Source organism: Urtica dioica, chromosome 8 (assembly GCF_054948205.1).
Source record: "Urtica dioica subsp. dioica isolate 48M chromosome 8, U.dioica_male_clone48M_v1_H2, whole genome shotgun sequence".
In the NCBI taxonomy this organism is placed as follows: Eukaryota; Viridiplantae; Streptophyta; class Magnoliopsida; order Rosales; family Urticaceae; genus Urtica; species Urtica dioica.
Window position 1 is genome coordinate 37,270,903 of NC_142763.1, and position 72,089 is coordinate 37,342,991.

At 39.7% G+C, this 72,089-nt stretch overlaps 4 protein-coding genes and 1 long non-coding RNA gene across 6 annotated transcripts; 3 read left to right on the forward strand and 2 right to left on the reverse strand.

Annotated features, from left to right (window-relative positions):
* The first annotated feature begins 14,302 nt into the window (after positions 1-14,302).
* On the forward strand, positions 14,303-15,463 carry LOC149389633 (uncharacterized). The gene has a single exon (XM_089622686.1). It carries the CDS (start codon positions 14,303-14,305, stop codon positions 15,461-15,463), a length of 1,161 nt encoding a protein of 386 aa, XP_089478812.1.
* A 1,922-nt stretch (positions 15,464-17,385) lies between these two features.
* LOC149389634 (uncharacterized) lies at positions 17,386-17,913 on the forward strand. The gene has a single exon (XM_089622687.1). The coding sequence runs from the start codon at positions 17,386-17,388 to the stop codon at positions 17,911-17,913; it is 528 nt and encodes a 175-aa protein (XP_089478813.1).
* A 1,818-nt stretch (positions 17,914-19,731) lies between these two features.
* Positions 19,732-23,287, forward strand: LOC149389635 (amino acid permease 4-like). Of its 2 annotated transcripts, XM_089622891.1 has the most exons (8): positions 19,739-19,777; positions 19,958-20,007; positions 20,110-20,242; positions 20,838-21,071; positions 21,175-21,268; positions 21,350-21,564; positions 21,670-22,055; positions 22,634-23,287. In XM_089622891.1, the coding sequence occupies exons 2-8, from the start codon at positions 19,960-19,962 to the stop codon at positions 23,057-23,059; spliced, it is 1,536 nt and encodes a 511-aa protein (XP_089479017.1). In that variant the 5' UTR covers positions 19,739-19,777; positions 19,958-19,959; the 3' UTR covers positions 23,060-23,287. The 2 variants fall into 2 exon arrangements, with proteins under 2 accessions (XP_089479016.1, XP_089479017.1); XM_089622890.1 differs by having other exon boundaries at positions 19,732-20,007.
* Positions 23,288-38,040: 14,753 nt separating this feature from the next.
* On the reverse strand, positions 38,041-39,227 carry LOC149389636 (uncharacterized). Its single transcript, XR_016300713.1, has 2 exons — positions 38,822-39,227; positions 38,041-38,574 (listed from the first exon to the last, which is right to left on the reverse strand). It is a non-coding gene; the product is annotated as an uncharacterized LOC149389636 (long non-coding RNA).
* A 316-nt stretch (positions 39,228-39,543) lies between these two features.
* Positions 39,544-41,619, reverse strand: LOC149389637 (protein EARLY-RESPONSIVE TO DEHYDRATION 7, chloroplastic-like). Its single transcript, XM_089623415.1, has 4 exons — positions 40,599-41,619; positions 40,350-40,516; positions 40,015-40,099; positions 39,544-39,899 (listed from the first exon to the last, which is right to left on the reverse strand). Exons 1-4 carry the CDS (start codon positions 41,423-41,425, stop codon positions 39,728-39,730), a joined length of 1,251 nt encoding a protein of 416 aa, XP_089479541.1. The 5' UTR covers positions 41,426-41,619; the 3' UTR covers positions 39,544-39,727.
* Positions 41,620-72,089: the final 30,470 nt, after the last annotated feature.

Genomic DNA, 72,089 nt, shown 5'->3' on the forward strand with positions numbered 1-72,089 from the left:
TATGCTACCAATGAAAATTTCAAAGTAATATCTAAAAGAACATTTGTAAGTTAAACCCGTATTCTTTCTGGAAGTCATTCCCATAACATGAACACCATGCTTGTTCGTCTCTTTCTCCATAACTTCTTTTTCAACAAATTTTTTCTTCGAGATTTTCTTCGCAGGAAATGTTATTCTTGCACAACTTCCTGTTCCTACCATTATCATAGCACAATGCAAACAAGGAGAGATATTCGGAGCAACACGAACCCGCGATGTGAGTCACACAATTTTCACAATGAGCGAAAGCGAGAAATCAAAAAAACATTTAGCTGAAAAAATTCAAAAAATAAAGAAGCTGCATTAAAATGCCTGGAGAACCGAGCCGTCTCACCTTCTAGCTGACAAGTGTAGAGTTAAAAAACAACAGCCTAAGGCAATTTGGGCCAACCAGCTTCAAGGATCCAATAAACATATGTTAACATTAAGTAATTTCTCCTGAAGGCAAGGATTCGAATACAGTTATTGATGCCGTATCGAGACTCAAATTTTGCTGGGTTACCGGAAGATACCCTTGGTTTACCGGGGTATCCAATGAAATTGAGGGTAAGCCGTACTGGTGAACTTACCGTTACCGATGTGGTTTACTGGTGATACTGGTGCACTTACCGTTACCGATGTAGTTTTCATACATACCATAGGATAAAAATGAAAATAGTTTACATTATCTTCATTACATAATCAGTACGAAACAGTTCAACACAAACTTAATGAAAATAGTTTAATACAAACTTAATTAAGATATTTCAACAATCTACCAAATATCAAAGTGCATGTGTTCAACAAAAACAACCAAAAAAATGACTACTCCGGCAATATCCCTCCGCTAACGGTCATACAATAATCGTACCAACTTAAAACTTGAGTTTATGCAGCTTGGTACGTTTCGAAATGATAGTCATATTCCCATTGAGTCATACCTATAGAGAAAGAGTATGCAAGATAACCTTGTTGTGGTCGGACCGGGGTAATGATGGGAGGTGGTGGTGGACAATATTGGTTGCTGTGGTAAGAGAAAGACGCTTCATAGTATAGGTACGAGTACCCCGTGTCTCGAGGAGTAATTTCCACCGATTCGAAGTTGTTTGACAAGCCATCAACGTCATTACTAGATGTAAATGACATGACATCGTTCATACCTCCGTCGTGGCCATGCCCATAATCTATGTAAAAAAGTAGGATAAAAACGGTAATAGTCTTCATCACTTGGTACGTATCCATCATCACCACCACCACTATAGGAGCCTCCTCCACCATCACTACCACCATAGGAACCTCGATCTTCACCACACCCACCCCCTCGACCTCCACCTTCTTCGGAACCTCGACCTCCTCCACCACAATCATCGGAATCAGAACTGACGCTAGATTTGCATTGAAAAAGAACTTCCTCCTCCATCACGCACTCCGGATCAAGTCCAAGCTCTCGGGCTGTTTGAGCTACTGTCGGATCCGGGTTCTGGTTGTCGTCTTCTAGTGGAACCGAGTCAATCCAGCAAAGTAGTTCATTGTCTCCCTCATTATCATGACCCGAATGTTCAAAAGCTCTTTTGATGATATCCAAAGGATCTATCGGTTGCCGTGAATCCGGTTAGTTCTTTGATATGCAACTTCATGTTGTAGGAGCAAAAGACAAACTTCTGTAACCTCTTGTATGCTAGACGGTTCCTCTGATTGGTGTGGATCAAGGCAAACGTACTCCAATTTTTCTCGCAAGCAGATGATGATGAAGTATGCAGTAAGATTCGAATGGCTAACACCTGCAATGACGGCGTCCAATTCCTATAACATTCCCACTACTCACCTATAATCATGTCACAAAAAGTCATATAATTTCATTTCATTACATTCAATGGCATAATCTTCATATGATACTATACGTAACACTTACTTGCACTCAACGTCCCTCGTGGTGATAGCATTTTATTGTGAGAAGTCCCCTCTAGCTTCTAGAAATGCGATCAACTGTCTAATGAACAACAACCTCAATGTGGCTCTTTTATCCCGGAGACTTCTAAGTGTGTAGTTCATTGCAAACCTTGTTTCCATTTGACATATAATTTCACCTGGGGCCACTTCTCGTAACTCCGACAACACCGTACCATGGTTGTAGATAACTTTGTCGCGTCCCTCGCTACTTTGACTGTCCCCTTAACCGAGTCTCTCTTCCCAATGTCTTCAAACATCAGATCCAAGCAATGTGTGGCACAAGGTGTTCTGTACATATTGTAACTTCGCATCAATTTTGTACCAGCACTCATGTACTTTGATCCGTTGTCGGTGACTATTTGGATAATATTGTGTCTCCCGACTTCTTTCAGCATATCCCTTAGTATTGACTAGATGTAGTCCGAACTCTCCACATTCTTCGACACTTCTATGGACTTCAATAACACCGTCGCATCAGCGCAATACACCATTATGTTGACGATACTCAACTTGATCGGTCTCGTCCAACCATCACCCAGTATGATGCATCTGTACAACTTCCACCGCTTCTTCTGTTCTTCCATGAAGTACTCGGCATCTACGACATCTATCTCGAGGTACTTGTCATGAACTTCGTACGCTGATGGAAGATGAACATTAGGACTTGTAATACGTATGAATATCACATTCAAATAAATAAAAAATGAAAAAAAGTATTGCAATACAAGTATAATAAGTTATGAGAATTACCGAGATCTTGAGCAATCACAATCATGTTTTTGAATTCATGACTGCTGACCTTGCTCACGGCCACATGCTGGTGAATTTGGTGATCGCTCTTCCGAGCCACGTCTTCTTCTTTAGGTCCACCATCTTGTCCATTCTTGGTTGCCTTACACTGGGAGACTTATATAACAATGGCGCCGCGGGTGGAGATTTTGCACTCGAGCCTCCCCCGGGACCCAATTACAACCGCGTTTGCCATTTTGACCAAGCCTCATCTAGTTTTGACCTCTTCATCATCTTCACTGTGAAATGGTTTGTTGAAGGTCCTGCGAAACGTTTCGTCCAATGTATGTTTATGCTTCTTCTTTTCAACATTACCGAGGATTAAAGATCGCATCTCATCCATCACCTTAGGAGGGATTTTATCGCACATTTTAATGTTCTTCTGAGCGTCCAAATGTGCAAGATGATTTTTCACTCTCATGATCCCCCCTTCCACTATATGACCACACAAATTGCACGTTTTGCACTTGCTATTCCCGGAACGGGCGTGCAGTTGCTAGGTTGGGTGGCGTCATTCTGCAAGTCTACTCTACAAAACAATGCATATCCATAAGAATTTCAAAAATCTATAAGAAATTTCAACAAAATCATATACACATATCAATAACTTAATTTCACCAATCAATAAAAAAATTTCAACAATCCATATGAAATTTAAACAATCCATAACAAATTTCAACAAAATCATATACACATTTTCATAACTTAATTTCAACAATCCATATAACATATTCAAGATTCATATGAAATTTTAACAATCCATAACAAATTTCAACAAAATCATATACACATATCAATAAATTAATTTCAACAATCTCCATAAGAAATTTCAACAATCCATATGAAATTTCAACAATCCATAACAAATTTCAACAAAATCATATACACATATTCATAACTTAATTTCAACAATCCATATCACGTATTTAAAATTCATATGAAATCTCAACAATCCATAACAAATTCGAACAAAATCATATACACATATCAATAACTTATTTTCAACAGCCCATATCACATATTCTAAATTCATAACATTAGCTCATAACATTACCTCATAATCATGTACACATACAAATATTCAAAATTCGGATTTGAATAACATTAGCTCATAATCATGTACACATACAAATATTCAAAATTCGGATTTGAATAACGTTAGCTCATAATCATGTTCAAAACAAATAAACTATGTGTAACCATGATAAATGTATAAGAAATTTCAACAAAATCAACAAAACAAATTAAAAACCCTAATTTCGGATTAATAATCTACGAATTTCGGATTCATAAATATCATAATAACTAAGAAAACTATCTTCACCTATAAAATCCATAAAAAATGAATAAAACAAATATCAAAACCAACAGATTTCATAAACATTCTAAAATTGCCGGAATTTGAGAGCTTACCCAAACTTCTCGTCGGAATGAAGGTAGGATTCAAACTTATGCTTCCGGAAAATAGATGAACTAGGCGGGAATCGGGAAAATCGCGTGAAGATTGGGAGAGCTCGCGACGAAAATGAAAAACCTAAATCTCGGCCTAAATGCGTAATCTAGGATCAATTCCCGTTTATATACCATGGTTTTTTTAAATAAAAACCAATTGAACCAAGCCGATTTCTTTGAACTGGGAAGTGGACCGAGTCTCATCCGGTTCCCACCGGTTCTTAGAATATGGCGGTTTTATCCTGAACCGTGTCGAGGACCACTAATTTCTAGGTTCTCGGAAGGAACCAGCCGGTTCCCCCGAGATTTTAAACCTTGCCTAAAGGCAGAGTGGCCTAGTCACAACACAGGCCCAATAGAAAATCATGCCCAAAATCAAAATGTTGTAGAATTAAAGAGTGGGCCAACCAGATCATAGGCCCAACAAATAATAGAGAGAATCATGATCACATTGGCAACTAAGTCGAACAGACCAACCAGATAAATAAGCCCATGAACAGCAAAACTGGCCTAGACCCAGTAATTGCTATGAATTAATCACACACAAGTCTAGAGCAGCTCGAAGAGTCTCAAACCGATTAGCATCCAAGGCCTTGGTGATGATATCAGCCAGTTGTTTGTCCGTGCGAACATGCTCTATACTTATCTTGTTTTCTTCCACAAGCTCTCGAATGATATGATGCCGAATTTTAATGTGCTTTGTCTTATTGTGCTGAACAAGATTCTTGAAGATATTAATGGCACTCATGTTATCAAAGAACAATATCATATGACATCATGTGTGACATCATACTCAGCAAGCATCTGTTTCATCCACAAGAGTTGGGTGCAACTGTTTCCTGCTGCGATATATTCAGCCTCAGCTGTAGACAATGAGACACAGTTTTGTTCTTATCGAACCAAGAGCTTAAGTTATTTTCTAGGGAGAAACAACTCCCAAATGTACTATTCCTGTCTTCGACACTTCCAGCCGAGTTAGCATCACAATTTCCCCCAAAGTAGAGGTGGTATCAAAAGAATACAGTAAGCCATAATTAATAGTACTAGCAATGTATTTAATGATGTGTCTGACTTGTGTAAGATGGCTAACATTTGGATTTACCCGGTACCGCGCATAAACTCCAATAGAGTAGGTTATGTCAGGATAACTTGCAGTGAGGTCGAGCAAACTTCCAATCATACTTCTGTATAGGCTTTGACCAACACTAACTCCCTGATCGTATCTGACGAATTTGACATGAAATGCGCCAGAAGTACGCTTATGGGCAAAATTTTAAAGCCGAAACTTATTTACTATGTTTTTGACGTACTTCCCTCGGGAAATGAAAATTCCATCCTCCATTTATTTGACCTGGAAACCAAGGAAAAAGTTTAGCTCACCTACCATGCTCATTACAAACTCATCTTGCATTTGTTGGACAAAATGTTTCACCATCTTGACAAACATCCCTCCAAACACAATATCGTCAAAATATATTTGAGCTATCATAAGATTCCCTCATTCCTTCTTGAAAAACAGAGTCTTGTTAACTCCTCCACGAACATATCCATTTTGAATAGGAAATTCTCTAAGTCTCTCATACCAAGCACGATGCACTTGCTTGAGACCATAAATCTGGATCTACAAATCCCTTTGGTTGCTCAAAAGATACCTCTTCATTCAAATACCCATTGAGGAAGACAATTATGATGTGACAAGAAATTTCAAGCAACAGCCTCACGGCTTCCAAGCGAGTAACCGGAGCAAAAGTTTCAACAAAATCAACTCCTTCAACCTGAGTGTACGCTTGAGCAACAAGTATAGATTTACTAGTGTAACGTGACCAAACTCATCATACTTTTTTTTAAACATTCACTCGATGCCGTTGATATTCACAGATTTATGCCTTGGCACAATTTCCCAAACGTCATTTCTTTCAAACTGAATAAGTTCCTCTTGCATAGCACTGATCCAAAAGTCATCATCTACGACTTATTTAAAATTCTTGGGCTCAATCTTGGATGTGAAGCAGACATTAAAAATCATTTTATGGTCGTTAACACGACCTTTTTTTAGTTAGAATACCTTCTTCAAGGTTGCCAATAAAATCATCAACAAGATGATTATTCTAGACTCTGATAGAAGGACCTTTGTATCAGTTTCTTGGTCAGGATCATGATGATTATCAAATTATCATCAGAAACATTGTCGCTAATATTGTCTACAACATCATGTCTGACATCTAAACTAATAGGATGATTGCCATCCTCATCAACAAAGCTTTTAGCAACATCAGAATTATCATTCATGATCACATTGATAGACTCCATCATAGATTTGGTATGCTTATTAAAGACATGATAAGCATGGTTATTTCTGGAGTAACTCAGAAAAATACCTTCATCGTTTTTGGGGTCCAGCTTCCTTGTGTTGCTATCTATCAGCAAGATTATAATATGTAGAGCGAAACCCGTGAAAGTATCGAACATTGGGCTTTCTCATCCTCTAGGTATCATAATGAGTGGTAGTAGTTCTTGGACGAAGGGTCACTCAATTCTAAATATGGCAAGTTGTGCTAAGAGCTTTAGCCAAAAAATGCAAAGGAATATTTTTGGCAAGAATCATCACTCTGGCCATCTCTTACTGTGTACAATTCTTTCTCTCAGTTATGCCATTCTGCCGAGGAGTAACGAGAGTGGAGAATCATAAGATATGCTTTCGGAGTCACAGAAAGAAGAAAACCTAGAGTTTTCAAATTCCCTTCCATCTTCACTTCGAATTTTGATAATCTTCCCAATAATTTCACTTTTCTCACGTTGAATCCGATTACATAGAGCTTCAAACACAGCAAACGTGTCAGACTTTTCACGAATAAAATCAACCTAAGTGTTCCTGGAATAGTTATCCACATGGACAAAAACATATCTCTTCCCTCCAAGACTTTCCACCTGCATTGGACCCATAAGATCCATGTGGAGAAGTTCCAAAACATACGAGGTGGTAAGATGTTGCACCATCTTGTGAGACGTCTTTACCCGATTTTCAATCTGGCACTCACCACAAATTTTTCCTTCTTCAACCTTGAGTCCAGGAATACCAATGCTGGCCTTTTCAGATATGATCTTTTTCATACTTCTTAGGCTGATATGGCCAAGTTCTAGATGCAACAATTTAGCTTCATCAATCTTAGAAATGAGACATGATTGAACTTGGGAAACTTTACTAGGGGACCACATGTAAAAATTATTAGGAGATCGAATTCCGTTCATAGTATTGACATGTTGCTGGTTAGACACAACATGCTCCTAACGAGTATAGTTAACATGAAAGTCTTGATCACATAGCTGACTAATGCTGATGAAGTTAACAATAAGACCATCAACTAATATTGCATCTTTCAAGCAAGGAAGACCATGATAGTTAAGCCGACCTTTACCGATGATTTTAGCTTTGATACCATCACCAAAGGTAACATGGCAATTAGAGTAAGGCTTGATGTTGATCAGGTAGCTTTAGACACCGGTCATGTGGCGAGAGCAGCCATTATAAAAATAGGAGTCTTCATTTGTGGAAGCACGAAGAGATGTGTAAGCAAAATTGGCCTTATGATCAGCTTTAACTCTCCAGACTTTGTGAATGTTAGAGGATTGAACATTATGATCTTTATGAGAGAATTGAGGGCGATGTAGATTTCTCCCATAGAGACGATAGCAAAAAGGGCGTATATGACCATATCTATCACAATAATGACAGATCCAACGAGGCTGTTGACAGGAGACCTTGCCGAACTAATAGCAAGCTGATGCTGGTAATGTCTTTAATGCACATTAGAGCCAGATGTCTTTCGGAGTGGAAGGAACAAATGTAGTCTTGGAGCTGGAAGCATCATGAGTATAGCCTAGGCCCTTCTTGTTCTTGACATGCTTTCCCATGGTAAGGGTCTTGTCAAGATTGTTCGTACCGGAGTAAAGCATTCTAACAGATTTGGTCATTTTCTCTAGTTCTAAGGTAAGCCGTCAAACTTAACGCTTTAGCTCAAAAATAGTCTCCAGAAGTTAGGTTTTTTCTTCTATAAGAGCTTCAATCGTTTCCTTCAGATTCTCTAGAGCCTGTGATTCTTCAATCCACTTACAATAAAGATTTTTGTAAGTATCAGCTAAGACTTCATCAAGAATTTTATCATCATCATAAGAATAAATATGAGAATTAGTAGCGTCAGATGAATTAGAAACAACATTAGACTCATTAGAGACATTATTGGTAATAAAGGAAGTAAATGCAACGAAATTACTTAACTGATCTGATTCACTTCCTTCAGATTCATCATCTACGAGAGTGACATTGTAGTCTATTTTCTACTTCCTCATAAAGTCAGGGAACTCTTTCTGAATATGCCCATATCCTTCACATTCTCGGCATTGAATTCCTTTGGACTTGTCGAAATTCTAGGAATTAAATTTGTCACTATCACAGCCAGTTCGCTGTGAGTTTCCTCATTTGTTATATTGTTATTTGGGCCAGTCTTCTCATTACCCTGCCAACATTCTTGGCAAGCATAGCAATAGTGCCATTAAGTTCATCAGTTTCAGAAGATACCTGTTTTCCCTGTTTGAGAGCCAAGCCATTATTCTTTTCAGGTTTGAGAATGGATATTGCATAGGTCAAGAGTGACCCAATTAGGTCATCAAGTTTCACTTGAGAAAGGTTATGGATTTCTTGAATATGAGTGACTTTCATGTTGAATCTATCAGGAAGAGATCTCAGAATCTTGCGAACAAACTTATCATCAGTCATAGGAACACCAAGAGAGAAAGACTTATTTGTAACATCTCGGATATACATATTGTATTCATAAATAGTTTCTTCTTCAAGCATATTCATTCCTTCGAACTTGGTAGTGGGAAACTGAAGAGGTTGGCTACGAACTTTAGAAGTTCCTTCATGAGCAACTTCAAGAATATCGCATGCCTCATTGGCAATTACATATATGTTTATGAGTCTAAAAATATTATTATCAACACTATTGTATATAGCATTAAGAGCATGAGAGTTACCAAGGGCAGCTTCATCTTTAATAGACTTCCAATCCTTCTCAAGTTTGGTGATAACAACACCTTCAACATCTTTCATGGTGGGGGCAGTCCAACCATTAATTACGGCTTTCCACGTCCTGCTATCAACATATTTGAGGAAGGCACACATTCGAGCTTTCCAATAACCTAATTCGTCCCATCGAGCACTGGTAGACGATTAACAAATCTTCATTCCCTGGTATTATCCATCATAAACAAAAAAGGTCAACAAGACTAGGAAAATAATCAAGAGTTTGAGTGCTCGCTTGGAAACCAATTGAAATTCTGTTCAAACAGAGACAAAATGTCGCAAACAATGTAGAGTCAATGTAGGCAACAACTTGTTCTGATGCAACGGATGGATAAACAAATAAAACAGCTCATAAATAAAATGGAACAAGATATGATAACCTAATTTGGTGCAACGTCGGCTACTTTGGAGAGTAGTGTGTCCAGTGGAAAAGAAATTCACTATATGAAAAGTAGTAAAATTACAAAAATGGACTTATATTTACAATTCTTGCATCAATGCCCTTTTCCTAATACTACCCGTGAATTTCAAATCAGCCTCCCCCTGAATCTGAGCTTCCATCACTTCCACTCTCAAACACTCCCCCGTGTGTTTGGTAGATGTCAATATCAATGCACATGAAGAAGCAACCACCCAATTACAAAATCCACAACAATTCTCTCACACTCAATGGATCAGAAGATGTGTTTCGAGAATTACACTACAAACATCACACATTCAATTTTCCAGTCTACCGATCGTGCACGTCTAGAAACCCTAAAAGTCTGAATGAATGCCTGAAATCTACTAAGGGGGAAGTGCTTGGATTTTGTAGCAGTCAACACCTTTGAAAGTCGATCTAGGGTTTCCTTACCGATTCACGGAAAGAGAATCAAAGTAGAGAGTCTCGGGCAAAAAATTCTGGCAATTCAGAGAACTTGTCAAAAATATAGTTTTGCACACAGAGGCAAAGATGTCTCAACATATCCTGGAGCATGTTGCCAGACATCTTGCCAAATAAACATGCGGTAAAAAATAATCCAACAACAAACGTAACAACACTTATTGCCCATTTACTCAACCCATCAGCCACAAAATTACAGACTCTTGACTTCTAGCCAAAAACATCATATTCTGTTCACCTGGCTAAAACTATTTTGGATAATATGTCTTGAACTATGTAAACTTCATAAGGAACTGGGTAAAACTAAACACATTTTTTCACAGAAGGATTGTAATTTTAGTCATAATCTGTTAGGATACAAGATATATGGGGCAATTAAGTACAAATAAATAGCAAGCGGTTAGTATGGGTATTGTTACATTTTGTAATAGAGTAAGAATAGGAGAGACGAATTATTTGCATTGTGAATTCCTGAGAAGTATTTTGGAGAGCCACAAGTCCCTACAAATTACACAGAGATACGATCAAGCGATAGAAGAAGAGGTAAACAAAAGAAAATAAATAAAATGAGATAGTGTATAAGAGTCTTTGCACAAGTGACTTAATAATATATGTGTCAAATTTGTCAAATATGAAATTTTGGTTGGTTTTGATAAAGTGACATTGAGGTAATAATATTTGTATCATGGGCAAACTATCAACGTAACCTTTTTGAAACGTGGTATTTAAGATCTAGCCCACGTTTGGTAAATTTTGTAATATAGCCATTTACTGAAATTTACGACTATGAAATATCGAATATACCCTTGTGTGGTTTAAATGAGTGAAAATAAAACAGTAGCCAACGTTTGAGTCCTATTAATAAAAAAGTAAACAACATCATCAGGCTTAGTACACGCTTGGATTCAAAGGAAAATCATTAATGAATTAAATATAAGAAACAAATTAAATATTGATTAATATAAGTAACTTGTGAATCGTTAATACATGTTCGTTAATTTTTATTTATGCGTGTAATAAATAAGCGAAAATAAACCAAAATAAATGGGCGAGATATTCAGCCGACTTTTAAACAAAGGATAAACATGTAAATTGTTAAATGACTAATAAAAACCACGTCATCAATTGTGGCTATGTTTGAAACTTAGCTGAAACGATGACTAGATTGTAATTTCCACGTTTTAGGTGGCTTAGTCCATATAATTTTTCTTGCATCATTATCCCAAAAATATGATATAAGGGAGCGTGCAATAAGGCCTTTCATCATATGGTTTTTTATTTGGGCAAAAAAAAAAAAAGGGTTTATGAGATGTCTTCTACGATATTGACTTGAAAAGGACCCAATTTGAACACTAAGGTCTGCACTCTGCTAAGAGTAACAGTACATAAAAATATTTTGTACCTAACTAATTAAAGAGTGCTATCTTCATGTACCTACTTTTATTTCGGCTCCACTACATTCCAGACCACAAATAAACTAGTTGGCCACGTATGAAATATATCTTCTTCTTCTTTTTTTTTTTTTTTTTTTTTTTTTTTTTTTTTTTACCATTTTTTTATTCAATATGTGTCATATACTTGATTACATGGAACATTTAAGTTCATATTACAAGGTTGATGTAGTGGTTATCTGCTTAATATTTTGTTCAACAAGTTCAGCTAAAAGCTTGTAGCCAAAATATTGCATTGCTTTATTTCATTCCATACATAATTTCCAGAGCAAAGGTCCAACATATAACTCTTATAAGCTCCAACATTACTCAACTTTTTTCGTCTCTGAGTTTCTCTCGAGGCTTCTGAGTTTTTCCCTGGTGGAACTCCTTCGTGTAAGGACATGGACGACTTATGTAATAGCTGGAGTCACTTCAAGGTGACGGAGGAAGAAGAGGCGGTGGTTGCCATCGACGACGAAATCTTGGATGACGGAAGGGCTGAAGCTGATGATCTTCTGCTCGGAAAGCTCCTAACTGACAAGGGCTATAACAAAAAGGCCTTGAAGGCAGTTATTGGAAATCTCTGGAACGTGAAAAAAGGTCTGGAGATCAGTGAAACGCAGAACTCAATACTGAAATTTCAATTTGGGTCTACTGAAGAGAAGAAAAAAGTTCTGGATAATGAACCTTGGTTGTTTGACAAGGCATTGCCATGTCTCTAGGACCCGGCTGAAGTTTCTTCGGGTGGCCCGGGACAGTTCACGAGCACAAAGTTTTGGACACAAATACACGGTCTTCCCCTCTTGGCGACGACTGTGAAAATGGGGGAGATCTTGGGAAGCAAAGTGGGGACGGTTTTGAAGGTTGACACGGACCGGAGAGGTCGGGTTCGGGACAGTTTTATCCGAGTTCGGACCTTGCTGGACATCTCTAAACCTCTCCGACGGGGTTTACCGGTCCAACTTGGTAAGAATGCGGAGAAGACATGGTGCGAAATCAAATACGAGCGGCTGCCGATCTTCTGCTTCCACTGTGGTCTGATTGGTCACCAGTGGGAACGTTGTACTGCTCCTAATCCTCCGATTGAGAAACCTGCAGAAGGATTTGGTTATGGTACCTTCTTGGCCGGGACCTGTCCAAATCGCTTCAGCTCGTCGGTGTTTCGGATAGCGGCGGAGCGACATAATGGGAAAAGGAAGAGCGAAATGGCGAAGGGCGAAGCGGGTCCGGCGCGTGCCTTGACCTCGACCACGGCGGAGATGCGCCAAGATAGATCGAAGGGCAAAGGGGTTGGGACACCGGACGCCGAGAAGAGTGTGGAGACGGACCCGGTGAGCCACCTGGAGGCACAAAAACCGACTGCCGAAGCTCAGACTCAGGGTTGCTCGCTGGGAGCGCGTGGTTCGCAAACCCCGACCCAGGTCTCGTCACCCGCGCGTGAAGCTCTTCCCTCAAGGGGTCCAATTCCCACGGTCCTCTCACCTGTGGGTGCGAATTCCACTAAATCTACCCAATCAGGAGGCGCAATGATGGGATCTGCGGGGGAAAGGGGATTCCCAACACTCCAATAGCTGAAGATGCACTCAACGTAGAGGAAAGAGGTAACGAGGTTCACAGACAAGGCCATGTCACGCAGAAGATTAGGTAGGCTATTAAAGAATTAACTGGACATGCCCAACTCAAGAAGGGCCCAAATTCTTTCCCTCCTGGGGCCCGATCAAAGCCCAAGTCTGCTGGAATTGTTCCTGAACCGCAAGAAGACATCTTTGCCCGACAAGTTTCTCCTTTCGCTGAAGTGAAGAAAACCCAGGGCTCCTCGGATGCGGTCCCCTCCTCGCCTTGTACGGAGGTAGCGGCGGGAGAGAAGATCGGGAAGCAAGACCACATAGCCACCTCGGTGCCGGAGTTCAAGTTCGGGGCTGAGGTGCCACCCACGGCGTCGGCTGCTCAGGCTCGGGGAGGGGCGGCGGAGCTGGGGGCGCATAGACGGAGTGGGCCAAGTCTGGGAGAGGGAAAGCAGAAAAGGACGAGATCGGCCACGGTGGAGAAACATTCTTGGAAGAAGAAAGCTTGGCAATTCCAGGATCAGAGAAATCCTCCCGTCCCGAGGGACCTGGTGTTGGCTGGTCAGGCAGGGGATGAGTCCACTAATTTCGTCAGCTCTTCTCCTGTGGTCTCACCGAGGCAACTACAGGAGGTTCTCGTTAACGCCTCGACCCAACCTCAGACCCCCGTCATTTCTAACTCGTCGGTGTTGGATTTGGCGGTGGTATCACTTTTTACTGAAGCGGCGCCCCGCGTGGATGTGGGCGACCGGGAGCAATGATTTCCATAGCCTGGAACGTCCAGGGATTGGGAAATCTCGGGACGAAGAGGGCCCTCCAGTCGCACTCTTTTAAGTATAAGCCCGACTTAATCTTTTTGTCGAAAACTAAACTTAAAAGCAGGGCGGCTGAGAGGGTTCGTATATTGCTGCAATTTGATAACTGTTTCGCGGTGGATAGTGTGGGTATAAGTGGGGTGCTGATTCTTCTGTGGAGAAATTCGATCCGGTTCACCTTGGGGTCGTACTCGAGATTCCATATTGAAGGGTGGGTCATGTACGAAGAAGGGAATGGCTAGAAATTTTTGGGTCTATATGGTGACCCGGTGGCGGGATATGGAAAATTTTCTTGGGAGCTCGTTCGCCGCGTCATGTCGTCATTCCAAGGGCCTTGGTTAGTCGGTGGGGATCTTAATGAGGTCACTGAGAATGAGGAGCTTAGCCACGGAAGGGTTAGAGATCATTACCTCCTCGACTCTTTTCGTCACTTGTTGGAAGATTGTGATCTCGAGGATTTAGGGTTCGAGGGGGCGTGTTTCACTTGGAGGCGTAGCTCGGATCCGGATAGCGTGGAGGAACGTCTTGATAGATGTCTTTCTAACTCGGAGTGGAAAACGATTTATCCGAGACCGAGGGTGTTCCAGCTTGAGTATTGGAGCTCGGATCATCGTCCCCTTCTCTTGGCTACGCAGGGGAGGAGGTCGAGGCCTACTCCGGGCCGCAATAGAAGATTCTTCTTCGAGGAGGCTTGGTGCGAGGAAGAGGAATGTGGACGAAGAATTAGAAACGCTTGGGAGTCGGTCGATGGGGTCTGGCTGCCGGGTTTCCTTGAGTCCCTTGGGCGGTGCAAGGTGAGCCTTGGGAAGTGGGGCTTGGGGAAAAAGTCGGAGTTGAAGGCTATGATCGAGAAACAAAAAGAGGTGGTTCGGAAGGCGGGGGACTCGTCTTTCGGGGAGGATAGAGGTGATCTTGGTCGGGAACAACGGCAACTCGACGCTCTTCTAGAGAAAGAGGAGGTGTATTGGAGGCAATGGAGTAGGATTGCTTGGATGAAAAGTGGCGACAAAAATACTACTCTCTTCCACCGCAAGGCCTCGTCGAGAAAGAAGACCAATGGGATTCGGTGGCTTATTGATGAATCCGGCACTCAAAGGGAAGGTGACAAGGGGTTAGAGGAGGTGATTTCCTCCTACTTCAAGGGGATTTTCACTTCTTCTAAACCATCGGCGGAAACCATCGCTACGGCCGTTGATGGGGTTGCTCCGAGAGTCACTCCCGACATGAACCTCGACTTGCTTAGACCTTTCGAAGAAGACGACATGAAGAGGGAGGTTTTCGCGATGGGTTCCACTAATGCCCCGGGTAGTGATGGTTTCCCGGCCCTCTTTTATCAAAAGAATTGGGGGATCGTGGGCGCTCATGTGACGGAGGTGTGCTTGGGTATTCTTAATGATGACGGCTCGGTCTCGGAGATTAATGACACCATTATCACCTTGATTCCTAAAGTCGGCAACGCGACAAAGGTTAGTTAGTTTCGGCCCATTAGTCTTTGTAATGTTATTTATAAGGTGGTGTCTCGGTGTCTTTTGTCGAGGTTGAAATACATAATGGAATAGGTGATCTCGGAGAACCAAGGTGCTTTTGTGAGAGGGGGGGGGGGGGGGGGGGGGGGGGGGAGGGGGTGGAAAATCTTCGACAACATCATGATTTGCTTCGAGGGAATCCATACGATGAAAATAGGACGTTTCATGAATGGAGAGTTTGCGGCTCTCAAGATCGACATGGCCAAAGCCTACGACCGGGTGGAGTGGGCCTTCATTGAAGCAATGATAATTAAACTTGGTTTTTCCGGCGAGCGGGTAGAGAAAGTGATGCGGTGCGTGACCTCGGTTAGCTTTTCCTTCAACATCAACGGCTCGGTTAGCGGGAGAGTGGTGCCGGAACGGGACCTTCGCCAAGGAGACCCTCTTTCTCCCTTCCTTTTCCTTATTTGTGCGGAGGGCCTCTCATGCCTCCTCAAAGAGGGAGAACAGAGTGGAGACATCATCGGGGTCCGGTTCGGCCGAGGCGATTTTCGAGTCTCGCATTTGCTCTTCGCCGATGATAGCCTCATTTTCTTCCGCGCTAGAATCGAGGAGAGTAACTCAATCATGGGCTGCCTTGAGAAGTATTCAGCGGCCTCCAGACAACTTGTCAATTTTGCCAAGTCCGATATTAGCTTTGGGTGTGATGTCCCGGAGGGAGTTCGAAATGAGATAGGCTTGAACCTTGGTGTGTCTATTACGGAATGCCATCAACGTTATCTCGGCCTCCCCACTCTCACCGGCAAGAGAAAGGTTGAGGTTTTTGACTTCATCCGAGAAAGGGTTTGGGCAAAGATTAAGTCATGGAGGGGTATTTGGTTCTCTCAAGCGGGGAGAGAGATTCTTATCAAGTCGGTCCTCCAAGCCATTCCGAGCTTCGCGTCTAGTTGTTTCCGCCTTCCCAAAACGCTCATTTCCATGATTCACATAGCGGTTGCGAAGTTTTGGTGGGGCAATAGTGGAGAGGAGAGGAAAATTCATTGGTGCAAGTGGGAAGCACTTACTAGGCATAAAAGCGAGGGAGGGCTCGGGTTTCGGGACTTAGAATTCTTCAACCAAGCCCTTGTCGCGAAAAGTGTTTGGCGTCTCCTCCGTAGGTCGGGCAGCCTCTTTGAGCGGGTGATGCGTGAGAGTTACTACCCGGATGGGGATCTTCTTGGAGCTACTTGTTCCTTGACCGGGTCTAGTCTTTGGCGCGGTCTTGTTTGGGGAAAGGAGATCATCGCCGCGGGGTCGAGGTGGAAAGTTGGAGATGGAGAGTCGGTGTTCGTTCTAAAGGATAAATGGATCCCTCGGCCTAATAGCTTCTCCCTCACCGAACCTCCGTTTATACCCGACGACATGCGTGTGGCGGAACTAAAGAATAATGACGGTAGGTGGAATGAAGCCTTGGTCCGAAATATGTTTGCTCCGGAGGATGCAGAGGCAATTCTTGCCATTCCTACTAGTAGAGTCGGGACGACCGATGTTATTAGGTGGCACTTCTCTAAGGACAGTGAATACTCGGTGAGAAGTGGGTATTGGCGTGCATGCTCGACTTCGAAGATGGCTAGCTCGTCGACCCCCGAGGCCTCTTCGAAGTGGTGGAAAACTCTATGGAAGCTCTCGATTCCCTCTAAGGTCAAACTCTTCGCGTGGAGGGTGTGCAAAGGGTAGATTCCGGTGAATTCGCAGCTACGGCAACGTAGGATTATCAACGATGACAGCTGCCCCTTGTGTCGTGGTGGACCGGAAACGGTTTCCTATGCCAGTTGGGAGTGTCGATGGGCTCGCAAGGTTTGGAAACTCACTAGCTTCGGGAGTGTGCTTAAGGATTCTCGAGGAGCGGACGCCATTACCATTTTCTCGAGGCGTTCCGTGCGGCGAACAAGATGACGATCCCGAAGGGCAGCCAATTTAAGCTCACGTCGTGGCCGCCGCCGAGGCCCGAGATAGTAGCTATAAATGTGGATGCGGCCATCGACTCTCGGGGAAGCCGAGTTGGGACCGGGTGTGTGCTTCGGGATCATCGGGGAGTTGTTTTGGCGTCGGAGGTGTCGGCTACTGCTCATGGGCTCGCGCCGTCGCTTGCGGAGGCTTCGGCCATTCTCCGGGGTCTCAGGTTTGCGAGTGACTCGGGGTTTAGAAGAGTGGTTGTTCATTCCGATTGTCTCCATGTGATTAACGAGATCAAGTCCGGAGCCATTCCGACGACGGAACTAGGTACAATTTTGGAGGACATTAAGGAGAGTCTAGGTGCATTTCATGAGTATTCCTTTTTATTTATTCCTCGCTTGTGTAATGCTGCTGCCCATAATTTGGCTAAGTTTGCTCTTTTTGTCAACTCGGAGGTCCGATGGTCGGGGCTTGTCCCGCCATGTGCCATCCGGGAAGTTCTTAAGGATGTCTCTTTAATGTAACCACGGTTTTCCTCCGCCATATATGAGAGTTTTAATCTACTTATCGTGGTCCCGTCCACGTTTTATAAAAAAAAAGTTCATATTACAAAAAAATCTCGTAAAGATTAAATAATAGAGATAAATCGTTATCTCGAAAGATTGAATCCATGTTTTTATACACAAAAAAAAAAAAAAAATTCACATGCAAGAAATAATACCATATTAAATGCTTTAGAGCAGGCACGAAGAGTTATTGCTCAAGGGTTCTATAACCCTCCCTCAAAATATATGCAATAAATCTTGTTTCTACTATGAAACCATTCAAGAAAATGAAAAAAAGAAATTCCACTAGTAAAAGTTTGTTTGTTTTTGTTTTTGTTTTGTTTTGTTTTGTTTTTATTTTATTTTATTTTTGTTTTTTTGTTTTCTTTTTTACTTGGACACTAATAAAAGTTGAGCAAGCTCTAACAGACTATATACGCGTGTGTGGTTCTCTTTTTGTTTTGCATCTATTTCTTTGGAACTGCAATCATTCAAGCTATTGACCAACTCGGACCCATTTTATACCCATGTTTTGCGTTTTCCAATTAATAATACATTAACCATAACAAGTTCATGACATTTAGATTTTCATTTAATTTTAATCTTTACTAAAATACCGTCATCAAACTTTATAAACACTACTACAAAAAAAAAAGCCTTTAGAAGCGACAAAATGACTTTTAGAAGCGACTTTGTGCTTCTAAAGGTCAGTCGCTTCTAAAAATTAGAAGCGACACTTTTAGAAGCGACATGTCACTTTTAAAACAAAATTTGACGCCGGAAAAAGCTCTCGCGAAATGGCGGGAAGAGTTTAGAAGTGACATTTGAAGATATTTTTTTTCAGTCATTGACTGCTTTTGGTTGAGATTAAAATGGTCTGTTTTTGTTTTTAGAAAAAACTAAACTGCTTATCCGGTATTTGGCAAACTGTTTTTACAAAAAACTTCAAAAGCGATTTTAGATTTTGTACATAAAATGGAAAAGCTAGGATTCTTAGCTTTTGAAAAAAGTGTTTTTAAGTTTACTATACAAATTACCGTAATATCCTCGTATAAAGTGTTTCTATCTAAGAGTGAAATTTATTAAAAAAAAATTATTTGTGCATTTTATTGGAATGCCGTTGACCGTTGGAGTCCAATAACAGTTTGTCTTGTTACATTATCTTTTTTCTCTTTGATTTTTTTTGAGAAAAAAATATTTTTCATATATATGCATATGAATAAACATATTAATAATTATTATTTAATTTTTAAGAACATGTATATTTTAGTCTTTGTACTATAATATATTTATTCTACCAAACGCTAAATCAACTTTTGTTATCAACAACTATTTTTTCGTAGTTCTATTATATGCTTTTAATAGTTTTAGATATTTTCCGTATGCTTTTTATTATGAATACGTCAAAATTTGTCGGGATTTATTGAGAAATTGGTGATGCCAGCTGGATTATGATATCACCATTTCTTTTGATTTTTTATTTTGTCAAATTCGATGGTTTCCGGTGAAATTTCAACGAATTTCATCGTATATATATTTTTTTATATGTGTTAAAAAAGTTAAAGCATGACACGTGTAATAAAACTTTATATTAAGAAAGATAAAATGAGATATATAAAAGAGATTGAAAGTAAAGATAAAGTTGACGATAAAAAAAAGTGAGGAATTTAAAGTTAGGGACAAGTTAATCTAAAATTAAAATAAAATATTTTTGTAACTTTTTTTAATAATGAAATCTATTACTTTATGTAACTTGCTATAATAGTGAGATGTTTCTCCGTTACAAATAACTGCAGTTCAATTCCGGAGAGAGACCATAATGGATAGCTGGACCAATCACTAGGTAAAATATAGATATGGTTTCGCGATACACATAATGTTGATTATTCACGGAGCGTTCCACCAATATTCTCTCTCCCTATTCTCTTATGCAAGCCCTCTCATCACCCGATAAATTTTCACTATATATAGTCCTCTCTCAAGTCAGTAAAAATTCATCTCTTTCTCTCTCTCTCTCTCACAGCCATGTTGCCGAGAAGCCGAACTCTTCCAAGCAGGATTCACCATGGAGCTGTAAGACATACATAGAATTCTTATTAAAAATCACGCAGCATAATATGACTTCTAGTGTAGTACAACTTACATATATGTACATGTGTCCGTACCTTTCTTCAGGTGGAAGAGAGGGATGATATCAGGCACTACTTGCAAGTCGAAAAGCAGCCGAAAGCCAGCGAAGCAGAGGTGATAAACCCTCAGATCAACTACTCCAAGTGCTTCGACGACGATGGTCGTCTTAAGAGAACAGGTAAATATAAAGACTGTTTACGTTTTAAGCAGGTTTTATTTTACGGAAAATGAGAAAAATAGCTAATTTAAACGTTTGACATAGCCAAAGTTTGGTTAATCTTAGGTAAATAAACACTTTCAGACGTAAAACTTAAGTAAATAGCTTATGTTTGGTATAAAAAAGTGGTTATTTATTTAAGATTTACGTTTGAAAGTGGTTATATATCTAAGATTTATCAAACGTTGACTATTTAATAATATCAAACGTTTAAATTAGATATTTTCTTAATGGATCCTTTATTTTATCATTGTATGAGTGATTTTTATTTATTTATTTAGTAGTACCAGACGTTGATTATAAAAGAAAAAAAAAAAAGAGTTAGACATATAGCCTAGGTAAACTTCTTAGGTTAAAATTCTATAAATTTTTCAAGCACCGCGATGCATACGTCATGGTATATTGTGTCGCATGAGTCTTGTCTTAGTTTGTGTTATTTTTTAATTATTAGATAACTATAAGAAAATTATAATGGGGTCTAAAATGATCATATGTCTATCTCATTAAAAAGATTACAAATTCTATAAATTCAACTTGCATGTGAATTTTTTTGCAGGTACATTTTGGACCGCGGCATCTCATATAATCACGGCAGTCATAGGCTCGGGAGTGCTTTCCCTGGCATGGGCTGTGGCTCAGCTCGGCTGGGTTGCCGGGCCGACTGTTTTGCTTCTCTTTGCCATTGTCAATCTCTACACATCAGCTTTGCTAGCCCAGTGCTACAGGACCGGCGATTCAATCACCGGTACCAGAAACTACACCTACATGGAAGCTGTCAAGGCAAATTTGGGTAACAAACTCATTAAATTGGATAACATGGTCTAAAAAAGTAATGTAACAATTTGATATTTTATTTTCAGTTTATTACTATACGTTTGTGTTTGAATTTTCAGGTGGTAAAAGAGTCGTTCTATGTGGACTAATTCAGTACGTGAACATGTTTGGAATTGCGATCGGATACACAATTGCTGCGTCAGTTAGCATGATGTGAGTGCAACATAATTTGTTTTTGAAATATATATATATAATTTTATTTTTTGGTGTTACTAAATTTGTTGTGGTTTTCAGGGCTGTAAAGAGATCAAACTGTTTCCACAGCAGCGGAGGGAAAGACCCGTGCCACATGTCGAGCAACGGCTACATGATAACGTTCGGGGTCACAGAGATCTTGTTCTCCCAGATCCAAGATTTCAGCCAAGTTTGGTGGCTCTCCATTGTTGCCGCCATTATGTCCTTCACTTACTCCACCGTCGGCCTTGGCCTCGGCATAGGCAAAGTTGCCGGTAATAATAGCATAAGTCTAATAAATAGATGAAAAAAACCCAATTAGTCCATTATTTTTCGAAAGAATATTCTTTTACTAAAAAAAATGTGAAAAATACTACAAGGCAACGGGACGGTGAAAGGAAGCTTACTGGGCGTGAGCATAGGGAGCGTGATCCACGGGAAGGAAGTGACGGGGATGGAGAAGACTTGGAGGAGCTTGCAAGCCCTAGGGGCGATCGCGTTCGCCTACTCTTTCTCGATTGTCTTGATTGAGATTCAGGACACAATTAGATCTCCTCCCGCGGAGCACAAGACGATGAAGAAGGCGACTTTCTTGAGCGTCACGGTCACCACCGTCTTCTACTTGCTCTGCGGATGCCTCGGCTACGCTTCCTTCGGCGACGACTCGCCTGGAAATCTATTGACGGGGTTTGGATTCTATAACCCTTATTGGCTCCTAGACATTGCCAATGTCGCCATTGTTGTCCACCTTGTTGGTGCTTATCAGGTATAACATTTCATTTCATTCACTTGTTTATTTTTCTCTGTATGGTAACATTTTCGAGTGAATCTGCATTTTGTGTCGACAACAACGAAAAACCAAAAACGATAACGGACATAGATTCAACTTATTCCATGAGCTCTTTCAGCCCTTTCTTTCAATCATATTCTACAATTTGTTGGTGCTTATCAATTATTTCATTTCTGTTAAGTTATCATCCGGAAACCTATTGAAGATAAGATAAGTGAAGTTCCATAATCTTTTGTCAGGGAATTCTTGACAATGTCGTTTACGGAACATGTCCACTTTTTTTGTTATAAAAAATTTAAAAATAAAATGTTATCAAACAAGGGCATTTTTCTTATTACATGAACTCAGTTCGATTCATTCTTATAATCATTGACGAAGTCAGGTGAGGACCGTGGGCATATCCTTTTAAAATTTTTATTTTTATTTTTATTTTTTTTAGCTTAATATATGCCTCCTTGAATAATTTTGTATCTTACATTTATAAAATTTTCCCCTAATTTCAAATCTTGTCTCCACCAATGCTTATATCCATTGTCTTCTTACTACCTTGCAAGGTCTTTTGTCAGCCACTGTTTGCCTTCGTCGAGAAATGGAGCGCCCAAAAGTGGTCGAAGAGTGACTTCGTCACCGCCGAATATGACATTCCGATCCCCTTCTTCGGCGTCTTCCAACTCAATTTCTTCCGCCTCGTTTGGAGGACGATCTTCGTGATGTTGACGACGCTTATCGCAATGCTCATGCCGTTCTTTAATGACGTTGTTGGGATACTCGGAGCGTTCGGATTTTGGCCGCTTACGGTCTATTTCCCGGTCGAGATGTACATCGCTCAGAAGAAAATCCCCCGTTGGAGTGGGACATGGCTCGGACTTCAGATTTTGAGCATGACTTGTCTCATCGTTAGTATCGCGGCCGCGGTGGGGTCTTTCGCAGGTGTCGCTCTTGATCTCAAGACTTACAAGCCCTTTAAAACAAGTTATTGACGTGTTGATAGTATTAATTAAAAATGCCATCGGAATTTTACGATGACTTGTTTATTATTGTTTATGTGTCTTTGACCTTAATTTGGCTTTGTTAAATTGTTGTTAATTTAGGTTATGAAAAAAAAATAAAAAACTAAACTTTCAATTGTAGTTGTTGTGTTTTTATGTAAACCAATATCGTGACGTCTTATGTACCCTGTGTTTTATGTATAATTATTCATCTCAGCAGTTGAAGTTTATAGTTGACTTTATTTTTTATTATCTTCCTTCTCATGTCTAACGCCAAGATGTTGGATCCCATTAGTAACAGGAAACTGGACTTCCATTACGGAAAAAAGAAAGGAGGAGAAAACTTCAATTCCAACTTGTGCCACAATCTCGAATGATTTAAAACTTAAGTGGAGCATAATGAACCATGATTCAAGTGGTAAATACGACGACAATGATGGATGATGATGAACCCCATATTATTGCAGTGCCCATTCATACTTATATATATATATATACATATATATATATATGTATATATATATATATATGTATATATATATATATATGTATATATATATATATATATATATATATATATATGTAGAATTGTGGAGACTAATTCGTTGACTAAACTAAAGACCTTACAATTATGTCACGGATCAATCTGAGCGGTCAAGTTGACGTGGGGTGATAAACCCACTAGTACAAATGTTAGATTTCACAACGGAACGTTGTCTCGTTGTGGAATCATGATGTTTCTACAACAGGTCAATAGTCCCGTTGTGGAATTTCGATGATTCTACAACGGGTCTATTGTCCCGTTGTAGAATCATCATGTTTCCACAACGGGGCAGTTGTCCCGTTGTGAGAATTCCGATGATTCCACAACGGGTCAACTGTCCCGTTATGGAATTCATCCAAAATTTAAGATTTAAACAACAGGACAGTGATCCGTTGTTTAATCTCGCCGCGGCCACGACATCATCTCGCTGCGACCAAACTTTTTCACAACGGTACAATAACCCGTTGTGAAAATATGTGTTTAAAATGAAAAATAAGGACATTTCCCGCGGCGAGCGGAAGCCGTCTTCTCTCTCTCTCTCCAACCCTTAACGCCGCCTCTCCTTCTTCCTCCGCCGCCGTCGCCGCCCTCATTCCCCTCTCTCTTCTTCTTCCTATGCCGCCGTCGTCGCCCTCATTCTCCCCTCTCTCTTATTTTTCCTCCGCCGCCCTCCCTCTCCCTTCTCTCTTCTTCTTCCTCCGCCGCCCTCGCTCTTCACTCTCGCTTCTTCTTCCTCCGCCGCACTCACTTTCCCCTCTCTCTTCTTCTTCCTCTGCCACTCCTTCTTCTTCTCCGCCTCCCTTCTTCTTCTTCCTCCACCCCCTTCTTCCAAACCCACCAAACCCACTCTTCACAAACCCACCAAACATTTTCACCCACCAACTCTTCACACAAACCCACCAAACATGCCCACCCACCCACTCTTCACACAAACCCACAAACCTTGCCTCCGACCACAACACACATCTCCGACAACTCCATTGACTCCCATGCCCAGTGCTCGTCGGCTTCACTCCGGGTAAGTGAGTTTTTTTTTTATTTAATTTGTATTTTTATGTTGAAATTAGATTAGAATTGTGTATTTGTGTCTAAATTAATGTTGGATTTGAGTTAGAATATTTGATTAACTTGAGTATGAGTTGGAATTGAGATAGAATATTAGATTGAATTTCGGTTGGAGATATAATTCGATGATATTAAGATTATAATAGTTAATTGATGATTTCAAAATGAAAAAGCTTATGATTTTTTTCTCCAATTGGCTTATATTTCTCATCCTTGTAGTTTATTTCGTCCTTCATTCTCGACTCAACCCATAATACCTCCTTTGTAGGCCATTGACCCATCTCCTCGTACTATATATTATATATCAAACAATACCACAAATTAATTAATTAAATACTATATTACGAAACAAGGATCACAAAATGAAACATGTAATAAATCTAACCTTTTTTTATCAAGTGTGCGATATCCATTGCGACCGGTTCTAGATTCGTACACGTTCTTCCCGGCTAGTTCTTTTCCATTTTCCGATGATTTTTTTGAACACTTTGGAACATCTATACTCAACGAATTTTATCCAATCCTCTTCGGTGATATTTCCATAGCGTTTTAAAACGTATTCCGGCCTCTTCAAGACGCTTGGATCATTGATGATATCTTTGACATGATCGTTGTATAGCTCGTGATGAAATAATCTCGCAGCTTCTCCAACTCTCATAAGACAATTATGCTTATATGTTATAGGAACCATAAAAGCTTCACATATTTCATTCCATACCCTTTCTTTTAGTTGTTTATGCTCTTTTATTCTCCAATCGAGCATCGTAATCGGAACGTGTTCTCTAACTAAAACGCCAAAATAACTCGACAACTCATCACCCTCCTTATTCATTGGTTGATTTTTTTTCATCAAATAGTATGTTTATTTTCTTACCTAGAGTTTTACACTTATTAACCTTGGGCGTAAGAGTATTTCTTCTTTTCCCGGACGATCGATATTGGTGGATCTCCGTTTACCGCTAACGGTACTAGTGGAGGTAGTAGACATAATCTATGAAAAAATAAATCAACAAAAACTCAAACCGAAATTCAATCTAATATTCCAACACAAACTCAAACCGATATTCAATGTAATATTCTAACACAAACTCAAACCGAAATTCAATCTAATATTCCAACACAAACTCAAACCAAAATTCAATTTCAATTCAAAACAATTCCAACACAAACTCAAACCGGAATTCAATCTAATATTCCAACACAAACTCAAACCGAAATTCAATTTCAATTCAAAACAATTTCTACACAACCTCAAACCGAAATTCAATATAATATTCTAACTCAATTCCAACTCATACTCAAGTAATCAAATATTTTAACTAAAATCCAACATTAATTTAGACATGAATACACAATTCTAACATAATTTCAACATAAAAATACAAATTAAATAAAAAACACACTTACCTGGAGTGAAGACGACGAGCACGGGGCGTGGGAGTCAATGGAGTTGTCGGAGATGTGTGTTGTGTTTGGAGGCAATGTTTGTGGGTTTGTGTGAAGAGTGGGTGGGTGGGAATGTTTGGTGGGTTTGTGTGAAGAGTGGGTGGGTGGGACTGTTTGGTGGGTTTGTGAAGAGTGGGCTTGGAAGAAGGGGGCGGAGGAAGAAGAAGAAGGGAGGCGGAGAAGAAGAAGGAGTGGCGGAGGAAGAAGAAGAGAGAGGGGAGAGTGAGGGCTACAGAGGAAGAATAAGAGAGAAGGGAGAGGGAGGGCGGCGGAGGAAGAAGAAGAGAGAGGGGAGAGTGAGGGCGGCGGAGGAAGAAAAGATAGAGGGGAGAGTGAGGGCGGCGACGGCGGTGGAGGAAGAAGAAGAGAGAGGGGAATGAGGACAGCGACGGCGGTGGAGGAAGAAGGAGAGGCGGCAGTAAGGGTTGGAGAGAGAGAGAAGATGGAAATTCTGAAATTTTTGAAAAAAATCGAGAAGGAAAGTTTATAAGTGTACTAATCTGCGACATTTCGCTGTGGCGAACGTGCTACTTCGCCGCGGCGAACTGTGTTCCACAACGGGACAAACCGTTCCATTGTGAATGGTTCGCCGCGGCCACGCATAACGTTCGCCGCGTCGAGATGGGTTTGCCGTGGCTAACATAAGGCGTAGCCGCGGCGAGATTCTTCCCTAGAAATCAAGAGACTCTGTAAGTCGTTTTCCGCGGCAACATGTATAGTTGGCTGCGGCGAACATATTTCGCCGCAGCCAACATAAACAGTGGCCGCGGCGAGTTGCTTTCCCAGAAATCCAGAGACTCTGGAACTATGTTGCCGCGGCCACGTGTATGTTTGGCCGCAGAGAAATTATCTCGCCACGGCCAAAGTAAAGCTTGGCCGCGGCGAGATTCTTTCCCATATTTTTACAACGCGACAGTTGTCCCGTTGTGCAATATTTTGCCACGGCCAGGTATATATTTGGCCGGGCGAAATTTCGTGAACTGGTCCTATAGATTAAATTTTCTCGTCATTTTTACTTTTTTTTTAATCTCAAAACCTAACTCGGAAAAGCACTCCAAACACAATTCCGACCCATTCTGCGCCATCCTTGTTACCACTCTCAACTCCACGTCCAAGTCTTGTAAGTTATTCTCTCCTACTTGCTTTGAATATGCTTCTCTAGTATAATATGATAATTAGAATGAGTATTTATTGTAAAATCTAGGGTTTTCTATCATTGAAGATGAAAAAATGGATGTGGGAGAAGAGATTAAATGAGATATATCGAGGATGTGTAGATGAGTTTTGTAAATTCACTAGAGAGAATATGGAGGACGTGAAATCTATTCGTTGTCCTTTTGCTTGATGTGGAAATCATATGAATTTTTCACTTGATGTTGTTCGAACTCATTTGTTTGTGTACGGAATAATGACCTCCTATCAAATATGGTATTACCATGGTGATGTTTTTCGTTCAACGATAAACAATAGCGACGATGATATGGAAGATGATGTTGATGATAGGCCCGGGATGATTAATGATTTGGAAGACGATTTTGTTGACCGGCCGCAGTTGTTTGAGTCGATGATGATGGATGCGGAGACCCCATTATATGAAGGGTGTACAAGCTTTTCGAAGTTGTCGTTTTTAGTCACATTGTCCCATTTGAAGGCATCGAATGGTTGGACAAACATTAGCTTTACAAAATTGTTGGAAACGCTTAATGAAGCCTTTCCGAAGGCACTAAAGTTTCATTAAGTATGTATGAGGCAAAGAAAACTTTGGGCACATTAGGTATGAAGTACGAGAAGTTTCATGCATGCCGAATGATTGTGTTCTATACAGACACGAGCATGAAAATCTAGATGAATGTCCGACCTACAAAGAGTCGAGGTGGAAGAAGGATAAAATGCCACGTGACGGGGTCAAAGGAGTTCCAGTTAAGGTATGTATTCACTACTCGATTATCAAATAAATATATAGCCTATTGTTTCTTATTGTTTTTTTAAATGATTACAGTCGTTATGGTACATTCCTCCAATGCCACGCTTCTGAAGAATGTTTAATAGTACCAAACACGCGAAGAACATGGTTTGACACTCCGAAAAATGTGTCAACGATGGTGTTCTCAGACATCTTGCCGATGCTGCCTGATGGAAATCCTTTGATTTAGAGTATAAGGATTTCAGTGTTGATCCCCGAAATCTTCATCTTGGTTTAGCCACTGATTGTATGAACCCGTTTAGCATGATGAGTAGTAAATACAGTGTTTAGCCGGTTATATTGGTGAACTAAAATCTCCCTCCAAAACTGTGTATGAAGAGAAAGTTCTTGATGTTAGCGCTTCTGATATCAGGACCGGGTCAACTAGGTAATAATATCGATGTCTATTTGGCACCGCTTGTTGATGATTTGAAGATGTTATGGGAGACGGGTGTCAAGGTCAAAGACGCTTATCGTGCAGATTCTTTCAACTTACGGGCAATGTTAATGTGGACTACTAACGACTTTCCGGCCTATGGAAATTTGTCAGGATATTCTGTGAAATGCTCAATTGGTTGTCCTATTTACATGAAGGACACATCTTCCCTCCGGTTGAAGCATGGGAAGAAGACTATTTTTCTCGGGCATAGAAGATTTTTACCAAGAGACCACCCGTTTAGAAGGTTGAAACAAGCATTTGATGGCAACCCAGAAGAACGGTTCCCTCCTCGAATTTTGTCTGGTGAAGATGTGTACGAGATGGTAAAAAACATAAATGAAGTCATTGGAAAGAGAAAGCGTCGTGCTAGTACTAAAGAGTCGTTTCAAGAGAATCCTTCTACGACATTCCGTATTGGAAGACGCACTACGTTCGGAATTTTCTTGATGTTATGCATATCGAGAAAAATGTTTGCGAATCCCTTATAGGTATGCTTCTTGATGATCCACATAATCGAAAGACAGAATAAAATCTAGAAGGGATATCAAGGAGCTGAACATAAGAAGTATTTTGCATGCCGACGATGAGTGCAGACAAAAAACAAAATTGCCAGTGGCAAGTACACTCTAGATCGGAAGGAGAAGAAGAAGTTGTGTAAATGGTTTGCGTCAATCAAAGTTCCCGATGGTCATTCTTCAAACTATACGAGATTTGTATCTATGAAAGATTTGAGACATATTGGAATGAAGACTCACAATTGTCATGTGCTTCTACAACAAATGTTACCTCTGCCTTGCATGTAATTTTATCACCCGATGTGAGATTTGCAATATCCAAGATATGTGTATTCTTCAACTCGATTTGCTCAAAGGTTATCGATCCCATTTGCTTAGATTCTCTGCAATCGGAGTTGGTTAAAACTCTTTGCATGCTAGAGAAGATTTTCCCACCTTCGTTTTTTGACATCATGATTCACTTAACTGTTCACTTGGTACGTGAAGTGAAATTACGTGGGCCTGTATTTTTACGTTGGATGTATCCAATCGAACGTTACATGAAAGTATTGAAGAGTTATGTGAAGAACTACAATAGGCCGGAAGGGAGCATAGTGGAAAACTATATAGCAGAGGAGTCCGTTGAATTTTGTTCGGAGTATTTAGCTAATGCAGACGCGATTGGGTTGCCAAAGAACACAAGTCATGAATCAAAAGCTCTATCTATAGGTATTTTTTTACACTTTCTTCTGTGTATTTGACTTATTAATGAAAGGAAAACTATTTATATGAGTGGTTATTTATAGGTACTTATTCTAGCGTCAACCGGAAAGAGTGGGAGCAAGCCAGTCTCCATGTTTTGCATAACGTTTCCGAAGTCACGCCGTTTGTGGATATTCATTTGAGTGAATTGAGAGCAAATGGTCCAAAAAGAGTTAAAAATGAAAAATGATTACGAGAAGAGCACAATCGTTTGTTTCAGATGGCTTGGAAAACGATTATTTCGAGAATCTGGACATTCAGAAACGTTGAGCAAAATATCTGGCAGGCCTTCCTCAATGGTTACAAGGTACACTGCTTGGTCTGTTAATGGTTTTACTTTTTACACCAAAGAAAGAGACAACAAACATCCCGTTCAAAATAGTGGTGTCACATTACTTGCTGAAGCATTACATGTTTCTTCGGCAAAGGATAAAAATCCAAAAAAAGCTTTTATGAACTATTATGGTTACATTGAAGACATTTGGGAACTTGATTATTGTGGGTTGCGAATCGCTTTGTTTAAGTGCAAATAGGCAGACAACAATCATGTTAAAGTTGATAAAGACTGAGTTACAATTGTCGACTTTCGACGTACAAGTTACGAGAATGATTCAATTATTTTGGCCTCACAAGCAAGTCAAGTATTTTACGTATCAGAACCCGTCAATCCAGACTTGTCATTAGTCATTCACATGAAAGCGAGAAATATTGACGAAGATGAAGGCGAAGACATGTCTAATACACCGCCATTCACATCCGGCTTACCACTTATTGATGAAGAGATTGAAGATTTTGATGATGATGATGTTTCTCATATACTTTGTTCGGATATCAATCCAATTTTTGTGTGAAAACCAAAAAACTATATGTATTTTATGATTCAGATTATGATACATTCATGTTTTCTTCTATGATATATATTTTGTAAGGTTATTTTTGTGTGTAGATGTTATTGATTAACACTAATCTGGAACATATTTCGCCGCGGCCAACAATGCACATGGCTACGGCCAATTGTACAAATGGTCAGGGCCAAGTATAACGTTGGATGCGGCCAACATTCAACGTCACGGCAGCGAGATGAGTTCCAGAGTCCACATATTTCTGGGAACTCATCTCGCCGCGGCCAAGTATATATTTGGCCGCGGCCAAATAGTTTGGTCGCGGCAAACATTATACGTAGCCGCGGCTAAATGAGTTCCAGAGTCAACATATTTCTGGGAACTCATCTCGCCGCGGCCAAGTATATATTTGGCCGCGGCCAAATCGATACTTCGCCGCGGCGAGATGAGTTTTAGAGTCAACATATTTCTGTGAACTCATCTCGCCGTGGCCACGTATATTGTTGGCCGCGGCAGAACTATTTGGCCGATGCCATATATATACTTGACCGCGGCGAAATGAGTTCCATAGTCAACATATTTCTGTGAACTCAACTCGCCGCGGCGTAGTGTTGGCCGCTGCAGAACTATTTGGCTGCGACGAAATATATACTTGGCCGCGGCGAGAGGTACTGATTTCTGAGATATTTTACTTACAAACACTCTAGTTATCATGTTTTTCTTAAATAACATCAAACACTATCAATACATATATTTCAAATACTCAATTATCCATAATACTCAATCAAACACTATTTCAAATAACCACAACAATCTCAAACACAAAATAAAAACTGAAACGAGTATCAAACAATCTTATAAAACATATAAAAACATAAATATTTAAGTCTCACACATATAAAAAAAATTGAAAACAAATATTAAACTTAGAATTGTTCAAAAAACACATTAAAAAAAGTTTACTCGTTGCCGTCGTTGTTATTCCCAGGTGGTTATGGTGGTGGTGGTCCCGGGTACTGAGGAGGTGCCATATGCGGTGGTCATTGCGGTGCTTGGGCCGGATAGTATGTGTATTGAGGATATGGAGGGAACTGGAATTGATTCTCTTGGTTGATGTCCCACCGACCTATGATCTCGTTTAATCCCTCAAAAGCCGCGGCGCCATATTCTCCTTATCGGTGCATGTAGTCTTGGGTGTGTTGATACCCGCCGACGAGATAGTGGTTACACTGAGCAATGTAGTCTTGGGTGGTGGGATCATACCCCAAAGGTGGTTGTAAGCACAACTGTGGCTCGTTGAGTGACGGTTCGTCCTCCTCTTCTTCATCATCTTCCTCCTCTTTCGGCTCTTTTACTATGTATCTCTCGATCGTATTGTCATTAATAGGCGCTGCACACTTCTTGGTTGTGTCGTGTTTTAAGCCTCCAACACCGGCATTCGGACACAAGCCGTAGATGATTGATTGATACGACAACCCATTTTTGATATTCTTGTAGTCGATTCTCTTAATCCAATTGTAGATGAATCAACCGATGTTGATGGTTTTTCCACGAATGACACAAAACAGAAGATGGACATGTTCCTTGTCGAGACGGGTGAACAAAATTTTCTCCACGAGAAACCTTCGATGGTGTTGTGGATTTGACCCCCTATAGGCGTGCTTGGGCTCACCTTCAACCCTCGTTCAAAGATCGGACTTCGTTGAACGAGAATGTCATATCGATCTTCCGCGGCCTTACTAGTGAATATTCGACTATTATAGTTCACTTCGGGTTCGGGTTCGGATTGATGAGGCCTCTTACTTTTGTAGTGGGCGGCCTAGAAGAGCTAGGGGCGGCTTCTTTGTAACCGGCAGGGGTTTTTGATCGGCCCATTTTCTAATTGAACAAATGAATCCAAACTCAAATTCAACAACATTTTCAAACAATAAATCATTTTCAACACAAAATTAAACTCAATTCGACACTAAATATCAAAATTCAACACTAACCACATTATATTCAAATAAAATAAGCAAAAAAACTCATCATAAACACAATTCAAACTCAAATCCGAAATAAATTTGACCACAATATCAAAATACACCTCATTTTCAACCTAAAAATAACATTATACCCAAAATCATAAACTACAAAATAAAACCCAAAACAAAAAACCCTAATTAGTTTATAAATCACACAAAGCATCCGTGACATTTAAGATTTTGATATGAAATTGAGTTACAAACATACCTCAAGGTCGGTGGGAGAATGAGCAAGGAAGGCTAGACCGAAAGAGAGAAATAGATGGCGGCGAGAACTGGCTTCGGCAAGGAGGCGCGGCGAGATTTGGTGTCGACGAGAAGGCGGCGAAGTTTCAAGGTAGGTTTAGGAGAGGAAATTGCACAGAAACGGCCGAAATGAAGGTCTGAGGCGAGATGAAGTGAAAAAAATGAAGAAAGAAACCGAAATGAGGCTATAGTGAAGACCTAAAATTTTTACAACATTTCGCCGCGACGAGAGTAAGCCTTGGCCGCTGTGAAATTTTTCCACAATGGTACAGTAACATGTTGTGGAAACATTTCGCCGCGGCGAAATGTCTTTATTTTTCAGTTTAAACACATATTTCCACAACGGGTTATTGTATCATTGTGGAAAAGTTTGGCCGCGGCGAGATGATGCCGTGGCCGTGGCGAGATTAAACAACGATTCACTGTCCCATTGTTTAAATCTTAAATTTTGGATGAATTCCATAACGGGACAGTTGACCCGTTGTGGAATCATCAGAATTCCACAACGGGAGAACTCTCCCGTTGTGGAAACATGTTGATTCTACAACGGGACAATAGACCCGTTGTGGAATCATCGGGATTCCACAACGGGACTATTGACCTGTTGTGGAAACATCATGATTCCACAAATGGGACAGCGTTCCGTTGTGGAATTTCCATTGTGAAATCTAACATTTGTAGTAGTGGTATGTAATAGATGAAAAATATAAATAAATGACACAAAAAATAGTAACACAGTTCGGTGTAATGTCACCTACTATAAAAGACAATTTGCCCAATGGAAAAAAAATTCATTATATGAAAAGTAGTCACTAGTCCACACTTGTCATATATTAACGATTTCCGTCTCAAAGCCCCTTTTTTTATTAACGATTTCCAACACAGGCTTCCCCTGAATCTGAGCTCCCTTCACTTATACTCTCAAACACTTTCCTTAGTGTTTGGTAATATTCGATGTTAGCGCTCATGAATACACAATAACGAAATCACAAAACCCAAACAACACTCTAACGCTCAATGAAACAGAAATAGAGAGTCATAGTACAACACAAATAGTTTCTGAGTATGCCGATCTTGCATATCTAAGAACACTAATTGTGTGAATGAATGCGTTGAGAGAGGACTAAGGGCGTATAACCTTTTCTTTTATAGAGGTCAACACCTCTGAAAGCCGAATTAGGGTCTTCTAACCATTCATGCGAAGAAAATATATGTGTAAGGTCTTCCGTGTATTATTCTGTCGAAAAAGGAGACTTGTCAGAAATACAATTCTGCACGGCCAAGATGTCTCAACATATCTTGGAGGATATTACAAGATATCTTGACAAGACAAACTTGCCGCAAAAAAAAAAGCCAACAATATATCTAACGACATTTGGGATACTTCAGGCATCTATATATTAGCATTCGTATTTCTCTATTTATACTCTATGCGTCAATGTTCACTGTAGAGCGCAAAAGAGAGATTGTAAATACCATTTTCGATTCGAATTCACAGGGAAATTTGAAACAACAAAGTGGATGCATCTCTCGCGTTGATAGTAAATCACTAGAAATATATAAATATATATAGTGATTTTGTTCTTTGCAGATGTTATTTGTTTATTAGTATGGTTTGATTTGAGGATCAAATTTTAAGATATATATATATATATATATATATATATATACACGTGTGTAAGAAGAGAGAGAGAGAGAGAGAGAGAGAGAGAGAGAGAGAGAGAGAGAGAGAGAGAGAGAGAGAGAGAGAGAGAGAGAGAGAGAGAGAAATCTTCAAATCTAACTTAAATATTTCAATATCTTTCTTTTTAGCACATTATTTCGCTCAATTACTTTCATCTATCTCATCCATTTCCCTATTTCTACTTTCATTTTAAGTTTAAAAAATATAGTAAGCAATAACATTTAAAATTTGTTTTTGAAAAGTTCTTAGTGTGTGTTGAGATCAAGGATTAAAATCTCGTGGGAACCGGATTTAGGAGACTATTCGGCATGGTTTATGCCAAAACCGTATGGTTTCCTGGGAACCGCTAGGAACCAAACGAGATTTGGTCTTCATCCTAGTTCGTGAAAGCCGGCCTAGTTCAGTGAAATTATTCATAAAAAATCGGGCTATAAAAGGGTAAGTCCGACGAAAGATAGCCATTCACGCCGAGATTTAGGGTTCTGATTCCAGTCGTCGTGCAAGAGAAAACTCACGCAAATCTACCGAATCCCCCCGAGAGCTTGAAGATTTCGGCCGCCAGACGAGCGTTTCTTCCTTCTTCCCGGCGAGAAACACGATTCCAGCCGGGATCCCGGAGTCGTGGTATTTGGGAAAAACTCGGCTAAAAATATCAGATCCAAATCACTGATTTTCAACGATTCCCAAAGCTTTTCGACATCCAAGCGTTGCATTCTTCTCAGAAATCGGCGGGATTCAAGAGGAGCTTGGCTTTTTTTTTTCTTGACTGGTTTTGTAACTTTTGGGTGTTGCTGAGTTTTATACTTTTAGGGAAGAAGACGAGAGAGAGAGAGAGAGAGAGAGAGAGAGAGAGAGAGAGAGAGAGAGAGAGAGAGAGAGAGAGAGAGAGAGAGAGAGAGAGAGAGAGAGAGAGAGAGAGTGGAAAGACATTGTCAGTAAAATGAAAGTAAAATATTGGTATCAAAGCAAAAGAAGAAAATAAAATATTGGTAAAGACTTAAACCCTAATAAAGCATGATTGAATTACTTTTCTACCGTTGCGTCTACGGTATATGAGCAATGCAGGTCTATCATTACTCACCCCCTCGAAATCCACCTTGTCCCCAACATGGAAAGCCAGAAACGGTTGCTTCATTTTCGCTCACGTTGCCATATATTTGAGAAAGTGATTCAATGTCGTGGGAACCTCGTTCTGTCCGTCGGGCCCTTTTTGTTGCTCTATGATTTCCTTAGGCTTGAGCTCGAATCCCACGTCTTCTGTCAAGATCACTGAAAGGGTATGGTCTCCAATTTCCAATCGCAGTTGAGAGACGTGGAAGACAAGGTGCATAGCGGTAGTGGGTGGCAACTTTCGGAGGTGCACTAGGGTGGTTTGGGTTTCAGAGGTCAGAGCTTCAATGAGAATCCTACTGCGGACATCGGATATGTTTTGCGCCATGGATTTCATCGACACTAGTGCATGACATAGACTCGGGTCGCCCTAAAGTATGGTAGTCTCTCTTCCTATATGAAACTCTATCCGTAGAAGCATTCCGTCAACCCTCATCTCCGGCATCCTTTGAGTCACTTCATCCCTAAGACAAAGTCGATATTTCTCAAATCTAGCGGAAGATAATCATCACGCACATGGATGCCCTAAAATGACAATAAAATCCCATGAAAAATTCCGCTACTACTTTCTACCTTGTTGATACCCATGACAACGACATACTCCGTGATTGTCAATGAGAGCCCGAGTGCATGAACAATGCGGGCATATACGAAGTTATGCGTGGCACCGCAATCCACGAGCACCAGTACATATATCGTGCTCGTTAATGGAGCCTCGCATCTTGATGGTTTGGCACGATGTTAGTTATGCGGCTGATCGTATAGAGACTTCAATGTGGTCGAGGTGGATATTATCCTTCGCCGTGTAATCAACATCTCGCTTTTCCTCGCAGCTTGGTGTCGCGTCCCATTTCTTCACCACGGGTACTGTTCCAAAATAATCACACACGTAAGCGTACATGTCGCCCAAGTGATATAGATATAGAAGTATCAAGTGTTGAACCCACAAGGAGTAGCGATTCTAACGATTTAAAGCTTGTAGTGAATTGATTCCAAGAAAGAGTGATGAAGTTTTGAAACGATGAACAAGATTAAATGAAACAAAAAGCAATGAATTAAGCACAAGTTTTCAATAAAGAGAAAGTAGGGGTCACGATTTCACCGGAACTAACAAGGTCGGGGGTTTCGGGTTTGAACAACAAAATCAATTCCTATGGATGCTAATCTCACTATATCAAAAATATTCGTTAGCCTCTCTCGAGTGCTATAGCAAACCTATGTAACTGACGGATTATTATCCTCTCGGTTAAAAGCACGATTCTTTACTCTCTCTCGAGTAGCTAAACAATCCAAGATAACAAATCTAATGGTGATCAAGAACTATTAAGCATTAAGCATAATTCATGACAATCGATTCAAGAAGAGAAGCAAAAAAGTATTATCTAACCCTACAAACCCCGCAACCATTATAAATCCCAGCTACATCACAACCGCAATAAAAACTTAGTCCCTAATGAAATTCATAATTATCATTAAGCAAAGCATAATAATTGAAAGCAATAAATTAAATAAAAGAGAAGAAGAAAGAAGAACGATTGAAGTTAAACTTTGAAAACTCGTCAGGTTGTCAATACCAGCGAAGAACACTTTTTCTTCTTCCAAAAGCTCTAAAAAACAATCAATTACACTTTAAGAAAAATAAAAGGAAAGCAAAAGATGAAAAAGTGATGTTATTTTAAGGTTACATGAGTGTAGTCTCAAGGGTGATTTTCGAAGCCAACTTGGGCTTTTGGATCAGTTGAAGTGGCCCTAACACTTCAAAAACAGAAACAAAGGTCATCAAAATCGAGGATCTGCGCGCCGCACAGAGGTGATCGCACGCCGCGCGCATGTTTTTTGGAGGACCGCACGATGCGTAGTGTAGGAGCTCGCAGTGCGCGGACTTCAAAAATTGATATTTTAAGTATTTTGTTTTAATTTCATTTTGTCTCTTTTTTGCCCTCCAATGTTTTCGATTAACTTCAAATACTTATCAGCTCTCAAATATCACCATTTACATGAAATATGTCACAAAAACTCGAGATAACCTTCAAAAACACTTAAGAACTAGCTAGATTTAAGCCAAAAGAGAATGGATTCGCACGTAAAATAATACGCCTCCTCAAGTACTTGGATTGACGGATAGGCCACGAGCTCGTTTGGCAACATACTCGGTCTCCATGAGCCTCTTGAATGTATTTATTGTTGCTTCAATGGTCGAGACTTTCACTGGGGTTGAAATTGCCGCTGCAAGCTATGGCCGGTCAAGTGTATAATCACACTCATCAGCTAAGTGCGCAAGTACTATCGCATCATCAAGACCTCGAGGTTTCCACATACGGACCATCAACATGATCGTTGGTGCAACCGATGATTCTCTCGAACTCATCCAAATAATCTTCAAGTGTTCCAGTTTGTGTGAGAGACATCAATTTCTCATTGCAACGTTCAACGTGGATGTCGCAGAACCGCTCTCGAAGACGTTTTGTGAAAATGCGCCATCTTGTGAATGGTTCTCGTTTGTTTTTCAGCTCATACCATCGTAGCGCCTTCCCGTCGAGACATAGGGAAACAACATCAAGCTTTTTCCGACCTTCAATGTTGTTGATGAAGAATTATTCTTCCACTCGAATGATACATTCGTTAGTGCCATGGCCTTCAAAGATGGGCATTTGTAGTGCAGACTCGGTCGTGGTCGCATCCTCTAGCCTCGATCTTCGTACAGTTTGCGAACTCATTCATGCTCGGGTCCTCGATCTGGCTCGTAGCCTCGTTCTTTGTCTCCCCTATGGTGATGTTGCGGCCATTGATACCAATTTGATAGGATCTGTAACGATTTACTATCGAAGTACGGATCTCTGATGATTACGAGAACGTGATGTTCCCGTAATTATTTTATTGAATGAATCTAAAAAAACACAAAAGGATTCATCTTATTTCCTTCGAGAGTAAGACCAGAAACTCTCCCTAGAAGCTTCAATACCAAGACGGCTAATCAAATTTTAACCTAAATCTAAAGTGGACGATGGCTATTTATAGCCAACATGGCTTGTTACTAATTGCACAATTAAATCCCTAATAAATAAGGAAATAACATAATAATCTTCAAAAGATAATTAAAAGACTTAAATCCTAATAAAGTATATTTAAATTACTTTTTTACCCCTGCGTTTATGGTATGTGAGTAGTGCAGGTTGATAACTACGTGTGATATGAAGGAGCCCAATCGAGGCGTGATCATGTTGGAGGCTGAACTTATGGGGTGTATGTGACAGTGCTTTATTGCCAAATTCAGCTTCATGCCAAATTCCTTGTAAACTTTGTTCCAAGAGGCCTTTTAAATTTGAGAAAATATTTTATTCAGTTTACTTTTGTTTTTGTTTGGTCACTAAAGGCTTATCATTTGGTGGCCATGAACTCTCAATGGGCTAACCGGTTAAAAACTTCCAACTTTTGTTATATCTGTGGATGCTCCGCCCTTTGATGGCATATGCCGGTTGGTAATTCAAGATATGGGCTCTCTCCTCGGCCATAAATTTCCGATGATAGGAGAAGTTTCAACTATGCCCATTTTCTGATGATAGGGGAAGTTTTAACTAGGCCCTTTTGATGATGAGGTGAAGTACCCATTTTGACCCTTGATTTTGGAGATCGTGTTTGCAATTTTGTTTTGCGCTTGATTCATCGAGCAAGAACAGACTGACTGCAACAAGAAATTTAATATGTGAAGAATCGAATGAACCGTAAACAACGTTGTGCATTCGATAAAGAGAGAATCGGGAGCCGATGGAATGATGTTTCCTCCGGACTTTTATTCCGGCTAGTCCTAGTTCTATGTTTGACAATCTAGAAAAAGAGCTTGATAAATAAGGATATGTGAAAGGTCAAGGCAAATGGTTTGAATCAACAATATACATACAACGAGAGCAAAAGATTATTTAAATAGAAAAAAAAAAAAAAAAAACTAGAATCTCAACTGTACTGATATTACATCTCTAAATCTGTCCACGCAGAAACTAGCAAACCCAAACTGTAAAAGAAGAGTGAAAAACTCGGGAAACTCATTTGGTCTTCGAAGTGGCTTCAGAAGCAGCCTTGGCTAGAGTTGTGGGTTTGATGACGCTCTTGGGGTTGAGAGCCTTTCGAATCTTGAGCACCGCCCACGCTGTCCCCATCGCGTGCCCCGCAGCGTCCAGCCCTTCGTTCGTCACATGCCCCGCTTTCTCTCCATATCTGCCCACACCCATTTACACTTCGATATTAATTGCATTTTCAAATTTCAAGTTTTCTTCAAGCTTCAAATGAGAGCCAATAATAACATAATTATGGTATGAATTGCTTTTGGTACCTCTGAGAGACAAGGGTTGTGGTCACTACCGACGATGTCGACATAACGTTCCTTCCGGCCACTTCCACTGCATCGCATACCTTGCCTGTTTTATGCCAAAACATGAGCTTGTTTAAACATCGTCCAAAATAATCTTGTCATGCTTTTGTTTTTTAATTATCAAAACTACTTCATTCTATTTAACAACTTCTAATCTATTCTAAATATAGATCATAAAATGAAAAAGGCCAAAACCCAATTTTCACTCAGACAATTAACAAAAATGACAAACTGAGAATATTTTTTTAATCAAGCACAAAGGTATTTTTAAACAATGGGTAGAACAGGAGACTCACTGAATCCGTCCAAGGAAGCAAGAACGATCTCTCCGGGCATGAGGTTGAAGAACTTCTTCCCCGGTTTCGAGTTGACTATCGAGCTCGTGAAGAACCCGGAAACCTTGACCACGCCGGAGAGTATCCCCAACGCCACTTTCTCCGACCTCTTCGTCAGCTTCTTCACCCTGATACACGTCACACATTTAGTCAAACCGATGAATGCAAAGTACTCAACAAAAAGGAAAAAGAATTTGTATGAATTCAAACCTTTGAACGCGTTTCAAAGTCTCGGGACTAATCTCGCTGTCCGGGCCTTTCCCGAGCCTCTTCCTCAGAAACTCCTCGCCCCACCGAAGCCGGCCCACCGTGGTATCGCCGCACCAGAGAATCCCTCGGATCAGCTGCCCCGACCCGCCGGCGATCATCTTCGCAACCTGACTGCTGTAATCCTCCACGTTCGGCGCCAACGTGGCCCAATACGCCGCCGAGGAAGCCCTCACCAGCTGATCTCCCCTCTCCCGCTCCTCCGGCAAGGCCAGCTCTAGACCGCCGGACTCCGCCACCGAGAAACAGCTGTACTGTTCCAGAACCCGGTCCAGCTCAGCGATCGGTCCCTTCGCCCCCACCGTCACGCCGTAGTTCAGGGCCTCGAAGCGGTCTTCCTCGCCGTCGGGGGCCGGGACGCGGAGAGAGAAGAGGTAGTGAGAGGCGTCGAGCTTCACGGCGGGCTCGTCTCTGGCGAGAGGCCACTGGATCGCGTCGCCGCCGACTCTCGCGAGCACGGCCACAATGTTCCCCCCCTGGCGGAGGCCCACGATTGTCAGGTCTCCCGACGCGAGTTCGACGCCGTCGTCCTTTCCGACGAGGTGGACGATCGCGCCGGGGACCGTGACCAGGATCTCCTCCGATGACTCTGTCGCCGTGGGTTCCTTTTGGATCGGATCTTCCGGGAAGAGATTCTCTGCCATGTCCTGGATTTCGATTGAAGGGTATATGGATGGAGAAGAGGAAGCCGGTGACTTGTATGTGGTGGCTTCGGGGTTCGAATCGTCGACTACCGGGTATAAGGAGTTCGGGTTCTGCGAGGAAGCCATTGATTGTTCTGATTCTATCTTTTGAGCTTTGACGAAACTCTCTGCGTGTATGTATATATATGTAAAGTATTTTGAGGGGGTTGGGTTTGGGACGGTAACGTGAGGACGAAGGAAGAAGAGCAGCGTCGCTGTGTTGTCGTGTCGGTTGAGAGAGCCGAGAAGCCCACGTGGCACGCGATTGAGTAGCCGCGTTGTAGACGTGGGTTATTGTTTTGGGTCCGGCTTGTAATTATTTATTGAGATATGGACAAAAGTGTGCTCACAAATGCTGAATGATTACGGAGATATTTTTTTTTCTTTGGAACATGGTCACGCAGATATTTATAGGCGGATGTATTTATTAAATACTTCCTCTTTGTTATAAATTAATGGATTAGTTCATCACCTTTGTTTATCTTTTACTACATCAAAAATCATTTGAATCAATTAATAATAACTAATGATGCAAATTCTTGTCTCTTTTCCAATCAAAACTCTCGCCTAATAACAACGGAAAAGATAAATACATTTAAACTATGAGCGCATATAGGTAACTGGGCGCTGCGCTGTTACTCTAATACAAGTGAGATCAAATGTGGGCTCCATCACCTCACTTATATCAGCACGCGTTGATCCGCCGATGAAAATCATTTTCGTTAAATTATAGGTAATTCATCAAAATAAAAATAATAATAGCTATTTTTTAATAGCTATTTTTTTTAGTAAAATATTCGTAATGAATTGTTGGATAAGTAGCCAACGATTTCCCTAGAAAAAAAATTCCAAAATATCACAATTTCAATCCTCAAATTTTATGAGAAGTTACGGGGTCGTTTGGTTATGTTTTCTGTTCCCGTTTTCTGTTTTCTGATTCTAAATTCTAGAAAACAGTTTTAGAAAAACTGTTTGGTTATGAATTTAAAAAACAGATTTAGAATCATGTTTCTGTTTTCTTTGAAATTTGTTTAGAAAACAGAAAACAATGAAAAATTGTTTTCTATTTTATCTCTATACAATTGAATGGAAAACATAACCAAACAACATTTAAAATATTCTGAAACGTAATTCTAAATCTGTTTTTTAAATTTAAAAATTAGAATCAGAAAACAGAATTTAAAAACAGAAAACGAGTTTAGAAAACTAAACCAAACGGCCCCTACATTTTTTGTCGCTCTCTCGAGATGAAGGTCGAAGATTTGCCTTAATACGAACGTGCAGTATTGTACTTGTTCAAAGCTTTCTTCGTTTGGTATATATGATAACCATTTGGCATAAGTTGGCCTCACCCTTCCTCGACTCTCCATCATTTGTTATTGCCCGGCCGCCTTTTATAATGTCAAAGCTTTGATGTAAGAATATTTCCTTTGGCTTTTTTACAATTAATAGAATTGATATGAAAATAATCTTCTTTTTATTATATATATATATATATATATATATATATATATGTAAGAATATTTCCTTTGGCTTTTTTTACAATTAATAGAATTGATATGAAAATAATCTTCTTTTATTATATATATGCAAATAACTCACATTAATGGTCAAATCAAGCAATTACCTAAAATAGTGTGAATGTGATGTTTCTAATTGATTGTTATGGGGCTATAAATACAAACGTTTTGGGGTCTCTAAGCTCACTCACACATTCAGAAAACCAACACCATTTATAAGTGAGAGTGAGAGCTTAAAAGAACCTTGAATAAGTTGCCAAAGTCGGAGTCTGAAACTTGCTGGAAAACACAACAATAGTCGGAGATAACTCGATCCTTTTTGCTTCCGCTTTATTGTATTCACGGTGTTATAACACTTTTAGTATGTATAATAAGTTCTTACATTTGGTATCATATCCTCCATAGCCTCTGCCTTGGAGAGAAGAAGAAGGAGAGGGAGCTGAAGAAAGGCTTGGGATATTATCTTCAATCAATTCCCCATCAACCTCAATCCATAGTTTTATCCTTCTATCCCTTCTTCGATCTCTTATTTTGCTTGAACTCCTGTTTATTTATCTCCATTTTACAATTGAATCTTGTGTAGTTGATTTAAGATAATATTTGTTGATCTTGATATAGACCTTGAATCTCTAGATTTGATTGATTGTTGAAAGAAGATGTATTTCTTTATGTTTATGTTTACTCTCATTTCAATCTTGATTTGCTTAGTTCTAATCATGAGTAGCTTACCATATAGGAGGTGTGCGATGTAGTTGGGGGAATTAATTTGGGGAAAATATCAACAGTAACCCTTCAGTTTAATCGAAATACACGATTTATACCTCCAGTTTTTAGAAATATCATACATATCCTTTCAGTTGAATATAAATGACATATATCTCCCCTAAAAATATGTTATATTTCAAATACCACCATTTTCGTTTATTTTTTTACAAAAAATAATTTGAATTCTCCAAAATACCCTTAATACAATAAATATTTATTTACTATTTTATTAAAAAAAAAATTAAAACTTCTCTTATAAATACTGAGATTCTGATTAGTCGCAAAGACAATATGTCGCACACAATGTGTTGACAATGTGTCCGACAACTTGCTTGAACACAGAGTATGCATAAACAACAAACAGTGCAGTAAATAAAATACCCACGATATGGTTACCCAGTTCGGTGAAACACACCTACGTCTGGGGGCACTCTGCCAGTGGAAATGATTTCACTATCTTGTAGTCAATAGTACACGCAAGGTTTATATCTGATTACAATAAAAAAAAATCAATAAAACCTAGAGACTATTACCACCAGTGATCACCTAGTCAGGGACTCCCCCTGAATTTGAGCTCCGTCTCAATTTCACCCTTCGAGCAACCGCCTGGCTCGGATGACCTTTGATCTTCAGCTGTTCGTGAACCTTCAATCACGCGAACACAAATCTCAACTCTCACAGACACTCAATCTTTGTGGAATAGTGTTTGAGAGAATACACCGCTATTAACAAAACACACAGCCTCCCAGTTCGCCGGTCTTGCACGTCTAAGAGCTCTGAGTGTTTTATCAAAAGCGTCAAGGCTGCTAAGGGGAAGCTCATGGCTTTTATAGCAGCGTTACAAGCCTGGAAGTGAATCTAGGTTTTCATTACCTAGCCTCAAACGAATATCTCATAATCAAGTCACCAGCGAGGCAAATATCTTGCAATGAAGACAGCAGCGAGGCAAATATCTTGCAATGAAGACAGCAGCGAGGCAATATCTCATAATCAAATCAGCAGGGAGGCAATCTGAAAAAACTAGAAACTTGCCTGAAATAAAGTCTGCACACAGGAGGAAATATGTCATACCAGAAGTGGAAACATAACGACCGACATCTTTCCACACAACTTGCACTAAAAAATAGAGCCAACAAATAACGTAACAACAATCTCCCCCTTTGGCTATTTTTTAGGCAAGCACTTCTAGGAACAGTTCTCATACAAGCGTCATGACCAGAGAAGAGAGTCAAAATAAATGACTTCATGACGCCTTTCCCCCTGATGGCCTCAAAATAATACCAAAGGCAAGGATCTACCAACTCAGAGGGAGGAACAAACAACGGCCTGAGAGGATGAGAACTTGAGCAAACAGAATTACATAGTCCATCAAAAGAGAGAGAAAAGATGTCTTACAAACCAACCAGAAAGCAATCTGAAACACAAGGAAAACTGTAGCGACACACCAACAGAAAGATGTAAGAAAAGAAGTTAGATGTTACAGGCCAAAACAAATATACATCAACTAGAGGAATTAGAAACATCTTTTGCTTGTCCTTCAGAGCCCTCGGAATCACTGACAGCATCATCCTCGGTATCTTTATTATCTGCGTTGTCATCCGGATGCACAGTGTGACTTGGCTGAGAAGACATAGCACCATTAGAGGTAGATGAAGAAGTCATAACCGAGATAAGCTGTTCACACGCCAATTTCCTTCGAGAGGAGATATCAATGATTTCCTTGAGCGCAACAACTTCTTCAAACAGCCCTTTGAGAATATTACTCCTAGCATTTTTCGAAAGGGGAGCAACCTTGATGGTGCGACCATGGGCGACAGAAGATGCGACAGAAGGCATAGCAAGATCCTTGGCATGTTTCCCTTCAAACAATTTAGGGCTGAAAGAAAGTTCACTGGGAGGCTTACCAGCAATGTCATCAGCCCTTAGTAAATCTCTCTTATGAGCCACCATCATACCAGATAGGAGAGAAGGGAAGCCAATGGGAAGCTTCACAGCAAAAGACTTAGCGTGCTTGGCCAGGTGGTTGAACACGAATTCCCCGAAGTCGAAAGACGCCCGAGTACCAATCTGATAAATGAGGCATGCTAGGTCGGACTTGATGCTCGAGCCATGAGAGGAAGGAGCTCAATTAGCAATCCCAATTCTGTACAGAACAGAATATTTTGCCGAGAGATTTGAGGATGGCAGGGAACCCTTAGAAGGCCAAATCTTCTTCTCGTCGGTTGTGAGCTCTTTGGCAATCACATCCAAGGAGGGAAGCTGATCGGTAGTGACAATTTTCCCTCTTCCCAGAAACTCATTGATTGCAGTGGAGGAGACATCAAAGCAGTGGCCACGAACGTAGACTTTCCCAAACTCAGGGTGATAAGGCTGATCAATCTCAGAAGACAAATTCACAATGCACTATTTCACGAGTTTTGGGTGATAAGGCCCGATCCCAGAGACAGTTTTGAGGAGTTGAGCATCGTACAGGAGTTCCATAATCACGTTAATCTTCAATGCTTCCTTAAACAGTTCTTTTTCGGGAAAAACAGTTATGTGATAGACATACCTCCACTTTCTGATACGATCTTCCTCGTGAAAGGAGATATTATCCAGAGGAGCGGCGGGAACATCTTTAGGAAGCTTTTGACCCCCAAGAGATTTCCTGGATGCAAGAGACACGATCTCCGGATGAGCAGCCTCTTCTTCCTCCTCGATATCCTTCAGAATGTCAGGAATAATCTCCTCAACGGACTTTTCCTTAAACTTATTCTTGTTCAAACCCATCTTTACCGGTTTCTTCATCTTCTTCTTATCAGGGATGAGAGCGGCAGCAGCACTTTCTTCCAAGGACTTTCTCTTCTTCTTTCTCTTATCCGACAGAAGAGTGGCAATGCAGACGTCATCATCTTTCTGTACCTTCTCCTTCAGAGAGGCAAGAATGTCATCTCCATCATCCTGGACTCGATCAGTCTTCCTTTCTTGCCCCAGAGAAGATGTTGGGACATCTTTCGCGACTTCTCCACTTAAACCCAGAATGCCACCAATGGCTTCAACAGGAGGAGGCTCTTGAACATGGAGGAGTGAATCTAACATTTCACTATCCCTAGGATTATCAACAGGGGTAACAGAGGCTACAGGGTTACCTTGAACAACCTTGTGAGGGCTCTCAATGGGAGATCCTCCAGGAGCCGCCTCATCTTTTCTTCCAACTTCAGAAGAACTGCTAGAGCTTGCTTCTCCGGTGATGTCTGTGATCGAGAGGGCGGCTTTCTTGAGTATTGCACTTCTAGCGGTGGAGAGAGAGGGATTCACATGAGGAATTGATGACCTAGTGATTGCACCTCCGGCCTGACCATCGGCGCGTTCACTGGATCGCAATCCTTGTACCCTGACACCGTGCTTGTTGCTCTCTGGTCCAGGTTTCTTTGTCTTGACATCTTTCCCCTTCATTGTGGCCTTCTCTTTCTTAGAGGAAATGGTTGTGTTAATCCTGCTTCTGGTACCAACCATTTTAAAGAGAATTTCAAGGAAACTGCCACACAAGTAACCGTCGAGAGAGGTGAAAGCGCAAATATGAGAAATAAAGCTCAAGAACAGCGAAGAAAAACGGGAAATTTCAAAATTCAAACAAGAGGTAACTTCCCTTTCTTTCTCGAGAATGGAACCGTCTGCATGTATGAGAAACTGGGAAGTATCAACACGACGTCGTGACATATAGTGGGCCTTGATCCATCTTAAGCCCAAGGAAATAACAAGTGGCACTTTAGCCCGGCAAAACAGTCGAATGGGCCAACCAGATAAATGGGCCCATGAGAGAACTTTCACAAAGCATCTGTGATCAAATAACAACGAGATACCAGTACTAATAAAACCAAAATTCCCGCCGAAAAACAGTAATTGCTATTGTTCTATCACACACAATCCTAGAGAGGATCTGAGATTTTCAAATCGGTTAGCATCCAAAGCCTTAGTAAAAATATCTGCGAGTTGTTTTTCAGTGTGGATATACTCGAGTTTGATCTTTTTATCTTCCACAAAATCTCGAATGAAATGATGTCTGATCTCAATATGCTTGGTTTTACTGTGTTGAACCTGGATTCTTTGAGATATTGATGACGCTGATATTGTAGGAGAATAATGTCATGACATCTTGTCCAACATCATATTCAGCAAGCATCTGTTTCATCCAGAGGAGCTGTGTGCAACTGCTCCCTGCAGCGATGTATTCAGCCTCAGCTGTGGACAAGGAAATGCAGTTCTGCTTCTTGCTGAACCAGGAGATGAGATTGTTTCCAAGGTAGAAACATCCACCAGAGGTACTTCTTCTATCGGCCGTGCTACCTGCCCAGTCAGCATCACAGTATCCCACAAGCGTAGATGAGGTATCATAAGTACACAAAAGGCCAAAATTAGTAGTTTCTGAGATGTACCTTATGATTCGCTTTGCTTGAGCCAGATGGCTAGCTTTGGGATTAGCTTGATATCGAGCACGCACACCAACAGAGTATGCTATGTCCGGTCGACTGGCAGTGAGGTAGATGAGACTGCCAATGATACTTCTGTAGAGGCTTTGATCAACAGATTCTCCATGTTCATCCTTAGTAAGCTTAATATGGGTAGCAGCGGGGGTCCGCTTGTGAGAGGATTTTTCCAACCCAAACTTCTTTACTAAATTTTTAGCATACTTACTTTGGGAGATAAAGATACCATCACTCATTTGACTGATCTGAAAACCCAAAAAATAATTAAGCTCACCAACCATACTCATTTCGAATTCAGACTGCATTTGTCGAACAAAAAGATCCACCATCTTGTTCGACATTCCTCCGAAGACGATATCATCAACATAGATTTGAGTTATCATGAGGTTGACATCTTCTTTCTTTATGAACATAGTTTTATGAATTCCACCTCTGGTATAGCCATTCTGCACAAGGAACTGAGTTAGTCTTTCATACTACGCTCGAGGAGCCTGCTTAAGGCCGTAAAGAGCTTTTCTGAGTTTGTAGACATGTTGTGGTGAGCTGGGATCTACAAAGCCTTTAGGTTGGGCTACATAGAATTCCTCATTCAAGTACCCATTGAGGAAGGCACTTTTAACATCCATCTGGAAAAGTTTGAAGTGCAAATGACATGAGATGCCGAGCAAGAGTCTGATGGCATCAAGTCTCGCAACAGGAGCAAAGGTTACATCAAAGTCTACGCCCTCAACCTGTGTATAACCCTGCGCCACAAGTCTAGCTTTGTTCCGAGTTATATTACCATGCTCATAAGATTTATTTTTAAATATCCACTTAGTTCTAATGACATTCACATTTTCAGGTTTAGGAACTAGCTCCCAGACTTCATTTCTTTCAAACTGAACAAGTTCTTCGTGCATAGCATTAACCCAGTATTCATCATCTATAGCCTCATTCACATTTTTAGGTTCAATATTAGAGACAAAACAAAGATTACCAATCATCTCCCGATAGTTTACCGGAGGTTTTGAGCGAGTCCTCACTCCTTCACTAATCTCCCCAATCACCTCATGGGCTGGATGATTTTTTTGAATTCTCCTAGAAGGAATTCTTTGTTCGGTCATAGCAGGAGACCCTTCATCCGGAACAATGGCACTCACTTTGTCATTATCATCCGTCCTGACATTAGGACTTCCAGAAGGGATGTCGTCCAAGGTTTTCTCAGCATTTGTCCTGACATCTGTATTACTAGGAAAGACTTCATCTTCATCATTAGTACTGTTAGAGACATCATGATCATCGTTTACCACCACATTTATGGATTCCATCATAGACTTAGTGCGTTTGTTAAAGACACGATAGGCCCGACTATTTCAAGAGTACCCAAGAAATATACCTTCATCACTTTTGGGATCAAGTTTACGTCGAGGATCCCTGTCAGCAAGGATATAACAAAAAGAACCAAAGACATGGAAGTATTTCACATTTGGCTTTCTCCCCCTCCATATTTCATAATGAGTGATGGAAGTACCTGGACGAATAGTAACTCTATTATGGATATGGCAAGCAGTATTGAGAGCTTCAGCCCAGAAGTGTGCTGGAATGTCTTTGGCCAACATCATCGCTCTAGCCATTTCTTGAAGCGTTCGATTTTTCCTTTCAACAATTTCATTTTGTTATGGTGTGATGGGAGCAGAGAATTCATGGGCTATTCCTTCTGCAGTACAAAACTTAGCAAAACTCATATTCTCAAATTCCCTCCCATGATCACTCCGAATTCTGATCACTTTGCCGATGCTTTCTCCTTTTTCTCTCTGAGCCTTCTTGCATAAGGATTCAAAAACAGGAAAAATGTCAGATTTCTCACGAATAAAATCAACCCAAGTATACCTGGAGTAGTCATCCACACACAAACACGTATCTCTTCCCTCCAAGACTCTCGACCTGCATCGGTCCCATCAGATCCATGTGGAGAAGTTCCAGAACACAAGATGTGGTAAGATGTTGCACCATCTTGTGAGACTTCTTGACCTGTTTCCCAATCTGGCATTCACCACATATTCTTCCCTCAATAATCTTTAGATTGGGGACACCGACAATGGCTTTCTCAGAAACAATTTTCTGCATGCTCCTAAGATTCAAGTGTCCAAGCTTTTGATGCCACAACTTGGTTTCGTCAACCTTGGTCATGAGACAGTTGTTGGTCTGAGTGTTTTGAACGGGAGACCATATGTAGCAGTTGTCACGAGATCTGGCTCATCGCATCAGTTCATCCTGTTCCTCATTTACCACCACACACTTATCACGAGTAAAATTGACACGTAAGTTAAGATCACAAAGCTGACTAATACTGATAAGATTAGCAGTAAGACCTTCTACCAACAAAGCCTCAGTCAAGCAAGACATACCAAGATAGTTTAGCTGACCTTTACCCACAATTTTGGCTTTCACTCTATCTCCAAAGGTAACATGACAGTTAGAGTAAGGTTTCACGTTTGTCAGGAAGGTATGATCACCGGCATGTGACGAGAGCAACCACTGTCGAAGTACCAGTCACTACCGGTGGACGCACTCAGAGATGTGTAAGCAATGTTGGCATGGTAGGACGTGTCTTTTACTCTCCATTCCAACCGAGTAGAAGGTTGTCGGCGTGGAAGAGTATTTCTGTGAGCGAACTTTTTTTGACGAACATTCCTCCCGTATAACTAATAGCAAAAAGGTCGAATATGGCCCTTTCTGCCACAATGATGGCAGACCCAACGAGGTCTGTTGACATGAGATCTTGTAGATCCAGAAGGATGTTGCTGATGTGGTCGTTGAAGCTTGTCATTACCAGATGTTTGAGGCATGTTTCGAGACATCTGGGTAGCGAACTTTTGGGGAACAAAAGTTGTGTGGGATGAGGAAGCACCGTGAGTATATCCCAGCCCCTTCATGTTCTTTGCAGGTTTACCAATGGTGAGGATTTTGTCAAGGCTGTCAGTGCCAAAGTTCAACATACTGACTAATTTAGTCATCTGATCTAACTCTCCATTTAGCCGACTGACTTCCTTCTTCAGATCCACAATGGTTTCTAGGAGCCTTGCTTTGTCTTCAGTCACAGTGAGAATAAGAACACTCTGTTTGTCGAGAATCTGGGACTCCTCAACCCATTTGGTGTGTAAGGTATTGTATGCGTCATTCATGGCATCATCAGGTAGTTCTTCATCTAGAATGAATTTCTCAGAGCACTCACCAAATTCATTAGTAGATTCATGAGTATGAATAGATGCAGTAAAGGCCACAAAGTTACTTATCTGATCGGAGTCGCTATCTTTGTCTTCTTCATCTGATAGAGTGGCGTTGTACCCCTTTTTCTGTTTCTTGAGGAAGTTGGGACACTCCTTCTGAATATGTCCGAAACCTTCATATTCATGACACTGTATACCTTTCCCTTTTCCGGAGCGTTCACCACTTTTACCATTCCTGTGAGGGTTAAGATTTTTCTGAAATCTTTGTTGGAAGTTGTCTTTAGCATCTTGCGAGACATTTTTCCCATTCATCTGATTGAGTCTCTTCATAACCCTGCTATAATTTTTAGCAAGCATAGCTATAGTGTCATCAATATCATTGTCAGAATCCGAGTATACATGTTCCTTTTGTTCATGAATCGAGCTTTTAAGGGTCATTCCTCTGTGTTTCTTCTCCATCTTGGGCAGAGAAAGCTCAAATGTCAAGAGGGATCTCATGAGTTCATCAAACTTTAGCGTTTTAAGGTCATGGACTTCTTCGATGGCCGTGATCTTCATTTTGAATCTTGGGCTTAAAGCCCTCAGGGTTTTTTGAAAAAGATCTTCATCGGTCATGGGTTTCCCGAGAGAGTAGGATTCATTGGCAAGGTCTCGGATGCGAACATTGAATTCAGCCACTGATTCATCTTCAAGCATGGTGAGGGCTTCAAAGTTAGTTGTGAGATACTGTAGCTTCTGCTCACGGACTTTCGTGGTTCCCTCGTAGGCAGTGGCAAGAATTTCTCAGGCCCCTTTGGCGCTGGTGCAGGTGTTTATAAGCCTGAAAACATTTTTATCAACTCCGTTAAAAATGGCATTAAGTGCCCGAGAATTACCTAGAGCCGCCTCATCTTCAGTAGGAGTCCAGTCCTTTTCGGGTTTTGGACCAGTAGGGGCTCCTTTGTCATCAACATTAACAGGAGCTTCCCACCCGTGTTTCACAGCTTTCCAAGTTCTGCTGTCCAGGGACTTCATGAAGGCACTCACGCGGGCTTTCCAGTAACCATAGTTGGTTCCGTCGAGTATTGGAGGGCGATTGACCGAACCTCCCTCTCTGAAACTATCAATATCTGGTAATCAGAAAAAAAATCCAGGAAACCACCAAAACATCTAGGTGCCTGCTCTGATACCAATTGAAATTCTGATTAGTCGCAAAGACAATATGTCGCACACAATGTGTTGACAATGTGTCCGACAACTTGCTTGAACACAAAGTATGCATAAACAACAAACAATGCAGTAAATAAAATACACACGATATGGTTACCCAGTTCGGTGAAACACACATACGTCTGGGGGCACTCTGCCAGTGGAAATGATTTCACTATCTTGTAGGCAATAGTACACGCAAGGTTTATATCTGATTACAATCAACAAATCAATAAAACCTAGAGACTATTACCACCAGTGATCACCTAGTCAGGGACTCCCCCTGAATTTGAGCTCCGTCTCAATTCCACCCTTCGAGCAACCGCCTGGCTCAGATGACCTTTGATCTTCAGCTGTTCGTGAACCTTCAATCACGCGAACACAAAACCCAACTCTCACAGACACTCAATCTTTGTGGAATAGTGTTTGAGAGAATACACCGCTATTAACAAAACACACAGCCTCCCAGTCCACCGGTCTTGCACGTCTAAGAGCTCTGAGTGTTTTATCAAAAGCGTCAAGGCTGCTAAGGGGAAGCTCGTGGCTTTTATAGCAGTGTTACAAGCCTGGAAGTGAATCTAAGTTTTCCTTACCTAGCCTCAAACGAATATCTCATAATCAAGTCACCAGCGAGGCAAATATCTTGTAATGAAGACAGCAACGAGGCAAATATCTTGCAATGAAGACAGCAGCGAGGCAATATCTCATAATCAAATCAGCAGCGAGGCAATCTGACAAAACTAGAAACTTGCCTGAAATAAAGTCTGCACACAGGAGGAAAGAAGTCATACCAGAAGTGGAAACATAACGACCGAAATCTTTCCACACAACTTGCACTAAAAAATAGAGCCAACAAATAACGTAACAACAAATAAAAATCCTTAACTTTTTATAAAAGAAAGTTTTTAATTTAATTTTTTTTATATAAAATATAGAAAATAAAAAATTATTTCATTAATGGTATTTTGGAGAATTCAAATCATTTTTGTAAAAAAATAAACGAAAATGGTGGTATTTTAAATATAACATATTATAGGAGAAATATCTGTCATTTATATTAAACTGAAATGATATTTCTGAAAACTGAGGGTATAAATTACGCATTTCGATTAAACTGAAGGGATACTGTTGGTATTTTCCCATGAATTTGATTAGTAGATTTGTTTAGGTTTATGCTTGAATGAGGTGTTCATGAGAAATTGGGATGGTTAATATCATTGCTTGGCTTGATCAACTAGGTAGTGAATCTCTAGACTCCTTTAGATGCCGAGATGTGGTAATCGAGTGTGCTAAATCCATTCTCTCATCCGCCTATCTAGATCTATAAAAAAAACTAGGGGGTTTGTGTAGTTGTTTGAATTCCCGTAGCAAATGCAATTGTTTATTTTAATAGGGCCCAAGCAGAGAGGTATATGTTCGTCAACCAATTAAGTCAGTCAGAGTGCAAAGTTTTGGTGTCACTTGGATAGTGAGTGACACCCCAAATGGTAATAATCTTTAAATGAAATAATAGGTGTCACATTGCCACGTCTGTTTGTATTCAAAATAAATGGGCGAAAAGCCCATATATGAAACAAAACCCTAGCATAAAGTGTAACTTCTAATTTTTCCAAAAAGAAACAAATAGCCCCTCCCTCCTATAACCGCCCTCTTCTTCCTCTCCAGACACCGCCTCACAGCGCTCTTTCTCCGGCTCTTTGACTCAGCTGTCTTCTTCCTTCCTCTCTGGAATGACACCGCCTCGCTCTTTAGCTCTAGCTTTCTGAATCCGTCATCTTTTTCATTCATATGCGTTACAACACCGTCCTTCTCTCTTTGTCGCTCTCCGTCTATGACTTTGTCTTCTCCCTCAATCTCTCTAGAACCGCCTCGCTCTAAGGCGTTGCTCACCGTCTTTAGGTTTAAGAATCTATTTGAAGATCAGAAAATATTTTTCATATTTTAAACTTCTTCTCCAGATTTGCAACACAACCACGGTCCTAATAGCGGCCGAGCCAAACGGGTCGAGCCCGATGATGTCTTCATCTAATGCGGACGAGAACATAGTACGCCTAAAAAATATTGCGTCGCTTTTCGAGTGATGCTGAATAGGTGTTTTGTAGTAGTGAGTTTCTACTCAAAAGAGATTAGTGGGTATTCTAGACGGAATTAGATTAAGATTTACCAAACACTAACTGTTACTAGAATCCTATAAATGACATTTTCATTGCTTTAGTTTAATTTTGCATATTATTTTCATACATGTCAGAACCATTCAAAAACCCCCACCATTTTCATTTTCATAACTCGTAAAGATTTCTTAGTTAATTGATACCAATCAATAGACAAGTTTCTCGTGGGACCGATAGTCCGTGATCATGCACAATACTACTTGACGACATGTACGCTTGCATCGTGTGATAATTTTTATATTTCAGGAAATCTCCCATCAAAACGCTCTAAGTTCAAAAATTAGCTTGACAAGAAAAGTATTCAATTTTCATTTGTATGTTATGAATCAAATCTAACAAATGTAGGTCGTAATACTTGGTGTATTGACTCTCGTTCTACAATCCATGTCTCAAATACCTTGGAGGGTATGCAAAACTTTCACAAGCCAGTGAGAAGTGAGCAATACATCCATTCCGGAGGTAGGATGAGCTCACATGTGGAGGCTATTGGTTCTTGAAATTTAGTGTTAAGTAGTGGTTTTATTTTGAATTTTAAAAAAAGACCTTTTATGTTCCTAGTTTTTAAAGGAATTTAATTTCAGTTTCAAGACTTGGGCCATTTAGTTTTAGCTTTAACTTTTTGTATAATAGTTTATATTATTAAATATATCCGAAATTGTTGATTTTGGTACATTCTCTGATGACCTTTATTCAATTACATTGCAAAATAATGTTACATATAACTCATGGAATATTATTGTTGGGTTGAAGCGTTGTATTATGAATGAAAACTTTTCTCTATTGTTGCACCGAAGATTGAGACATATCTCTATTTTGAGAATTAAAAGGTTAGTGAATGAAGGAGTACTTAGTGCTCTTGATTTTACTAACGTTGCTACCTTTGTGGATTGCATTACGGGAAAGCAACCTAATAAGTCTAGAAATGGTGCAAAGAGAAGTGTTGAGGTGTTAGAAACTATACATACAAATATTTGATGTCATGCATAGATGCAAGTAGTCCAAAATACTTTATCACCTTCATTGATAATTTCTCAAGATATATGCATCTCCATATTTACTTCATTCTAAAGATGAAGATTTAGACGCCTTTAAAGTTTTCAAGGCTAAGTAGAGAAACAATGTGATAAACAAATCAAGATAGTGAGATCAAATAAAGGTTGAGAGTATTATGGTAGATACACTGAGAATGGACAAACACTTGGACCATTTGAAAAATTTCTTCAAGAACATTGAATTGTTGCCCACTACACTATGCCTGGTACTCTGGATCAGAATGGTGTATAAGAAAAAAGAAACCAAACTTTAAATGACATGGTGAGAAGTATAAGGAGTAACAAAAAACTTACTCTATTCTTTTAGAGTGAAACACTAAAGACGGCTATATATATAATATATATATATATATAATATATATATATATAATATATATATATATATATATATATATACTGAGTTCCAATCAAGGGTCTATTAAAGACGCCATTTGAATTATTCAAAGTTTGAAAAGCCAGTTTGTGACATATACACATTTTGGGATGCCCGCCCGAAGTGAGACTTTATAATCCATTAGAAAAGAAACTATACCCTATTACTATTAGTAGATATTTCATTTGATGTGCCAAAAAGTCTTAAATTTATAGATTCTACTAACTATCTCACAGTACAAGGATTGTGGAATCAAGAAACGCAAAATTTTCTTGAGGATGACGGATAAGAATTTTTTATACACGTTAAATGCATACGCTCGGCCTTGAATTCCATGTGTTCTTGAGTCAGATTTGTGTGTTTGATGTGTTTTAAAGTGATATTCAGGTTTAGAGAGACAATTGAAGGGTTGAGACATGATTGAAGCATAACATGATGTAATGGAGAAAACGGTATATCAATATGAGCATTCTACGTGAAGTTATAATCATTTGTGCATTGGAAAGTCATGGGTCCGCCTTGGAAGCTGCTACCCGCGCCGTGGGAGTTGTGCGCTTAACCCACGTCGCGCAGATGAAAGAAATGAAACTACCAAATGTTGTGCACTTAATGCACGCGCGGCTTCAGCGAGAAGGGTGCACATCGCCAACACCCTCAGTGCACCATACCCTTCATCCCTCGGGCCGTGCGAAATTTGTCCAGGAAGTGCGTCGCCCATATTTGACCAACATTCCAGAAATCTTTGTGTGTTACGCCCAACCGAGCATGTCCCACGGAACTTGGAGCGCGCCACAGTAAAACTTCTGTGCACCGCAGGAGAGGATGAGCATGCTACACTAATCCATCTATCTGTTGTCAATGGTGCCCACAAGAAGAGTTGTAGTCTTTATATTGTACATTTGATGTAATAAAGTCTCATGAAGACTCTTGCTTGTAATTGCTTATTCATTAATAAAAAGTTGAAACGTTCATTCATTCCTCCTTGTCTGTTTGAAACTTTATGATAAAACATTAGTCTTTAGTCCATAAAAAAACTTAACAACTTATGAAGAGACAAATGTAGATTTGCATGAACAAACTCTTCGTAGTTTGCTTAAAACGATATATTCGCAATCTAAGGGTCAAAGGACTACTGACCTCAGTACGATTGTTATGAGAATCTATGATGTCTAGTTATGGGGCATTGAGAGTTGGAGACTCTATAGTTCTTCTAGGTATCTTCCGAAGGTACTGAATTGACCAGTGCACTTCTAGAGACAAAATAAGAACAAACCATTTAACCTCTTATGTCTCGAAGTCACTACGTATGAATTGCATCGTGCTTACCTTAATCCTGAAATGAGACATGTCATTTCACAGCTTACGTATTCTCATTTGAGAAAGTCAGAGTTTGGACTCACTATGTGATTTCGAACCGGGCCTATTGGTGAAGTACTAAGTTGTGAGAATGTCATGAGTAAATTTGTGAAGTTTTCATAGATATGGAATTCATGTACAAGATTGCTGAAATGCAATGTATATCACTTCATGCTTTGTTCCTTCGAATGTGAATAAATGAACTGGCCAGTGTCCAAATTGAGTATTGACTCTTTTGGATGAAACAATGTGATTTGTTAGCTCCTCGTCAATACATTGTTTCTAACTTATTCACAAGCGACAAAGGAGTTGAGGAAATAACAGCTAGAAGGGTAAAATGGTAATTTTGTAAATCCCGACTAGCTGATGAGATTCATGAAGGGTAAACACTGATAATATTCTGTGGATCCACTCATTACAATTAGGTTGAATTCTCGAGTAGAAAATAAATTCATTTGAACCGAGAGATTTTCAGTGTCAACTCTTTAGTGGAGTCAGTTGACATTAAACTAAACTTGGAAAAGGTTTGTGAACTTTTGAGTCCAATTATTTAGCTCAAGCTTTGTTCATTTGGATCCATGAGGTCACTGTAACGAATCACATCGAGTAGGAATAGTTAAACTTGAAGCTACGTCAAAACAAGAACGAGACAAGTTTTATGAAAATTGTCAAAAGGGTATTTTTGTCTTTTGAGACATAGGATGAAATGAATGTCAATAAATTTTTTGACAAGGTCATTTAATGACATGTATCACTCGGCCAATATTAGTTTTATTGGGCCTTGTGGATTAATTTCATTTCATAAGAATTTTATTGAAAATTCTTAATGGGCCTATTTCATGTTGTCATGAACAAATGAAGGAGCTTCTAGAAGCCCCTTCTAGAGTGAATATGGGCGCCTACTACCCAAGGGAAAGAGAAAATATTTTGTGCATAAATGTATCAAGATACTTGCCAAAAGAAAAAGAGGAAACAAATTTCCTATGCATGGCATAAGGGAAATTCGGCCATAAGGGTCAAGGGAGAAGCAAATAAAAGAGGAAACAAATCCAAGGACTTGCTTGGCAAGTCTTGCCGTGTGACTCTATGAAGGAAAGGGGAAATTGGCTCATGAATATGTGATACTCTATAGAAGAGGAAACTACCTTATTGAAGGTGAGACCTCTCCTATAAATAGGAGCCTCATTCCACACATTTCATTCATCCAAGTTTTAGAGATTTGAGAGCTTCTCTCTCTAGAACATTGGCCGACTCCTCTCTCTCTCTCTAATCAATTTCGTTTTTTTGTTTTGGCACCTAGGTCCTCATTTGACCTAGTGTTTAGCTCTTCGACTTCAAGACTCGTTCTTAAGTCGTAGTGTTTAAAAGTGCCCACACACTAATTCCTTTTTCTCTCGAGTGATTTAGTGATAGAAACTTTCGTGGTTGCTCGAGTTGCTGAGGAAGGAAGAGAGACGTGCTGCGAGGGGAGACGAACGTTCCAACCTTTTTCAAAAGCTTCTCAACATTCAAGCTTCTAAAAGGTTAGTAATCGTTAATGCTCATATTAGTTTTTATTTACATGTGCTTGCTCTTTGTCTAGGTTAGTAAAAACGTTTTACTTGAAAAAGAAATTTTTTAAAATCCGCCGCTTACCGAAGCGTTAAACTTTTTCTTAAACCCTAGATCGATTCCAACACTATCAGCACGCGAAAATTCCCATTTTTGTGTTATTTTAAGCCACTAGATGATATGATAAGGGCAGCGTCTAAACAAGACATGTCAACGAACCAATTCCAAATACAAGAGTTCAAGACTTCAATGAAGACTTTCATGATTTAAGCCAAGATGAATGGAAAATTTATAAATCTTGGCATGGGCTGATCTACGCTTCTAGAAGCAAAATGGTTAATTCATCATCTAAGCAATTGAAGAGATGGTTAAGAAGCAAAAAACGTTTTATTCTTCATCAGATTATAAATGGGCATGACTTTTGGGATTCTTATGAAGTTTCACCTTAAATTGGTATCTTTTAGTTGGCTAAAACAATTGGTAGTTGTTTATTTTCGTTTTATTAGTAGGCTGAATTCAAAATGTGGTCTGATTACTTAGGGGGTTATAATTTCGTTTTTCATTGTCTTAATGGGTTTAAATGAGGCTTTTGGTTTTCCTAGCATGAAGGTTTGTTTCATGCCTATAAATTCATCTTCATTTTAATGAGAAAGTATCCAGATTTTGATAAAAAAATGAGAGTCTTCTCTTGAGTTCTATATGAAGTTTTATCGAACTTATCAAGACAAGTCTTGCGGCGTTCACCTGACTTATCAATCGCTCTTTCGCATCCGATCGTGGTGTCATTCAATCCCCGACTTATCAAACGATCTTTCACCATTGTTTGTGGCATCTTCATTATTTCAAGGTTTGCGTCTCTATAGGCGTTGGGTCGCGGAGTCACCAAACTTGTGGAGAAAACGATTCTTCCACTAGAAATCGTGTTCCTCGCAACGAGCATCGCGTCACTAGATCTAATCAAAAGGCAGAGAAGACTATGAAATAAACCCTTAACCCCATATATATTGATTAGACCTCTCATAAACATCATCTAGGTTTTATTTTAGTTTCTCTTTTACTATTTGGCTCATTGGGAGATAAGGAAAGACGGATAATAAGTCATTCATCATCATCACCACCAACACCACCGAAATTAATGTTTTTCTATCTTATTCTCTTAATTCTGGAACTCTCGTTTATTATGAGTTAATTTATTTTAGTTTTCATGGTTTGTTTTTATTTTTTTGTGATTCTGTTCTTGTCGACGCCCTGAACTGAACCCCTTGAGGGTGATGGCTTAGCTATTCTTGAATATGGATGTGGATTTAATATGTTTTAGTTGAAGTATTTTTCTATTCCTCTTCTCTATCGCCTGATTTATTTTCGTGCTTAATGTTGTATGAGATTAGCTACCTCGTTCATGAATTATAGGATTGTTTAGTTGCTTGAGAGAGAATTAATAATTGTGCATAGGTATTATTTCATTGTACTACATTCCTTGGCTAGAGATAGCTAAGTTGCTATGCAATCGTGTGAACGCTCGTGTTTGTAATGTTTTTCATATTCATAGGGTTTAAGATCGAGAGATAAAGACCTGGTATTTACATAGGTTGTTAGATGCTCGAGATAGATTTAATGATAATAATACATGAGTGTGATTAGTGACGCGAGAAAACCGAAAAATCGTGCATAGTTTTAGAAATCTCGACAGTAGGAGATTTTAGCGAAGCTTTTGCTCTTGCCTTCCTCATATCCGTTCACTCGTCGTTTAATTTGTATTTAACTATTTTTTGCAGTTTAGTTGATAAATACCTTGCTATTCTTGAGTTCAATTTGTTGCTAGTTAGTTAATTTTTCGTTAAGCATAGTCCTTTAGGGATCGACTAAAACTTATGAAATATATTACTTGAGCAAATACGTACACTTGCGTATGACAAAAATTTCACGACAATGACTTGATTAGTGGGAGTGACCAACTGCATGACTCAGTCTCTAATTGGATCTCAATGAAGCTCAACGTACCTTCTAGTTCAAGTAATAGATTGATTATCATATACACTACTCAAGCTCAATCGTGTGTAAGACAACCCACTGTTGAAATTTCGTAAGCTATTAATGCTAATCATTTAGATCAAGTTGTTGATAAAGATCATGTTGAACAACCAATCGAACAGCAAGATCCTCAAGAGAATGGCAATGCAACATTAAGAAGATCTAATAGAGTTAGAAGATTAGCAATCCCTAGTGATTATGAAATGTATCTGCAAGAAATAGACTACAATATCGGAGCCGAGAAATATCTATAATCATTTTCACAAGCTATAAGTTCTAAAGAATCTAACTTATGGCACAACACCATGCAACTAATAGAGTCTGGGATCTCGCCGAGTTGCGTATGGTGTAAAAGTCATTTGATGTTTCGTATAATTACAATATTTAGAAGAAAATATATATGACTTGGAGATATTTTTCTTGAGTTGAGAGTCTTGGAGTGACTATCTTACAGCTGACTTAGGAGTGGTCAAGTGCTAGAACGAGTTGTGTGAGGTTTCAGTGCTTGGTGAGAAGTGATTTGCAATCCTTGCCAGGTTCATTTCAAGTCACAAAATCGTTATCCTACTGTGACCCTAGTCTAGACATTACAAGCCGAAAAGACCTATGGACCAACTAGAGGTGAGACGTGTACATTAGTGGAGACTATGGGAGAAGAATGGGCATTTGGGTGTGTTGAAACAAAATCTGCTGAAATTCGGCATTAAGAAGTCTCTTGAGGCGGTTGAGAAGGTTGTAAAGCAGGGCATCCGAGAGTTTGCGAGACATGAAAGCGTTGTAAAGGGTCAACATAACACTAACTTGTATTTCATTTTTTTGTCACACCGGGTAGTTGAATTCAAATCAAAATCATGAATACCCATTTCATTATAAATCTATATATCCGTAATTGAGGCGAGCATAAATTTGACAAGGCAAATCGATCACCAAAATTTACCGTTGTTTTTAGTTAACTTATTATGCGTGTTTTATTTTATTTTCATTATTTGAGGACAAGTGACGGTTCAAGTTTAGGGATATTTGATGAGAGTATCTTATGCGTGTTAAACGCAATGTGTTTTACCTAATTGGATTTCAACACAAGCATAAATTTCTTTGAACTTGCTAAAAGTTTCAGATTTTCAATGCATTAGGTAAATGAAACCATATCTAGAATAATCGTCAATGAAAGTGACGAAGTATTCATAACCGCCTATCGCATCTTCACTCACTGGTCCACAAACGTCAGAGTGAACTAGTTGCAGAGGTTCGGTGGCTCTTAGTCTTTTGCCAGAGAAAAATCTCTTGGTCTTCAATGCAAGATTCACAAACAGGTAGAGTTCCCACTTTAAGGTGTTTCAACGGACCAAGCCTTGAAAGCCAATCTAGCCTGTTTATATTAATATGACCAATTCTTAAGTGCCATAAATATGTTTCATCATCATTGGATACTTTTAATCTTTTATTAGATGTGGGTTTAGCTACCTTAAACATCTCAACATTAAAAGCAATTTTATTTTCAAGGGATATCACATATAAACTATTGTATAAATGAGCATCACATATAATTCTTCCATCATAAGAACTACTAAAAGAATTTTCATTCATTGATAAAGAATATTTATGTTTTAGTAACTCAAAAACTGAAATAAGGTTTTACAAAAACAAAGAATAAAATAAACTGAAACAAGTATCAACTATTTATTTCCAAATCGGAGTCGAACGAATCCTTAAAGCTTTAGCCGTGATGGACTTTTCGTTCTCCACTCCAAGCTGTAGTTCGTCTCCCCTCAGTTCCTCCCATGAGTCAAACACCTTTAAAGATGTGCAAACATGATTAGTTGTCCCCGAATCAATTATCTAATACATGTATGTTTGTGAACGTGACAATACCTCTACAAGACTCAGGGTACAAGTCTACTACTTCGTCATCATCATTAGAGATTTAGATGACCGAAGGCTCTCCCAATGCGAGAACATTCCCTACGGGTTGTCTTATAGGAGAGTAATAATGAGATGGGATTGCCACTCCGCCAAAGTGCAATATATAAAGGCACTCGTCCTTTATTAAACCATCACGCCACGCTATAAGTTCAACTTGGAATTTCTTCATGACATACTTCGGGCCGAGACCACAAAAGTATTCTTCGCAGCCATCGTACTCCTCGGTGAGGGATTCAAGAATAATATCAACCTGAGTAGCCTCATCTATCTCAGTGCCACATCTATCTCAGTGCCAAAGTAGCCGATCAGATTCAATCCATCGGTCATTGACTCCATGTGCTCAATGGCACACTCTCCATTCTTCATTTTAGCTTCCATAATTTCTTTCAATAAGTATGTTGAAATTAATAAAATACAAATACATGAATAATTATTCGAAAAGAAAAACATTCATCAATATAGTTTAGGAAATAAAAACATGATGCAATAAACACGGGGAAAAATACTAATCTCTAAAAAGACCCAGTTTTTATGTTCCATGGTAATTCACCAATAGCCACAATCTGTTTCACTAAGGTGACGTAACGGAGTGCACCTAAATACCAATTTTATAGTAATCGTTGGCCATATGAGATAACCACCGATCATTTCATACTTGAGTCGACCCAATATTTCAGCAGACAAAGCTTAGCCCGTGTGTGCTAGGGAAGTCTAGGTCAGGCACGAGATCTAATTCTCCACCTATCGTCAGAAACACAACCTTGGTATTGGAATGCGCTTACACCTTCCGAATGGAATAGACCACCATGTCTAAAAGACAGCCGGTCGCGAGGCGATCAAGATCACCCTCACGGTGATGTGTTAATGTTGGAGGCCTTACAAACTCAATATACTTTTAGTAATTTCATTTTCCTAGCATTAACATTAATCTAGGTGATCCACTTGAGTTAACTAAACCGTATTAAAAATTCGAGTGTTTCTAAGCTACCCTTAAAAACATGAGTTTCGATATAGTTTAGTTATTAGGAATATCGTGACACCTAGTCTTGATTATCCTAATAGTATTCCATCACGGAAAAGCTTCCAGTTGTGAGGGAAGACTTCGCCTTTTATCAACCCCCAAGCTTATAAGCCTCTTAACGACTTAGTGACAAAGCTTTTCGATCCATTCAACTCATTTATTAAAGGGTTATTAAGTTATATAGCCACACGGATATAGTGGATTGAGATATAGCCCACATTTGGTTAATTTCTTGTAAATAGCCAAGTAAACTTATTAACAGATTAATAAAAGCCTTATTTAACACAACCAAACATATATTTTAGGTAGTTAATAGGCTGCCACGTATGCAAGTTGGCTATTTACAAAGTATTTACAAAAGGTTGGCTAATTTACAATTCCTATAGTTTAGGTGGCTTACGTAGCCAATTTTTTGTTTATTAAAACTATCCTAATCCACTTAGACAATTTAAAATAAATGAAATCCCATTATAACCATAAACCCACGATACAATATCCAAGTTATAGCATTCAAACATGGCAAAGCAATTAAATAAACAAGCAAACATGGTTTGATTCGGTTTGATCGTGTCCTATTTGATTCTTAATAAATAAAACGAGACGAACCCAATCATATTGGCACATGGATAGAATATGGGCCCATATCTATGTCCCATTGAAAAATAACTCAATATCAAATTATATATTTTTCATGTTTTTAAATAATTAATAAGGATCAGCCCATTTAATTAATTAATTTTAAAAACAGTTTTTTATTAATAAGTGGGCCCGTGGGCCCACTTGGCATCCGGGCCCAAGCCCGGACTATCCTCGAGCCCACCCGTCACGGTGGGACTCGACCCGAGCGGCATGGACCGTATGCCAAGAGGGCAGCACGGCCCATGAGGCGCGGCAGTAGGGGAGAGTTAGACAGAAAGTCCGCCTCTTTTGGTAAACGGCCCCGCCACAATGTCGGGATGGTTCTTCGGCCGTGGAGGCTGTCATTCGGTCCTTCACTTCTCTTTGTTGTGGGTCCGTCTCTTGCCGATCGTTTTGATCAAGAAAAGCGCTCGTCGGATTAAAAAAATAATAATTAAAAAAATTACAAAAAACGTATACCCTTTGAATTTCAGGTTTACAAAAACAAATCTAGAAAAGCGAGAATCAAATATTCTACGATCAACCCTGAATCACAATTCACATAATCATACATTAAATTGCATGAAAAAAATAATCAAAATATCTTTTCATTCATACCATTTAAATTAATCACATGAACGAATCGATTAATAAAGTAAATTAACTAGCTCTGATACCACTTGTTGGTGATTATTGCACCTTGATAACCATATTAGTTGCGGAATTAATCAATTACACTAATAAAAACTAATTAATGTTATGGTTATCTAACAAGATCTAGATTTATTTATTAATTATTTATGAAAACGATGCCAAGCAACCAATGAGAGCAAGGTTTAAAGATTCAGAGAGACTCACATGATTTGGATCAGCTACAGAATCTTCAAGCTTTCACTCCTCCGTTTTCAGTCTTATAAAGATTATCTTCAAGTTTTAGTTCCTCGACGATCTAGACTCAACAATGATGACATTGTAGTCTTCCGAGACGTAATCTCCGAGATGATTTCAAAAATATATTATTTCCTTTTATTGTGTTTATACCAGTGAATCAAAACTTAGCCATTGGATTTCATCTCATGAATCCTACTTTCTCTCTTTGTCATCAGATCAATATCTATGAGATTTTATTTTCTGTTTAAATAGAGAATATTTATTAATGAGAGAATAAAGGAAATATCTTATTTTTTTTTAAATATTATTCTATCCTGACTTTCATGAGAGAGAATAAAGTACAATATTTTATTTTCTTTTAAATATTATTCTCTCATAATATTCATGAGAGAGAATAAATGACAATATCTTATTTTCTTTTAAATATTTTTCTCTCTCCTTGATTTAAACAACTAAAAAGAAAATATTGGTAAGTACCAATATGCTAAAGGACGAATTTTGACACACAGCCAAGAGGGTTTGGCGCAAATCCTTATGCCCATAACTCTAAAATTCGACTTCCTTATTTTGTGCAAGGCCCAATTGCTTAAAACCCAAATTAATTATTTATTTACTTGACCCGACAATAAACAAATAAGTAATTGATTAATTATTTACTTGATCAAACAATATATAATTAATACTACCATAAATAATTATTTAATTATGCAAATACCCATATTTCAGAATTGATGATGTCAATCACAATTACAACAGATTATAATAATGAAACATTATTATTCGAAAGTTCTTATCCGCTTTTATCAGAGACGAATCGAAGACTATAGACCTAGTATTAGAAGCTTAACAAATCCGATGAAAAGACAAAAAAAGTCATTTCTCTTTTCCACATCGATTAGTCTAATCTTGGTCATATTCCACCTTGCATACAAAGAGTGAATCATCCTTGGTACTATAATTATATTTGCTCATCGTGATGAGTGTCTACTGATATAGTCAGTTCGTGATCAAGTTTAACCCGTGTCGAGAAAAGTCAATTATTCCGTTATACTTTTCTTGACACCTATAAGCCCTAACCATTGTTGCTTCCCCAGCGAAAAATTCTTTCGAACGTTCATATACTTCGGAAGTGCACGCAACCTATCGGTTCTGGAATCAACCCTTGTTGGAAAAGATCTAGGGTTTAAGAAAAAGTTAAACGCTTCGCAAAGCGGCGGAATTTTAAAAATTTTCTTTTCAAGTAAAACATTTTTTTTACTAACCTAGACAAAGAGCAAGTACATATAAATAAAAACTATTATGAGCATAGAAGTTTACTAACCTCTTTAGAAGCTTGAACGTTGATGAACCTTCGGAAGGTTGAAAACGTTCGTCTCCCTCGCAGCACGTCTCTCTTTCTTTCCTCGGCACCTCGAGCAACCACGAAAGTTTCTATCACTAAATCACTCGAAATAAAAGGAATTAGTGAGTGGGCACTTTTAAACACTACGACTTAAGAACGAGTCTTGAAGTCGCAGAGCTAAACTCTAGGTCAAATGAGGACCTAAGTGCCAAAACAATAAAATGAAATTGACTAGAGATAGAGAGGAGAGGGGCGGCCAAGGTTCTAGAGAGAGAAGCTCTCAAATCTCTAAAACTTGGATGAATGAAATGTGTGGAATGAGGCTCCTATTTATAGGAGATGTCTCACCTTCAATAAGGTAGTTTCCTCTTCTATAGAATATCACATATTCAGGAGCAAAAATCCTTTATTTCTCATTCCCTACTTGTACATGTGGCAGCCGTCTAGAAACAAGATTTGTTTCCTATTTAGCTTGCCTTGTCCTTACCTTGGGAGCCCACTTTGATTCCTCTTAGGGGAAATTTGTTCCCTCTTTTTCTTTTGGCAAGTATCTTCATACATTCATGCACAAAATATTCTCTCTTCCTTTGGGTATTATGGACGCCTATTACACTCTAGAAAGGCCTTCTAGAAGTTTTTCCATTTGTTCATGACAACATGGAAAAGGCCCATTAAGAATTTTCAATAAAATTCTTATGAAATGAAATTAATCCACAAGGCCCAATAAGACTAATATTGGCCGAGTGAAACATGTCATTAAATGACTTTGTCAAAAAATTTATTGACATTCATTTCATCCTATGTCTCAAAAGACAAAAATACCTTTTTGACAATTTTCGAAAAACTCGTATCGTTTTTGTTTTGGCTTAGCTTCTAGTTTAACTATTCCTACTCGATGTGATTCGTGACAGTGACCTCATGGACCCAAATGAACAAAGTTTGAGCTAAACACTTGGACTCAAAAGTTCACAAACCTTTTCCAAGTTTAGCTTAATGGCAACTGACTCCACTAAAGAGTTGACACTGAAAATCTCTCGGTTCAAATGAATTTATTTTCTACTCAAGAATTCAACCTAATTATGATTAGCGGATCCACTGAATATTATCTGTGTTTAACCTTCATGAATATCATCAGCTAGTCGGGATTTACAAAATTACCATTTTACCCTTCTAGCTGTTATTTCCTCAACTCCTTTGTCGCTTATGAATAAGTTAGAAACAATGTATTGACGAGGAGCTAACAAGTCACATTGTTTCATCTAAAAGAGTCAGGACTCAATTTGGACACTGGCCAGTTCATTTATTCACACTCCAAGGAACAAAGCATGAGGTGATATACATTGCATTTCAGCAATCTTGTACATGAATTCCATATCTATGAGAACTTCACAAAGTTACTCATGACATTCTCACAACTTAGTACTTCACCAATAAGCCTTGTTCGGAATCACATAGTGAGTCCGAACTCTAACTTTCTCAAATGAGAATACTAAGGTGTGAAATGACATGTCTCGTTTCAGGATTAAGGTAAGCACGATGCAATTCATACGTAGTGACTTCGAGACATAAGAGGTTAAATGGTTTATTCTTATCTTGTCTCTAGAAGTGCACTGGTTAATTCAGTACCTTCGGAAGATACCTAGAAGAACTACAGAGTCTCCAACTCTCAATGCCTCATAACCAGACATCATAGATTCTTCTAACAATCATACTGAGGTCAATAGTCCTTTGACCCTTAGATTGCGAATGTATCGTTTTAAGCAAACTGCGAAGAGTTTGTTCATGCAAATCTACATTTATCTCTTCGTAAGTTGTTTAGTTTGTTTATGGACTAAAGACTAATGTTTTATCATAAAACTTCAAACAGACACGGAAGAATGAATGAACGTTTCAACTTTTTATTAATGAATAAGAAATTACAAGCAAGAGTCTTCACGAGACTTTATTACATCGAATGTACAATATAAAGATTACAACTTTTCTTGTGGGCACCATTGACAACAAACTCCCACTTGACTCAAAGAAGATGTGTGTAGTCCTTCATGCCTAATCCCTCTCGATGTTGGTCGAAGACCTTGTTCGCTAGGGCATTTGTGAATGGATCTGCTAGGTTGTCCACCGTTGAGATCTTCTTCACTTCAACGTCTCCGCGCTGCACGATCTCTCGAATGAAATGGTATTTCCTCTCAATATGCTTAGAGCGCTTATGGCTTCGAGGTTCCTTTGAGTTAGCGACAGCCCCACTATTATCACAATAAAGGGTCATGGGCTCGTCGACATTTGGAACAACTTCCAAATACTTAAGGAATTTTCTAAGCCATACAGCCTCTTTGGATGCTTCACAAGAAGCCACATATTCTGCTTCCATTGTGGAGTCAGCAATGCAAGATTGCTTAATACTCCTCCACACAATAGCTCCACCATTAAGGATGAACACAGATCCCGAAGTGGATTTCCTGGAATCCTTATTCGCTTGAAAATCGGAGTCGGTATATCCCGTCATAGTCAGGTCAGTACCTGAGTATGTAAGCATCAAGTTCCTAGTTCTTCGAAGATACTTAAGTACATGCTTAACAGCAATCCATTGCTCGGGTCCAGGGTTGGATTGGAAACGGCTAACTACGCCACCAGCGAAACAGATGTCAGGTCTAGTGCAAAGCATAGCATACATGAGGCTTCCTACGGCAGAGGCAAAAGGAATTTTCCTCATGTCTTTAATCTCTTGTGCAGTCTTGAGAGACTGGTCCTTAGAGAGTGAAACTCCTAAAGGGTGTTTGGCCCTTCTTGGAGTCTTGCATCGAGAAGCGATCCATCACCTTATCAATATAAGATGCTTGAGAGAGCGACAGGGTGCGGTTTTTCCTATCTCGAAAGATTTGGATTCCCAGAATGTACGCGGCTTCTCCTAGATCTTTCATATCGAATTGCTTTGCCAGCCAGACCTTAACCTCAGATAACTTACCCACGTCATTACCAATGAGTAGTGTATCATCGACATATAGTACCAGAAACACAACTTTGCCTTCGTGTATTAACTTGTAAACACAAGGCTCATCTATTGACTGTTCAAAGCCAAAGCTCTTTACAGTTTCATCGAATCTAATATTCCATGACCTAGATGCTTGCTTTAATCCATAAATGGACTTAAGTAACTCACAAACCTTGGTCTCTTGACCTTCTTCCATGAAACCGTCTGGTTGAGCCATGTAAATGCCCTCGTCAAGATTTACATTCAGAAAGGCTGTCTTGACATCCATTTGCCAGATCTCATAGTCAAGAGCTGCAGCTATGGATAGGAGTATGCGGATGGATTTAAGCATTGCGACTGGCGAGAAGGTTTCTTCATAGTCAATCCCTTCTTGTTGGGTATAACCCTTTGCCACAAGTCGTGCTTTGAAGGTCTCGACGTTCCCATCAGGACCCTTTTTCTTCTTGTATATCCACTTACACCCTACGGGTTTAATCCCTTCAGGAAGGTCTACAACTTTCCAGACTTTGTTGACATACATCAAGTGCATTTCAACTTTCATGGCGTCAAGCCAAAGGTTTGATTCAGAACAAGCCATCGCTTGGCTATAGGAAACAGGATCATCCCTGTCAGAGACGGCTACGAGAGAGTCTCCATAAGACATGTACCTGTCAGGCTTTTGAGTAGCCCTCCTACTACGTCGAAGTACTACTTGACGCGATTCTGATGAGTTAGGTTGTGTTTCAGTTGGGGTAAGAACAGTTCTTACAGATGAGGTAGAAGCTTCATCACCCAACTTTTCTTCAAGCACAATTTTGCTTCTAGGTTTTGCATCTTTCATAAAGTCCTCCTCAAGGAAACGAGCATTCGTGCTAACGAAAGTCTTATCGTCCTCGAGACTATAGAAGATGAAACCCTTGGTTTCCTTTGGATATCCCACAAACAAGCACAATTCTGACCTACTAGCCAACTTGCTAGTCTTTTTCCTTAGCACGTGTGCAGGGCAACCCCAAATTCGGATGTGACCCAGATTTACTTTACGACCAGTCCATCGTTCATAAGGAGTACCAAGAACCGTCTTGGACGGAACTTGGTTCAGAATATAAGCGGCTGTTTCGAGGGCATATCCCCAAAAGGAAAGAGTGAGTGATGAATAACTCATCATTGATCTAACCATCTTCATAAGAGTTCGGTTTTTTCTCTCTGACACTCCGTTTTGTTGAGGTGTGCCAGGTGCGGTAAGCTGAGAAGCGATACCTTCTTCTTTAAGAAAGTCATCGAACTCTCCAGACATATACTCACCACCTCGATTAGATCGAAGGGTTTTGATCACTTTGCCAGTTTGCTTTTCCACTAAAGCCGTAAAGACCTTAAATACGTTAAAGGTCTCGAATTTGTGTTTGAGCAAATAGACAAAACCATATCGTGAGTAATCATCGGTGAAGGTAACGAAGTATTCGTATCCTCCACGTGCCTGTTGGCTGAGCGGACCACATACATCAGAATGTACTAGTTCCAGCAACTCAGTGGCTCTTCGACCCTTATCGGAGAAAGGTCGCTTTGTCATTTTTCCTTCTATGCAGGATTCACAAGTAGGTAGTGAACCTATTGCAGAGGCTTGGATTGGACCGTCCCTCACAAGTCTCTTAATCCTATCTAGACTGATATGACCAAGTCTCAAGTGCCAGAGGTATGTTGATTTTGTTAGATCGGATGATTCAGAAAGTTTAATCCTCTTTGGCTCCCTAATTAGATCATTATCTATTTCGGTGTTTAAAAAAAAGGTTGAGTGGGATAGATGTAGAAAAGAGCATTCTTCATACATGCATCAGTGACAAAAGAATTATCAGGAAACGAAATACGAATGCCATTCTTAATGAACTTTAAACAATAATCTTGCTCAAGAAGACGAGCAACAGATATTAAGTTCTTCCCAAAGGTAGGAACAAAATAAACATTATTCAAGTTTAAAGTGCGGTCTTCAAAAGACAGTGTCACGGATCCCACAGCCTTCGCAGACACCAGGCTCTCATCACCCCATTTGAAACAGAACTCGCCTTCCTCTAAGCTTTTGGTTTTCTTGAAATCATTCAAGGAACAAAAAATATGGTTAGTAGCAGCGGAGTCAAGAATCCACGTTGATACATTATTAGCTACTAAGCATGATTCGGTAACTAGTACAAAACTATGTTCCTTTGCTTTGAGATAGGCAGGACAGTTCTTTTTGTCGGCCTTGTGAGGTCTCTTCTCAGTTCTAGAGGCGGAGGCTTTGTGCTCAGTAGCATGTGCCTCTCCTTGATTCCTCT

Coding starts and splice junctions, on each gene's coding strand:
- LOC149389633 (XM_089622686.1), top strand. CDS start 14,303: ATGTCGTCATTCCAAGGGCCTTGGTTAGTCGGTGGGGATCTTAATGAG.
- LOC149389634 (XM_089622687.1), top strand. CDS start 17,386: ATGACGATCCCGAAGGGCAGCCAATTTAAGCTCACGTCGTGGCCGCCG.
- LOC149389635 (XM_089622890.1), top strand. CDS start 19,960: ATGTTGCCGAGAAGCCGAACTCTTCCAAGCAGGATTCACCATGGAGCT. Junction 20,008..20,109: donor GCAGGATTCACCATGGAGCT/GTAAGACATACA, acceptor ACCTTTCTTCAG/GTGGAAGAGAGGGATGATAT. Junction 20,243..20,837: donor TGGTCGTCTTAAGAGAACAG/GTAAATATAAAG, acceptor ATTTTTTTGCAG/GTACATTTTGGACCGCGGCA.
- LOC149389637 (XM_089623415.1), bottom strand. CDS start 41,425: ATGGCTTCCTCGCAGAACCCGAACTCCTTATACCCGGTAGTCGACGAT. Junction 40,100..40,349: donor TGCTTCCTTGGACGGATTCA/GTGAGTCTCCTG, acceptor GGCATAAAACAG/GCAAGGTATGCGATGCAGTG. Junction 39,900..40,014: donor ACAACCCTTGTCTCTCAGAG/GTACCAAAAGCA, acceptor GGGTGTGGGCAG/ATATGGAGAGAAAGCGGGGC.